Source organism: Clytia hemisphaerica, unplaced genomic scaffold (genome assembly GCF_902728285.1).
Source record: "Clytia hemisphaerica strain Z4C2 unplaced genomic scaffold, Clytia hemisphaerica genome assembly, whole genome shotgun sequence".
NCBI classification, from domain to species: Eukaryota; Metazoa; Cnidaria; class Hydrozoa; order Leptothecata; family Clytiidae; genus Clytia; species Clytia hemisphaerica.
In genome coordinates, this window is record NW_027104233.1 from 245,567 (window position 1) to 317,655 (window position 72,089).

Genomic DNA, 72,089 nt, shown 5'->3' on the forward strand with positions numbered 1-72,089 from the left:
GGAATTTGATTTAAGTAAGACCAAAGTATTTTTCAACAAATTATGGACAAAAATCCAGATGGTGCGATTATTGATTATGATTGATAAATAATCAATTATGATTAAATATCGATTGCAGTCGATCACTATCAATTTAAGTACATTACATCGATTACCTATTGATTTTTACTGACTTAATAACTAATTGATACATTAACGCAATCGATAGATAATTAATATATACTCACAATTGTTTCAATAAACTATGTATCAATGCAATCAATATTTTATAGATTACTCATTGATTGCAATCGATAATCGATTTTATATATTTTTTTTATTTTATTTATGTTTTACTGAACTAAATTTCTTCTAGATGACTTTGAGTGAATTATGTTTAAAAAAATATTGATTTTTGTTGTTCTGTTGTTGTATATTGATTTTAGGTGTTCTACACTTGGAAGCTGCTAAATTTATTTTTTCCTGTACAAGGACCATAAAGGAGTGGCAAAGAAAACTTCTTGTGTGATTTTTAAGAAAACTATATATTGTTTTGTTTTTACACATTTTCCTTGCAGTTCTTATAAATAAAACTTAAAAAAGCAAATTTTATTGCAATTTTCTGACTCATTTAACATGTCATTGAAATGGTTTACAGAAACTGTAATTATTTGGGCCTCCTGCTTTTTGTTTCCTTGGTTATCACTAACCGACGTCAGTTTCCCAGAAAAACATTGCAACGGGCGCATCATGGCCTTGGCTATTAGCTAGTCGACCGCCGGAGGCGGTTTCTTTCATAGTGGTACGCTAATCTCGTTTTGCCTTGGCTCATTACTTTGTCTACCATTTACTTTCGGTTTTTTTAACTAGATTACCCAGGTGTTTCTCTTTTTTTCCCCTGAATGTCTTTTATTCGGAATTGAATAATCGAGACATGAAAAATGACTATATTGTAACCTGTTTTCAATGAATAATCTAAAATGTACTGGAGATGACATGTAGGCGTTAATAATGTGCGCGCGCTCTTTCGCGAGCGTGCGCGATGCGTGATGGAAGGCGGTCGTTTCAGTGTGGTTTAGATCCACACTGTGACCTAGTATATTCTATGTAGCTTATTTTTTGCTATGAATATTGTTGTTCTGATATTAAAAAGTACATAATGTGAGTTTGTTTTTTATAAAGACTTTAAAAGTGATTTTATTTGATTATAATATATTGTGAAAAATGTAAAAAAGATTTTTAGTCGGTATTAAAACTTTACAAAGTAAATCGACCATGGAGAAATAAATAATTATATTAATAATTAAAACTTCTTATTTATATCCGGTTGGGTTGCGTTTGAAAACTGAATCTGTGATTTTTTGTTCACCTTCCTTAGAATGAAGTTACTCCATTTATCATTGGTTTTGGTATTTAGTTGCGTTTTGCAAGTCAAATCACAAGGTAAGACTTTACAAAAAATTTTTTTATTACGTTAATCATTTTTATAATAGTTATCGCACTATACAGAGTACAATACGAAAAATAATCTTCAGCCATAACAACATCACTGTCGTTCGATGTTACTTTTGATAAATCTAGAGAATCGATCGTCACCCTCCCGGGACGTATCTTTTAACCATATTTTGAAAAAGTTTTTTGTGGCAAAAATGATCAGGAAACAGAAAGGGCATCATTCCCAAATTACACCATACCGGCGACGTCCGAGACGGCTCTGCAATTAGATTTTTTTCCTCGCTTCGCTTGCGTTATATTTTCCGTAGTTCTTGATGTTTAAGTTTAGGAAAACTTTGATGTCAAGATAAGCGGAGTGAAATAATAGACATAACACGCGATTCGTCGAAAAAAGGCAGCCCGATGGGGGGGGTACTTAGGCAAGAGAAGTGTATGGGTATGGGTATGTGCCGGCCTTAAGTGTGCTTTTTTGAAAAATGGCAGTTTGAAAAATCGGAAAATCAAACTTCAGTCCCACTAAGAATCGGAAAAGTAGGAAAATTTCAACTTTTTGCCCCCAGAAAGATAGAAATTTGGTCAAATTAGTTCCAAAAAGTGAATTAAAATTCAAACAATTTCCCTTGTTTCTTCTCCTCTTTATTCTGCTAAGGGTCTGAGGGGCAGGGCCGAAAGTCAGCTCGCAACCAAAGAAAAAGTCTAATCTATCAATCAAAACAAAGTCTTTATAAAACGGAGCGAATATCGTTAAACAAATTTGTGGAGAAAGAACAAAATAAAAGTCATCTTTTAAAAGAACAAAACATTGCTTGCGAAAACGAAAGTGACACAAAAAAACAAACCAACAAAAAACAAACACACATACAGACTACGGCTATTAATATATAGATACAAAAGGAAGACTTGTGTGTTATATTAAGATAGATGTAAACAATAAAGATTATAATGTTTATGTTTTTTACTTGTCAAGATGACTTTGTTGTGGGAATATTTTGATTAATCTTTTAGACGTTTTTCTTTCCAATCAATTTTTCTGTCTTATTATTTGATTCAGAGTAATTTTTATTATTTTTCTAATGTTTTTGCACTAGCTTCACTTAGAATTTCTCTGTTTTGAACTCTTGCTTACCAGGCCTTCGATGGTGAGCCTGGTCTCATATTGTACTCGAGTACAAAAATGAAAATATTAGATTTATACGCTTTCTCTTAGCCAATCAAGTCGCTAATGATAAGAGTAATTTAACCCCCAAATTACTTTTTTATTATTGTGAAAGATGTTTATGATTTTCTGGTCTCATTTACCGCTTTTAGAATACACTTTCAAAGAGAAAACACAGAATTGAAACATTTTATTTTGAAAACCGTTAAATAGTAAAATCAATAACAATACATTTTATACTTCATCTCTTCTTCTAGGAGTGAGCGACTATGCAGCCCTTGATACGTTCATAAGAGATGCACTTTCTGGCCTTGCCAAATCAGGTAATAAAATATCCATTTCAACTTTTTTAATATCAACTTCAGCTATTTTAACAATTTCTTTTTGCTTTAAAATTTTCAAATCATTTTTAAAAATATACCCGACTTTGCTTGCATACACATAAAAAGAAGTATCGAAAATAACTATATATCTTCATGTAATTACGAAATATAATTTTTTAAATATTTCAGAAAGCAAATTCAAAGAAATATCTCCAGTTGTCCAAGGAGCAATTGATTTTGTGAGTTCAATTGACCCACGACGAAAAACTGATCAACAACGAGGAATTCAAATTATTCAACGCTTAAATGATGTCAGTGTAGATCGTGGAAATAAACAAGTCCTTAAAAATTTGCTTGGTCGAGTTTTCGGATCAGTTTGGAAATCTGTAAGTTCATTTTAATGTTTACATATGTTCTCTTAAAATCTTAAATATTTTAAATGTTAAAGCAACTTAAAGCCTTAAGACATCTTTTAATTTAATTCTTTGAAAACTCGCTATTTCTGCTTTATAATTTTTTAATAAATCTTGATAAATCTACTCTCGATAAGTGGAACCCCGAATAAGTGGAGCTTTCGTTTAGTGGAAACATTTTTTTCGGTCCCGTGGATGTTCCACTTATAGAGAGTAGACTGTATTTTGATCAATGATTATGAAAAGGAATATTACTGATGGTTCACTATAGTAAAACTCTTTAATCGTTTAGAGCACAGAAGCAGAAAGAGCAGCATTTGTAAAACAAATAAAAAATTTCATCGCTAACCCGCCACCTTCAGCAGCTCTGCCAGCGGTAAGTTTCTTTTTCTAGAAATAATACTGTTTAAATATGAAACAATGTAAAATCATATAAATTTAAAACTAATAATTAATTTCGAATGAATAAGTGACGGACGCTTCACTTTAACGTTTTCACTTTATTTAAATATATATAACAATTCTAAAATGATACTCCTTGTTAAAACTATAAATGAATATTTCATATCATTTTAGAAAAGAAAACGACGAATGACATACGAATGGTTTGACGAAGTCTCTAAACGATTGTATTTATTGGACGGGCTTGCTACTTTAATGTTTGCCATTGATTCTACTAGTTCAATGAGCAGAGATATAACCATAGCAAAAAATATTGCTAACCAAATCTTGAACTTGGAGGATGAAAGAAAAAATCCAGTTGACTATATCTTATCTGATATTAACGACCCAGGTAACTGATATTTGAAATAATTTTAAAGTTCAGATCAAAATAACTTTACTCAAAAGATTTTTAATTTTCAAGCTTAGTATAGTCACTTATAAAGGTCTGAAGTGGTGATGTGTTGTTGACTTTTTGGTGTTTGTCGTTTTATAACCGTCAACTAAAGGGGATTTCCGGAAGATTTTGAAACCAGATGTGATTGGGAATTGCTGTATCTTAAGTAGGGTTTGCAAAGTTTTAACTCTGAGTTTTAACATTGCAATTAAAGATCTTAGGATATCTGGATCGAAAAGTTTTAAAGATAGTTTAATATAGATAGTGATAATTAAATAAAATACTAGTTTTACTTAAAGTTTAGAATCGTACTAACTGTATTATACACTAACTCGGTTTATATGAATATATTCTTTACAAGCCGGTGAGACTGGAATCAAGTTTAGCAAGAATTAACTTCAACAATGATTTACAAAGCATTTCAAACTTTGAAACTTATTATAAAACAAAGAAATAAACTTATATTTTTTTATTGTGTTTTCTATCCTTTTCTTTTTGTTCACCTTCTACTTCGCTAGATTTTGAAGCTTTTTTCAAAGTTTTTGTATTTTTTAACGAGTTGGTCCTATTCAAAGCGTTGAAAGATTTTTCTTATTTTAACTTGTAACGTCAGCTATTGGTCACACTTTCAAACGGTAGAGAAGAATGTTTATTGCATCACACGGGAAAAATTATCTTAGAAATGTTCTATAGAAAAAGCAAGCAAAAAACAGCTTAATGCGAATATATTTTTAATACTATTTAGTTGAGGACCTGAAACCAACAATTACAAGGCCGACTACACAACTGGCACAATTCGCAGAAGATATAGGAGCTATAATTCCAGCAGGTGGTGGAGATTGCCCAGAAATGGCACTCACAGGAATGTTAAATGGGTTCAGCTTTGCACCTCAATACGGAAGTAGTATGTTTGTATTCACTGATGCAGCTCCCAAAGATGCAACAGTAGATAACATGGCAAATGTCATTGGCGCTGCTTTTGGATTTGACACCAAAATTTCTTTCTTTACCGTAACAAACCCACTATGTGATTCAAATCCCGATTACTCAAAATTCCAGCAAATCGCAGACGAAACAGGAGGTAAGTTATCTTTTACATCCATTATAATGTAAAAAAAAAGTAATCGCAAAAAAGTGAAAAAAATATGTCAAATTAGATTTTCACCTCAAACGAGTAAATTAGATAAAATAAATCAAATTGATTTTTAACTTTCATCTCTGCTGGTTTTCATGACGTTTGGATACAAGTATATTCAAGTACATTCAAATTTCTGTTAATATTTAGGTTTTGTGTTCCCACTTGTTGATAGCACACTACCAACACCGCCAACTGGACGTAAAAGACGAAGTATAGCGACTGACTCTTCAAACCGCTTGCCATTTGTAACATCTGAACTTAAAGCTCACACAACCATATACCAAGGGAACGGCATCAGTACAATTGGAAAACGAATTTTTTTCAATATTGACGATGAAATCAAATTCTTGGCAATCAAAATTCAAACTGACGCAAACCATGAACAAATCCGTTTATTCAACGAAAAATTCCAACAGATTAAGACAAGAAATACTCTTGGAAATGTTGTGTTGTATAAATTCGATAATCCATTTAGTGGAACCTATTTCACATTGATCCCAAGATCCGCTGGTTCTTATCGGTATACGGTAACCGCTGCTTTCAAAAATCCAATTGTCGTTAACACCAAATATTTCATGAATGATGGCCCCGTTGCAAGACCAATTCCTCACCCAGTACAAGGTGAGCAATTAAAAGCAAAAAGTTTTCCACCTTTATAACATACACCCGTTTTCACTGAGGTAAAACTGACGTTTTTGAAAAATTTCTATTCAACTTCCTTGAAAGATGAAATTTAAATCGAGTACTATTACATAAAAAAGTGTTTTGGAGGAAAGTTGTTTCAAATTAAAAAAAAAAAAAAGTTCTAGAGGGTTATACTAGAAAGATTTTCAAATAGAGAAACATAATATACATAACATAATATTAAAAACGCTTTTCGTAAAAAATTTAATAACAGTCTTTTTAAATATACAGTATTACAAATTTAAACTGTTTCTTTTATCTAGGTATTCAAAACAAGATATTGATTAGTATCACAGGATATGATCGTGTTACAAAACATACCATAGCGGCAAATATCATTCTTAAAGATGGAACAAAAACACCAATTACTCTATCACCAGACAATGGAAGTGGTGCGTTTGAAGGAAGTTTGATACCACCTACTTCTGAATATAAAATTCAAATACAAGGTAAATTCAATGTTGATCATCTAAACTTTTTGATAATTTAACGAATTAATTGCTTCAAACAATTGAGCATTTAAATACAAATACAAAATAAAAAAAGATGAATTTCGCTCTTGTATTTTACGATCAATCAAAATAAAAGCAGCATTTTGTTATTTCTTTTCGGCAAATAGTAAGGGTCGATCTAATTCTCGTAAATTGAGATTCTTTGAAATTAGCATTCTATTTAACTTCTTACTTCTTATGAAATTTAAAGGCAAAACAATTGGTGGAAAATCATTTACAAGATTGACATCAAACTTTGAGCAAGCAAAGCCAATCGCTTTTGTCACAATGTATGCCGGTGAAGACAGTTCAGTTGGTTATAAAACGAGAACACCTTCATTTTTGATTGCTTACAAATCGCCAGGATCACCTTTCGCTGGAAGAGTAGAAACCAGTTTAAGTACATCCAAAATTAATGACGGTGAAATTGCTAACCTTAATTTGTCTTCAGCAAGAAATTTTATAAGGTTGTTTTACACATCACCAACTGCTCCAATTGCCAGTCGTACGTCGGATGAGATCATAATTCGAGATAATATCAGCAAAAAGATTTTGCACCGAATTCCAATTTTACTTTATTAAAGAATTTTTTTTACTATTTTATTGGTGATGTCAATATTAATAATATTATTCTTCTTTAAACTATTTTTCTATAACAGTATATATATGATTTTTGTTAAATTATATCGTGTATGATATAGGATAATATCTTCTTTCACGTCTCTTCAAGGCATTTTTTTTTTTTTTATTAAGTATTCTTTATAAATCAATTACAATTGTTTTAGTATTATAGATGATTTTATAAATTTTACTGCTAGGTATTTGTATCATCTATATGAAAATAGAAAGATATAATGATTTACTCTTCTTTAACTATCAGACTTTATTTTTTCTAATCATCAAAATTTAAGCCTGCTCTTACCAGAGACATGATGAAGCGATGCTGAACCGCTTACGAAAATGTTCTTTTGTTAAATCTATTTTACTTTTCATTGTTGGCATTTGCTTTAGAGTGATCTTTGATGACCGGTGTCACTGTAAATTTGTATTCCCCCCAAAAAGTACTCCCCAGTACCTAGTTTTTAGACAAAAAAGTACTCACTGTACTCAAAAAGTTCCCACTGTAAAATAAGTACACTTCTGTAGTACAGGAAATATATTCTATCTTCTTCTCCGTGATCCAAAATTATCGTTTTTGGTTTCGTAATCTGTTGGAATTTTCCATTTGTGTTGATAAGAACACATAATCCAGGTTTTGAGATGGATTGTATCAAGAAAGTTTATGGAATACGTGCCGATTCATTTGCACGTAAACTCCCCACCTTTTCCGTCTTGCCGCTTTTGATTTTGAAGTAGTAGCTTTGATCCGATTTTCAAAATTGTAGTAGGCATGTTGTGTCGTTTGTTGTTATCTCTCTCCTTATTTTTAAGCTTGAATTCAAGAAAGTTTCAAAGGTTTCAAAGTCGTAGGTACATCATTAGGCTGCATGCATCCCCAAATTAGTTTTGATATAGGGGATGCGAATCGGGCTCTGATATCGCTTCCGAGAAAATTACCGAATAGCTATGTATTTTGCAGAATTTTGGCGACTTGTATTTTTCAAAAAACTCGATGTGTATTGTTTGAGTTATTTGATGACGTAAATAGAAATCAAATAAAGATTCAAACAAAAAGAACATATGCCATATGGCTAGAAATCTCTCTTTCTCCTCTCTTTCTTTTTGTTTATCGAAATTAATTGAATTAGCAAACAAAATTCTAAAGATAACAAAAGACGACAAACTGTCAATCAAAGTTCTCTATCATTCAACTCTTTTTTTGGTTAGCAGATTTTTTGCTAAGTTCGGAACGGTTTTGTGAGCCTGATTCGCATCCCCTATATCAAAACTTATCAGAGGGGATGTGTGCAGCCTAGTACATCATCTGTGCTGCTAGATTCTTTGACTATGTCTTACTTGATATCCTTTGTTATTCTGTTTTGTTTGTCGCATAAATCCTTTGATTTAGGGTGATATGTAGAGGTAACTCTTTTATCTATTCCTGTCAAGCCATGCAGTGTTTCTCTCCTTGGTCGTTTATTTGAATTTTAACAAATCACGCTGTATAAAAATCTTGCAATAGCTTGAGCGCTTTGTCTTTTACAGGTTTTGCTTCAGACCACTTTGAAAAGTAGCCTATCATAACTACTAGTTGCTTATAACCATCAATTTCTGGAAGGTTACACAAATCAACCCCAACTTGTTGAATCACTTTTGAATCAATCGGTATACTTTGAAGATATGGGGAAATTTTCTTGAATACTTTTTTCCTTGTTACTGACACTTCCCATATGTTTTTATATAGTTCCTTATCCTAAATCATAGAATGCCGCCAATAGAACCTTACTGATACCTTCTGATATGTTGATTCACGTCCTCGATATCCACTTGATATAAGAGCCTCTGCGTTTCCATTAATTCCCTCGCGTGAAGCAGCCACCGGGGCAAAAAGGCGAAATAGCTGTTCCGATTTGCCAGCCAGGAGAATATTTCTAAAAAGTTGACATATTTAGCTTCTTCGGAACAGCTCCAAATTTCCAGCTGGAAAAGTAAATTTTCTCTAGAAAAAGTCCCACATCGCCAGGAACAGCTCTACAAAAAAACTTTTTGCTTTGTTCCTTAAAATAGCTGTTCCGATTTGCCAGGAGTAACTTTGTAATTCCACAGGAACAGCTCTCTATTTCCAGCTGGAGATAAAAAGGAAAGTATCTGTTCTAACGCCAGTGGGCAATCTTTTTATTTCAAGGGAACAGTTCTCTATTTCCAGCTGGAGATTAAAAAGCAAAAACATAGCTGTTCCGATTTGCCAGGAGCGATAATAGGAACAGCTCTGTTTTTCCAACTGGGAATTTGGACAACAACTTCGAGAGTTAATTTTCGCAGTCCGAGGTAAGGGGTAGTGATAGAAAAGACCTTTACATGTTTTTTTTATAAGCATATTCAGGCTCATATATGGCAAAAATTTAAACACAAGCTGAACATTACTTTGAGCCTTCATTTTCAGAATTTGTTTGTTTTTGGCAGGATTTTCGAAATTTCTCTAAAACTTTGCTATATAGGATATAAGCATCCGTCAAAGCATTTTCAGCTTTGTAAATCTCTATATCTAAGCATTTTCGAGGGAGCTTTTGGGTTCATGTATTGTGCCCGGGGGGAGGGGGGTACTTAGGCAAAAATAGGTGCTGGGTATGTGCGGACGGTAAGGGTCGGGTTTTTCACCTTTCAAAGTCTCTCTAAGGGTTACAAAAATCAGGAAATTTCAAAGTAGTCTCTCTAAGGGTGGGAAAAATCACGATTTTTAGAAAAAAAATTTGATTTTGAGAGAAAAAATTACAAAAGAGTCTCACTAAGGGTAGGAAATTTTTGAATATCAGAGAAAAACTTTCGAAAAAGTCTCTCTAAGGGTCACTTTTTCACTAAAATTTGGTCTCTCTAAGGGTCGGTTTTCGGAGGTCCCGTCCGCACATACCCCTCATTCACCAACCCTAGAACCCCCCCTCCCCGGGGTATTGTGAAACTTATTTTTCAGTAGAAATAATCGAATTATTATCGAGAATATTAGTTACCGGGAGGCATATCATTTATAGTTATAGAAAAAGAGGATATATTCGCATTTTGCAGTAGTTAATAGTTAAAATTCATACCATTCACTCTCGATGGAAAGAATTTGGTTACTTTACAGGTAAGAAAATGTACACATATTTCAAATGTATAGGCAGTACTGATTATGTACCAATAGAGACGAAAGATCTCCTAGTTGAATTTAGGTTGAAAGAAAATCTTGTTTCTTCATATATATTTCCAATTTTGAAAAGAATTTAATTAATAGTTAAAAACATTAAATTGAAAAAAATAATATATATTATATAGAATATATAGAAACATGTATCAAAGAGAAATTTTGATAATCATATATCATGTACTCGTACGGAATAAATAGCCCATAGTCAGTTAACCTAACTTGTAAAACCACGACTCTGGGTAACTTGAGTTGTTTTTTGCGTTTCAAGGCAAAATGGTAATAAATCATAAGTTTTTTAGGGGGGGGTATAAAATAAAAATACAGTGGTCACACCCCCTTGACAATAATGGGTTTGAAAGTTTTACTGAATTCAAAAGAAGGGGCGGCTTGTACAAAAAGAGGAGGTCAATTTTAAAGGGGAGAAAGTTTATTTGAAAGAGAAACATTCTTGACATATCCGGTTAGCTGAATGAGTATACTGGATGCAATAGTTACTTCATCGTAAACGTTTGAGTTGGATTGTCTGACAAAATATCATTTTAAAACATGGACGACTGTTCTAAAGATTTCAAAAGCTGAATCATCCATAGCCATTACAATTGAAGTCTTCCGTTATGTTTTCTCCTGCAGCAGTCTTATTACTGAAAGCATCATTGGTATTTTGAATCTCATCCCATTTCACTTCATGCCCATCGTCCAGTTGATAGGTGAAATGGAAACAGAAGTGCTTGATTAATAGGCAATGGTTAAAGCAGGTATCATGAAAGAAGAAGTGTATGGATGAGAGGCAATCACTAGCGCGGTGTCATATGCGTGCTACATAAAATTTACGTAAATAAATTTCAATCTTTATAGTACAGAACAGGAAACTATGACCCATTACATTTTATATCCATACAGAGGGGTAAACGAACTTTTCCCTGGGGCAATCTGAAAAAAAATTTCCAGAGGTAAGGGTTTAAGGAAAGTCAAGGGGCTAAAAGTTATCTTAAAACCCGTGCACACTCACTTAAAAGATATGAATAACTTTTTCCAAGTTTTTTTTATAGTTTTAACATTTTCAAGGGGTATCTAGTATGTACCCATTTTAACTAATTATTATTTTTTGCTTGAAAAGTTTTGTCCACCCCCTGTATGGATTTTAAATGTCAGAACACCCAATAAATAGCAAGCAAATTAGTGCAGTCAATTCAATTAAACTCTCAAATTCAAATGTTCAATAAAAACCATACCAATTTATGCATTTTGGAATCTTGGAGCTTTGAATTCATGTACAGGTCGATTCTTTATAGCTGAAATAAAAAGAGATATCAGATAAAGATATATTACTGTATGTACATCTTAAATAGTATATTTTGCAAACAGTGCCTCATATCTTTTCAACAACTTCGATTGAAAGTAAAGGTATTCATTACATGTACAAACCTAAAGATCACTACTTTATGAAAAGAATGACTTACTCTTTTCATCACCTAAATAGAACAAAAAGGTTTCATTTCCAAAGAAGTGTTAAGTGCAATGCCAAAGTGTTACTTTCTGCTTGACACATTTAAAACCTTATTATTGATGTCAAAAAGACAATCGTGACCACTACGTCAAAAGATACCGGCTAACTTTATTGGGAAGGAACTTTGGTTTTTAATGTGGCTAAAATGTGTAGCCGTATCGATTCATTTAATGATCCCCTTTGTTATCTAGCATAAACCATCTCAAAGGGAAAGTATTGTTGCTCGCAAAAACGCCTTTGAAGAAGGAGCGCGTCACAACATGTCAATCCCGAGAGACAATTTCATTTTAGAGAAAATGACAAGATATAGGTAACTCGCAAAAACGTCTGTCACATTGCTGTCTATCTTAAAATGTATATATATAAATGGTAAAATTAGCAATAATGTGAAATATAAAAATATATTATATTGTGAGCAAAAAAAGGTAACTAAGTTCAGCATAGTTCGAGAAGCGCGTCATCGCCCATAATCTTGTATCCAAACCCCCTCGTTTTTTAGACATATGAATCTTTTGGATCGTTTGATTTAAAAAAGTACCAAGCCTTCCCAAAGTTATCCAAAAACACAGAAAATATCTTAAGTCTCAGAATACAGCCAGACAGCAGTATCATCATTTTAATTATATATTCTATTTGTGTTTTAACGTTAACAATTATTTTTAGTTATTTAATATATCTTTAAAGTATTTCACCCCTTTGTGAAGGGTTTCAGATGAACCAATAATGAATAAGTCTCAGATAAACAATTTGAGGAAGTCATAAATGATCTAATTGATCATAAATATATCAGAATCAATAATCCAGGATACTGATGCAAAATCAATTGTTATTGATGAGGTATCAATTACTATCGACTACCTTTCGGAATTGGTTCTGACGATTAACAATCGATCATTATCAATTAACTTCCAGTGTATCGATGGTAATTGATTTTTCATTAATTGTTATCGATTTGTCATCAATCATCCATTGATTATTGATTTTGGTTTTCAATGTCACATACTGTGACACAAGCACCATGGCAACACAATCCGAATTTAATAAAAAGCTGATCAGATGTTACCAAAGATTACTTGTTAATTCCCAGAAAATACAGTTTGTCATCAAGAAAAGTTTCTTGATTAACAAACACAATGATGAACTCTTAATATACGACACTTACGTACAGCTACTTAGCTGTGAAACTCACAAAATTTTAAAATAAAATCTTTTACTAATCCAAAAAAAGTGTAATAATACCGGCAAGTACAAAACGCCTACTACCTACTACTTAATACTTACTACCTACTACTTACTACCTACTGTAAAATAGCTCAAAACGGCTCGAAATTACCTTTAAAATATTCAGCATGTTAAAATTAGCAAAATCTGAAACTTTGGTGGCAAAAAAGTTAAAACTTCTTCTTTTATCGTACTTTGAAGACTTCAAAATATTTTCTCTCTTTTATTTTGTTTATGGCTTTTTCTCGCGCTTTTTCTATAAAGTTTACAGACGCACTTCTTCGCACACTTACTTATTCATGTCAGTTTTATTTATAAGAATCGATCAATCTAAAAAGTTAAAATACTTTAAGTACATGTTTTTTTTTATAAGCAAGTGTATGCCCCTTGGTCAGGCTCGAGTATGCTTAGGCTTTCAAAGCATCCAGACATAGAATATGCTTTTTATATGCTTAAGAATTATTATGCTTTTGATTCACCCAACCAAATTTTTAAATAAAATCTTTGTTAAAATTTTGTTAATATTCGATTCAAAAAGCATTTAAATTTTTGAGCAGTGGAATGTGGCTAGCCGTGAAATGTCTTTTTTTACTTGACCACTTGCAAACCTTTTTGAATAGAAAGAGATTGACTACTTGAAAAATATTTCAGGCTAGCGTATATGCTTAAGTTATGCTTAGGAAATCTGCAAATCTGAGACTTCATATGCTTATAAGCGTTATGCTTATAAAAAAAACATGTAAGTAGAGCCCTATGTTTCACTGGGTACTTGCTGAAAATCCTTTGACATGTCTTTGACATTTATTGACAAAATGACCCTTTTGAACCAAACTATTGACAGGGTCGTAAAATATGACCTTTGTAGACTTCATTTTATGTAGCAAAAATTCTTATTGTGCTCAATACTCAATAAGATGCTTTCAGTATCGCAAGGTAGAAATTTTCAGTAGGAAAATACTACAAAGAGCTGTTTTAGGTGTCAATTTCACCATGTCAAAGTATTGACGAAATTAAATTTTTGATAAAAATATTGACAAAGCTTCGCAAACCAATTCCAAGAAATATTTTGGCACCATTTGATATGATGCAGATCATACAATAGGGTAGAGATAGATTGACCACCTATTTATATTACAGAGCCTTTTTTAGACATTTACGTGTATTCTTATCGTCTTATAATGAGTGTCATAAGAGGGAGTATGTTTAGGAAAAAGGAAAGTTCTTATAATAAGAGTCATAACATAAGAGAGAGTAGGTTTAGGAAAAAGAAAAAATCAAGATAATGGCCTTTTGTTTTATACTTCAGTATACTTATATGAGGCGAAGAGAATATTTACTCACTACGTAAATATGCTAAATATTTTTTTAGATAACACTTTTTTCAAGTAAATATAAAGCAAAGACTTGTGTGTTAGCATTCAGATATTACAAAACCAATTTTTTTAGAATAGAGATTTCGAACAAGCGAAGGAGAGTTCTGGTCTGTAAAGTATACAAACTGAGTAGGTAGTAAGTAGTAAGTAGTAGGTAGTAAGTATTAAGTGTAGTAGGTAGTAGGCGTTTTGTACTTGCCAGTTCCAATACCATAATATTAAAAAATGTTTTAATCATTGGCACAAGAAATTATGTAAAAATCACATTGACCAGACTCTCGCTAAATACAATCGACAGCTTTCTTTCACTTAATAACCAACCAAAAACCAATTGATGGATTGGATATCAATCGACTTTGATACTCCAATTGGATTAATTTTCATGAGGATTAAATTTTGCTTCTTTTGATTGTGGTAAACATGTTTAAAGTGGTCCTTTCTGGTCCTTTGACATTTTTTGAAATTTAAGGTGGCGGTCTACTGCCAAATTTAAAATCATCGAAAAAATAATTGAATTTCGATTTTTGGGTATTTTTAGATCCATTAGTCTTTCTGAACATCCCCTGAAAATTTCAGAGTGATATCTTTATCATTCAGGCTGCGGTGAGCATTTTTTTCCTGCTTGGTGCTTAAAAAATCCCCCTAGCAACAGAAAAAAAACTCCTTTTGATGGAAATGATTTATTTAAATCAAGAGTAGACTCTACAGAAGCTAGAAAATTGCTGTACTTTGGTTGTATGTGGTTATGTTTGATTTCTGCGTAAAACTCTCAAGTTGCCACCATTTTGTTTTGCGCATTGGGCTGGATGTGTGCTTTTAGTAGCTGACATAATGGTTTGTAGCAGATATAAATCCAAGCACAACATGATGTAACAAAGATGGAAATGTGAATTATAACGAACTGGACATAACTTCTCAAGACAAACATTCTCATCTGACACCCACTACTCATAACCACCTTAGGTCAAGTCAGCTCATTGTCAATTCAAGTCTATATGAATGAAAATATGAACCAGAAAGGTTTTTATGGCTACAGAGTCATCCTGGACTATCAATGAACAATTTGTCACAGTTTTGTGGCAGTTTTCACCCAAGTTTTCGCAAGATCACAACAAAATTTGCTTTGTTTACTGACTTAAGCGCAACACGTTTTTGTTGATTTTTGTACTGTGACTGAAGAGGACCTTTTAGTTTGTATTTCGTTTGCGTTGTATCGCACCGTTCAGCCTTTTAACACGCAGCCACATTTTTCTCAGGTTTGCATGTACCTTGTCAGGAATATCTCCGGATCAGATAAATACTTTTACTTGAAATTTTCAGGGAAATTGTTGTTTGGCATGCAATGAATTGATTAGATTTTTTTTAAACTGGTTTCCTGACTTAAAATCTCAAAAATCAATTTTTTAGGATTCAGACCCTCTGAAAAATATTTTTGAAAACATTTTCAATGCAAACTTTAGAAAAATTAGTCATTTAAAAAAGAAATTGACTTCATAGCTCAACTCAGTGTTTCAGAAAGTCTGACACAGGATATTTGGAATAACACCTTGTAAAAAAAAATTCACGGCTTAGACCTTGGGGCCGTCCCCGTAGTACGTACACACTAAGATGTTGAAAATCAAGTACCCCCTCCCCCTGTACGCAAGCGTACACAAATGGCTATACCCCCTCTAGTAAGTACGTAGTTTTCCCCTAGTTCTGAACCGCCTCTAAAAGCCTAGGTTGAATGGGGTTAAGAAAACCTAATTATGACGTCATATACAAAAAGAAATGTAGAAATATCTTCAAAAACTACTTATATAATATAAGTAGTTTTTGAAGAAATTGGGACATGCATTAAGTTACCCGAGTACGTAACATTTCCATTTGACCCCTCCCCCCTCTCAAAAGCACAAGCTTTTGAGAAGATCCCCCTCCCTCTTAGTGCATACGTTCTATGTGGACGGTCGCCTTTTCAGATTTCCATTCAGACTTATTTTTGCGCAGGTGTCATCTGAAAAATCGAAAAAAATTTCCCTGAATATTAACTTTACTTGATAATCTTTTTTAATTTTTGAGAAGTGAGGTTTGGTTGCCTATCCATTGAACAAAACATTGGCAAAAAAAGATATAGCAAATTATTTATAGAACAGGCTTGATTCTCCATCACCATCAGTCGATATCCAATCAATCAATCAGTTATTGATTGGTCATCAATGGTTGGGAAAAAGTTATCGGTTGTATAGAGTGGGAGAGTCTGGTATAGAACTGAAAAGTTAAAAAAAAACATACCTGGTCATGCTTGTCAGTTTTGAAGTTTGATGTTTTCAGTGTTCTTCTTGACAGTGTTTCATTTTATTCAGTTGTGATCCACCAAGATGTCATGAGTTGAGTTGTTAAAAGATTAGTCCATTTTTGCTCAAAGAACCACAAAAATTTACTCACCAGTTTCTTCGAGAATAACTGCAAAAGCGTTTCATACAGTTAATCAGTGATTTGTGGCAAGGATCATGATGTTAGGTTAAGATTTACTTTGAAATAGCTTTAACTTTTGCAAAGTTTGTACTTCGATACCAACCAGAACAAAATAGTTTCGCGCCACTCTGCTACCATTTTGGAAATTCTATTTTCTTACTTCGTGTAAAGACGGGGGTTACTAGATAGTTTAGTTTTACGATGGCATTTTATTTTCTGCTAATTTCATGATTTTGTAAACAACTCTCATTCAAACGATGTAATTTTCCTAACTGTGAAAGTTATGGTAGAAATTTTTTTCTAATTTTACAATTTCTTGCTATCATAGCTTACATTTTATGTTACCCCCGTGTTTTTAAATCAAGAGTTTTTAAATTAAGACAGCTCGGAACACAAATCGCTCCTGGAAAAGTGCCCTACTGTAGAGGAACAGCTCATTTTTTTCAATTTTTTTCAATTTACCAGCAAAAAATTTAGCTGTTCCTACTCCAGTAGGGAAGTTTACTCTAGTAGGGAAGTTTTTTTCTTTTCCGACCTTCAATGAGAACGGTCATGCTCTAGAATTTCGTTTCTGAAAAAGGGTGTTTGAAATTTTTTGCTTATGTTATGATAGATTGCTGATTCAAACTTTGTTTTTATGTTGATATAAACTTTGATTGTTTGATTTATGCTCATGATTTGAACTTTGTTTTGCTTGGATTATTCGTTTGATTTTAATAATGAGCAACCAAAGGAATTCAAGATCTAACACTGAAATGGCCAAATTTGAGGAAGTTATGGAAAAGAAATTAACAGAATTTGGTAAATCCTTGGCTGTAGAGGAAGGTTTTAATGATTTGAAAGAAATGTTTCAAAATCTATGTAAAACTCTATCTGATCAAAAGTTGGAAATTGATAATCTTAATGTTAAAGTGACTAGAAATGATCTGAAAATCTCCCAACTTGAGGACAAAGTGGCTGTTCTGGAAGCTTCTGTTGAAGCATTAAAATCTCATGCTGACAATAACGAACAATATTCAAGAAGGCAGTGTCTTCGAATTAATGGTATACCAAAAGCCAGAGAGGAATCTAGTAAGCAATGTGTTGATAAGGTAATCGAGGTATGTAAAGAATCTTTGAAAATTGAAATCAAGAAAGAAGATATTGACAGGGCTCATAGAGTTGGCAAAGAACGAAAAACTATGATTGTGAAATTTTTTTCTTTTGGTAAACGCAGTAATATCTATAGAGCAAGAAAAAATGGTGGTGATAAAGTGAAGGTGTACTTAGATTTGACAACTAAAAGGTTAAATCTTCTTGACAAGGCTCGTGAGAAAATCACGCCAGATTGTAATGTTGAATTTGTTTTCGCAGATATCATCATCATCATCATCATTGCTCGACCGCAGTCGAGACAATGGATTCCACTCGCTGGCGCCAGGAGTCGCGGTTGCGCATAGCAGTGCCCAGGTCGCTAAGATCAAGGCCTGTATCCCTGCTCACCACATCCGGAAAGGTAAGTTTTCTCGATCTCTGAGCCACACGTTTAGGTTTCCAAAGCAATAGGGAGGAAATAACCTCAGATGAGGCACGGAAACAATGACCAGCAAATTGAACGCGCTTGGCTTTAAGGAGGAGAGAGGTTGGTTTCAAGGAACCGTATATGGTACGTTTTGTTGGATGGTCACGCCAAGAGAGATTTTTAACCCTTCTCAGAAGTCTGGTATAGGTACCGTCTAGTTGCTTTTCAAACTTTTTGGTAAGGGACCAGGTTTCTGAACCATACATAAGAATTGGCTCAATAGTTGACTTGAAAATTTTAACTTTGAGACTAGAGTCGATGAAGGAAGATGACCAAATACTATGCAGCTTATTGCATGCACTCCAAGCTAAACCTTTGCGAATTTTAAAGTCTTTTTCAGAAGAAGAGATGTAAGAACCGAGATATTTGTAGTCTTCTACCTTTCGTAGGTTTGTACCAGATATTGTTTTAATATTGTCTGATGATGCGTTAACATTAAGAGTCAAATATTCGGTTTTGGACTCATTGAGGTATAGGCCTGTACAGTTTGCAGCAGATTCAAGAGCAATTAGAAGATTTTGTGCATCCTCTAGGGTAGAGCTGATAAGTGCTATGTCGTCAGCAAAGTCTGTATCTGTTAAATGAACGGCAGGATTACGTGGACCAAGCCTACGTTGAAGAAGAAAACCGCAGCTAGATATTTTATCAACAGAAACGCGCATAAGGTAATCGACAACTAGAATAAAGAGAAATGGTGCAAGGGTATCACCCTGGAGAATACCAGCTAAAATAGAAAAGGTTGAAGTCTCACCATCAGGTGTTTGTACTGAAGATTTTGTATTAGTGTACAGAAGTTTTATGGCATCAATGATCTTTTGAGGGATACCGTAAAGAGAGAGAATATCAAACATTAAGTCGCGATCAACCGAATCAAAGGCTTTCTTGAAATCAACAAAAATCAAAATTGCTTCAAGATTGAAGTTTCTAGCTTCCTCTAAGATTCGTCGAAGAGCAAGAACTTGGCTTAAAGTAGAACGACCACTTCGAAAACCGTTTTGATTTTTACGAAGAATGGGTTCAACATGAAGCCGTATTCTATTTAGAAGAAGCTTATTATAGATTTTTGCTGCGATTGGGAGAAGAGAGATACCACGATAGTTTGTGGCAAGACTAAGGTCTCCCTTTTTTGGTACTGGAACGATGGTCGATTTTAACCAGTGTGTTGTACAAACTTTGTCTTCAAACGCGAGGTTGCATAGCTTTAAAAGGATATCATGAAAATTTCTGTCCTTCCAGATAATAGGTGGTATGTTATCTGGACCGAGGGCCTTGCATGATTTTGTTGTGGAAAGGACCTTTGTCAACTCTTCCATGGAAAAAGAAAAAGTAGATATATCTAGAGGGGGAGAAATTTGCTCTCGTGGAAGAAAGTTATTTGTTGCTAACACCGGTTTTTTACCTAAAAGATTTTTGAAATGCTGTAACCAATTATCTAAGCGTTTTTTATCCGAGCCACCTTTCAGCTGGATGGACGGTTTTGAGTTCTTGCCACTTAGTTGTTGTACTACTTTCCAAGCATCGCGATGAGAATTTTTGGAAAATTGCTCAGACATGTCCTTCAGCTGAGTATCAATAAAAGAAACTTGAGCCTCTAGGTAGGCCTCGTCAAGTTTAATCTTGGCAGAGTTAAGTTGCTCCTTGCGTCTCCGCGTTGGTGCTGCATTATACAAAGAGGAAGCTTTTGTTAGATTTTCTCTTGCTTTCTTGACTAAGGGACATTCTTTTGGGTCTGATTTAGCTCGTTTTTGTTTTCTTGGAAGTTGCTCTAGGGCAACTTTTTCTGTGGAATCTTTAAGACAAGAATACGCTAGCTCAACATTATCTTTGGTCAATTCTTCGTTGAAAAGAGTAGAGAAACGGTTAAAGACCTCAATTCCAAACATGCTACAGACTTCAGGATTTGTAGAGGCTCTTTTCCAATCTATTTGTTTTAAAGGATTAGGTTTTGAAGGTTTAGAAGAGCGAAGACTAAGTTTGACCTTAGAAGATACGATGCGATGATCAGTACTCACAGTAGCAAAGGAAGAATATGCTCTTGAGTCCTGTATGCTATTACGCCATTTTTTCCGGAAAATGATATAGTCGATCTGTGCTTTATCGCCGTTTGGATATTTGAAGGTCCAGAGATGATTAGCACATTTCATGAAGGAGTTATTTGAGGAAAAAAGGTCAAATTCTTGTAGAAGATCTAAAAGGTGTTCACCGTTACGATTTGTAGCCTTGTCAAATGAAAAAGGAACATCAGGGTAGGCAAGTTTGGCATTAAAATCACCGGCTATGGAGAGAAAATTATGCCTTGGAATATGGCTAAGCAAGTTTTTAAGTGACGAATAAAACTCCTCGACATCTTCCTCGGGAGCACTGTTGTGGGGGCTATAGGCACACACTACTGTTAAAACTGGGTTGCTGGAAAATTCAGCAATCACGATTCTAGGTGTAATTTTTTCAATTCTTATTAAGTTGCTGGCTGCTCTAGATGAAAGAAGAAAGCCAATCCCTCCAACAGAAGCGTTAACCGTGTTTTTTGTTGCAGATGAGGTGATAAGTTGGGAGGAAGAAATAGAATCGTAAATTAAATCATCGTCAGGGTGAAATATTCGATGTTCTTGAAGAGCAATGATGTCTATAGAGTTATTAGACATGGAGAGTACAAGTTCATTAAGTTGTGTTGGTCCGCTTAGTGTGCGAACGTTAAAAGTACTGATTTTTAAGAAGTTAGAACATCTTAAAAGTTTTGTTGGTTTTGATTTTGATTGATCAGGTTCCATCTTATCTGGAGAGACCCTCCCATTGGGGTTTAAGATCTCACCTTCATTGGATCCCAAGGTGGAATCAAAGAGAGAAGAATGATCGAGAAAAGCAGGGGCTTGACCGGTAATCAAAGGCTTATCCCTGTTAGGGACTACCAATTGATCCCGGACCCTGGAGCTGTATGAGAAATCCATTGTCTTTTCAAATTGCTAATATAGTATGTGTTGCGCAACGACTACATACCCATTTTCCCATAGGTGGGGCAGTTCTCAACTAACTTGAGAGTTTTCTCCTTAACCAAGAGTGGTTAGGCAGAAGAGGATCAAAAACCATATCAACTATCTGTTGTTAACTGCCTAATGATCCCTATCGCTCTACCTGCTATAGAACGAGATTTTTTTAGGCTGGTATACTCCAGCTGGTGTTATATCAGAGTTTTCCTTCTCCTATTTGAATTGCCTTACTGGGCTATAAGATGCTCCAACTACACCTAATTCTCCGAAGAGTATGGAATGAAAATAAAATAAAATTGTAATTAGAATATGATACATTATTATACTTGACATTCTCGGATATATACAGATAAAAAAAAGAAGGTTTATATACAGGTTAAAAAGAACATGTGCACTAGCTTTGCTTGCTATCCAGCTACCGATTTTCAACACTAAAGTGATTAACATCGTCATTCGCTGTAAATTCAAGACGATCTAAAATTATATAACATGCAGCGATTACTAACACTGAAGTGATTATCATCGTTACAGTCGTAGAAAGATGGAAGTATAATTTAGGATATCAATGAAAAGAGCGAAGAACGGATGTCAAAAACAGCAGTGGAAGAAATGGTGAAAGTGACTGTCAAGTAAAGCTAACTCGTTGGCTTTGCAGGGCAAGGGCGCCAGGCTTCGAGTGAAACCATCCTTGAGGAAGACTTAAAGTCAACCCGCATACCCTCGCAGATATAAACTGCAACACTGTGGCTAAAATGAAAGATGGTGGGTTCCGATTCTTTGACAGCGAAGAAAAGTTTGATAAGATGATTGAGTAAATACGCCTTTACGCCTTATGCTTTTTTTTTTCTTCTTTCACTTAAATAAACACACTCTTTAACCTTTGAAATCTCGTTTTCCAACAAAAATCAGTTTTTTTTTTCTTTTTAGCAAACTTAACTTGATATAATTAATCGCCTTTTTTTTCCCTGTTCTTAACGACTTGTAACAACGTTTCGAGTCCTTTGTTTGATACATTTTTTCGTGTTTTTTTTGCAAATCATCTTTTCTGAGATGATTTGCTTTTCAATTGTTTTTGTCATCTTTTTATGTTTGAATATAATTAGTGTATTGAGCTTTTATCTCAATAATGGTTCTTTACGCATTATACACTTCTTTTCTTGTTTTACAACTTTTTTCGGAATTATCTTTTTGTTTTTTTGTTTTTACTTTTTCGGCTTAGAGAGCATCGAGAGCAAATTTCCTATGTCATGTTGTTTGATGGTTGTTGAAAATAAGAGTTTGTCATGGGGGTAAGTCTTAGTCAATACAGAGCATGCATCGGATTTTTCAATATTTTATGTTTGAAATATCGTGAGCCTAACCACTCCTTTAGTTTTTCCATCCTACAAAATTTTCTTTTTACACTTATGCTTCTATGCCTTCTTTTGTCCGGAGATATTGAGGTTAATCCTGGGCCGGAGAGGGAAACCACGCTTAGTGTTTGTCATTGGAATCTGAATAGCGTTTGGGTTGAAGATTCTATGGGAGATTTTATTAAGATTAAACAACTTTCTGCATTTCTAAACATTCATAAGTTCGACATAGTCTGCTTGGGTGAAACTTTTCTTAACTCTGAGATAAAAGATGACGATCCTAGGCTGGTTATTGAAATTATGAGATCAAAAGATGCGACCATCCCTCTAACAATAAGAGAGGCGGTGTTTGTATTTATCATCGAGACCACCTAGGTCTTGACGTAAAACCACAACTCACTACTTTGGACGAATGTCTTGTAGCTGAGATGAAAACCGGTGCGAACCGGTTTTTTCTTGCGTCTGTTACCGTTCCCCCAGTCAGACTTCTGACGAATTCGATGTTTTCTCTCGTAAATGGGAGGAGACTATAATAAATATCCAAAATTTTTCTCCTACTGCTACACTTTTTCTTGGGGATTTCAATGTTAAGAATTCTGATTGGTGGAGCGGTGACGTCACTGATCCTAGAGGTAGAGAAATTCAAAACTTAGCTACCCAGCATGGTCTGCAACAATTAATTGATGGGCCTACTCATCTCCTTGATAATTCAACTTCTTGCATTGATCTAATTTTTTCATCAGCTGATCATTTGATTCTGGATAGTGGTATATTTCCATCCTTGAACCCTAAGTGCCATCACCAGATAACCTTTTGTAAACTAAATTTTAAAATCCCCTTCCCACCATCTTACAAACGGAAGGTTTGGGACTTTTCCAAAGCAAATCCCGATCTTATTCGAAGGGCGGTGGACATGGTTGACTGGGATAGGTTTTTTGATGGGCCTACTCATCTCCTTGATAATTCAACTTCTTGCATTGATCTAATTTTTTCATCAGCTGATCATTTGATTCTGGATAGTGGTATCTTTCCATCCTTGAACCCTAAGTGCCATCACCAGATAACCTTTTGTAAACTAAATTTTAAAATCCCCTTCCCACCATCTTACAAACGGAAGGTTTGGGACTTTTCCAAAGCAAATCCCGATCTTATTCGAAGGGCGGTGGACATGGTTGACTGGGATAGGTTTTTTGAGGGAACTGATATGGATGGCCGGGTCTCCTTCTTGACTGAAACCATCATTAATATCATGTCAAACTTTGTGCCTAATAAAATCATTACCATCAGGAATAAGGATGCAGTATGGATGACAGCTGAGATAAAGAGAGCCCTACTTGAAAAATCTAAAGTTTATGAGCGGTATGTAAAAAATGGGAGGAGAAAAGAAGACCTCAAAATCTTCCAAGAACATCAATCTAGGTGTAGAAGGGCTGTCAGAGATGCTAAAGAATTTTATTTCTCTCGCTTAGCAAATAACTTCAATGATCCAAACTTGGGTTCTAAGAAATACTGGTCTATTCTAAATCAATTTCTTCATAGGAGGAAGTCACCAAGGATTCCACCTGTTCGAGATGCCAGCAATAATCTTATTGCTGATGTTCCAACGAAAACAAATATTTTTAATCAATTCTTTGCAAATCAGTGCTCTCTCGTAGACACTGATAGTGTATTGCCGCAACAAAACTATGTAACTAATCTCAGAATAAGCAATATACCTCTAGATCAAGTCAAAATTTTAGCCCTCATTCGCGGACTTAAAACTAACAAAGCGCATGGTTGGGATGACATCTCTATACAGATGGCTAAGATCTGTGACGAATTCTTGGTTAAACCTCTTATGAAGATCTATCAATATTCTTTAGATTCATGCATTTTTCCATCAAACTGGAAAAAGGCTAATGTTGTTCCTATATTCAAAAATAAAGGGGACAAGAGTGTAGTAAAAAACTATAGACCAGTGTCTCTCCTGCCTATTTTTGGAAAAATCTTTGAAAAGTGTATCTTTGACTCCGTCTACACCTATTTCGAAAACAACAATCTTTTCACAAATTCCCAGTCTGGGTTCTGCAAGGGTGACTCCTGTGTGTCTCAGCTGTTATCTATAACACACGACATTCTGAATGGTTTTGATGTTGATCCACCTCTAGACACTCGTGGAGTATTCCTTGATATTTCCAAAGCTTTTGACAGAGTTTGGCACGATGGTTTGTTATTCAAACTCAAGTCATATGGTGTTTCTGGCCCCCTTCTTTCATTAATCCAGAATTTTCTTCATGGGAGATCGCAGCGGGTGGTTCTTGATGGTCAGGCTTCTGATTGGACAGAAATCTTGGCCGGTGTACCCCAGGGATCTATTCTCGGACCCCTCTTTTTTTTTGATTTACATTAACGACCTCCCTGAGGCAATCCTTTCCATAATCAAAATTTTTGCTGATGACTCGTCCCTGTTTTCACTCATCCTAGATCATATTCGCTGTTCTCAAGAGTTGAACAGTGACATGCAGAAGATAAGTGAGTGGGCTCATCAATGGAAAATGTCCTTCAACCCTGATCCTTCTAAACAGGCAGTTGAAGTGTACTTTACCAGGAGGCTAAATCCACCTGACCCCCCAGAAATTACATTCAATAATGCAGCCATTGCAGTTCAGGATCATCAAAAACATCTTGGTCTCATACTCGATCAAAAGCTGGCCTTTGACCGTCACCTTGATGAAAAAATAAAAAAGGCTAATCAAGGTATTGGTCTTATTCGCAGACTTCGCAAGTTTCTACCCAGGGATTCTCTTGTCACTATATACAAAACCTATGTTAGACCACACTTAGATTATGGAGATATCGTATATGATCGTCCTGGTAATTCCTCATTCTCTGAAAAACTCGAGTCTGTTCAATATGATGCTTGTCTTGCAATAACCGGATGCTTCAGAGGAACATCCAGAGAAAAAATCTACCTTGAGCTAGGATTTGAAAGCCTGGCAAACAGGCGGTTAACTAGAAGACTCGTATTTTTTTATAAAATAATCAATGGCTTTGCTCCTGCTTATCTTACGAATATTCTTCCTCCCCAGAGAGGAGAGGAAGAGCGCAATGCAGGGCGAAGGATAAAACCACCACTCGAGGCACCTTTCTGTAGAACCGAGCGCTATCGTGCCTCTTTCTTTCCTTTTTACATAAATGAATGGAATAACCTCGGAGATCATATACGGAATCTTCCAACTATTAAGTCCTTTAAGCAAGCAATTCTCCAATTCCTCAGACCCAGTGCTAACTCAGTTTTCAAAGCTAGTGACAACAAGGGCGTGGTTCTCCTTAACCGATTAAGGGTTGGTTTCAGTCATCTTCGTGAGCATAAGTTCAGGCACAATTTTGCTGACACAGTCGACCCTTTTTGCAACTGTCGACAAAATTCAGTCGAAACAACACAGCATTTTTTGGTGCATTGCTCTGATTACTCTAACGACAGACTTGTTATGTTTGACAGCCTTCTTCAACTTGACATAACTTTGTTTCCATTTAATCCCAGAACATTGTGTAGAATACTTCTTTATGGTGACCCCGAATTTAGCGTTGTCCAAAATCATGATATATTGAGCATAACGATAAAATTCATCTGCGATACTGGACGTTTTGGGGGACCGTTATTCTAGTCTTATGCTCCAAGTGCTCTCCTAGCTCTTTCTGTTTATTTTTATTTTTGTTATCAATTATTTTCTGTAGTTAGTTTTTTGTTTTTTTTTTTTTTATATATATTTTCTTTTTATATATATTTTCATTTCTTAGTCATTATTGCTCATTTTGTAAGCTCATTTGGGGTTCCTTCCTCCTGGCGGTATGATCTGGTGGTCCTTTTGCGGGAGGATAGGAACCTTTAGATTTGTACTATTTGTTCGTGGGACTATACTATAGATAAAAAAAAAAAAAAAAAAAAAAAAAAAAAAAAAAAAGGGAAGTTTTCCAAGAGCGTCTTGTTTTAAACTGTCTAAGGAGCAGCTCCGAAAAATCGACCGGAACAGCTCTAAATTTCCAGCTGGCTAATTCAAGGAACAGCTCAATCTTTCGATCTTTGTCCAGAAAAAAAACTTAATCTCGACCGGAACAGCTCCAGATTTCCAGCTAGTTGGCTACAGGAACAGCTCCCAAGTTCTATATCAGTTGTGAAAATTACATGGAATCAACCCGGAACACATGTGAATTTCCAGCTGGAAAGCTGATATAGAGCTTTCACGATTTTTCCAGGGAACAGCTATGTATTTCCAGGAGCAAATTTTTTGGGGTCTCCGGAACAGCTATTCCGTCTTTTGCCCTCGGCGGCTGCTTTCGTACATCATGGATAATGTATTATAGCAAAACAGAACTAGATAGATAGATAGATATGCCCTCCGATGTATCGGAATGGGTCCTACCCACGGTGGAGTAGGAATCACAGCGCAAGCAGACATTGCAACCCTGCAGATGCGAGCTGTTCCACATTGGAAAAAAACTATTTTGGGATAGCAAGTATTGCCTTAACGGTAAACACTTGCCGAAACAGGTAGAGTTTTCGACTCAGGAAAGTAGCATGTTTCCCGATCAGGAAAGTTTGCTTTGAGCACTCTGGAGATGACCATGAAGAAAAATGATAGTTAGGAAATTCCGTCCAGATAACCGTCTGTTGATACAAAATGGGAAGAAAGGTTAGCTTATAAGTTTCCACTGGGGATGATGTTGATGTCAATTCTTCAAGTGGGGGGTCCCATTGGGTCTGTCAGAAGGGGTGTGATATGACATATTGAAGATTTCGTATACAGTTCCTTAAATCTCATGTAGAAAGATAAAAAAGTTTAACGTTTAATATAGTTATTTTATGTTGCATACGTACCAGTCAGAGCTGCAAAAAATTGGCATGGGATCTTTTTCTTGACTATCTTTAAAAGTGTGTTGATGCCAACCTGACATATAAACGACTCGAAATCCATTTCTTTTTGTATTTTTGTTGAACGCAGTGCTGTCTTCATAGATAATAGACCTCCTGGAAATAACTCGCTGACAGCATCAAAACTTTGACAACAGTCTCTATTGTTCCCACCAAAGAGATGTAAAATAGAGGAGGTTGCACGCAACTGCTTTAAAGCCGGGCGACTCTTGTTTTCTATTCAATTTCCTTTGTTTTGCAACAAAGAAAAATCGCCTTTGACGCGAGCTGAGTTATGACGCCAATTGAGAAGGAAGCAAACATGGCGGGTCGAAGCGGTGATTTTTCTGGCGTTATTTTTGTTATGTCTATTCGAGTTATGACTAAAACAAGATCTAAAGCAGGTACTATACATTGATTAAAACATCTCAAATGCTTTTGGATATATTTATTTCAACCAATCAAATGATTTGTTTACGTTTTGACCAAGGATACACTGAAATTATCATCGCAGAAAGATGGCCTGTCTTGTTGAGTAGCTAACAGCACCTACTGATTGAAATCACTCGAAATCGAAAAGATGGACAATTTTTCTCAAATAGGGAATATTAGGTAGAGGATGCCTTGAGGTATGTATATCTGAAGTTTCTAGTGTGGTCTGGCTCTTTTCACTGTGGTCTGGCTCTTTGAGTTCAGCCCATTTTTCATGTACTCAACTGCAACTCGACTGACTAGGTTCAGGTTCTTGTTGTCTTTCACTCTGTTTACGTTGATCAGCCAAAATTTGGCGCTGAATTTCGAACAGTTTGCTTCTTGATTTGCTTTTTTTTATTACTGAAGGAAGAGATGGAAGTCTTAGAAGTCTTCTCTTCTTCTTAGAAGAATTTGAATTTCATCGAACACGTCATCGAACAAACCTACCCTTTGGTTTGGCTTCGTAAAAACGTAGTGTAGATTATTATGCGGCCGGTGCATGATAAGCCAATTCATCATAAAAAGTAAGACCGTAGAAAACTTAAAGTGGCAGCTTCTTTTGAAGCTTTCAATGCTTTGAGAGTTGATGTTTCTAATGATTCTGTTGATTTTCATCCTGAGAAAATCTGTGAAAAGTGTAGAGTTGTTTGTACGAAGTTTGAATCAATGTTGAAAGGCACCCAGAAGCACCCAAGCTGAAAAAGTAGGAAGAAATAGAAAGTCAAGCATAAATCAACACAGTGTTTTAAAACAACAGCAACACCAGGTATTGATACCTGATTGATACTGGTGGTGGTTTTGCAGATTGTGTTGATGGAGAGAAAATTTCACAACATCAAAGTGACCGTGTGGCTTGTCTAATTATTGATGCCGAAGACTTTATATTTTGTTATTGGTTTTATTATTGGGTGAAATAAATGAGGAAATCAGTAAGTTGGAAAGGCAATGTGATGAGGAGGGCCAACAAGCAAGACAATCGGCCTCACATGTTTTAGCTTTTATTGTACTACTTACGAGGTATCTACACTGGATTTACCTTTATTTTTGTTTTTTTCCCTACTGCATCTGCTTCAAGTGATAAGTTATTATTTCCTGTAGTCTGGGAGCTGTTGAAGAGTTGGAATTATTGAGTTTGAAGGTCAGGTGTTTGGTATCTGATGGAGCATTGTACAAACCGTTCATTTCATAAACTCAAAGAATAAGGAAGATAAAGTCCATTTGTTCAGTATTAATCTGATGTGCTTTGGATAGAAAGCTCTTTTGTGAGTACAAAACAATTTTGAAAACTCTCATGGAAATAGAAGCACCAAAAACTTTTGTAAATCAATGGTTTGCCTATTATTTCCAGAGGATATATACCTTAGATATTATCAATGATGATTTGTTTGAAATAGTATTATCACTACCAGGTGTTGAAATTCAAAAAAATGATTGAAATTGTAAGGTCTACGTCCTTTCCTTTTAGCCGGACAAACACTCGATCAGTTGGATCCACGTGGTACAACTCTGGGAGTTCGACTGAGTTCGAGAATACCAAAATCCCAGGGCTTTACATGATCAAATTAAGAAGAGAACACATTGACCAAATAGGATGAACGTTTAAACTTGCAGCTCAGGTAACTTCCATATTAACTCAAAAAATTTGCTTATGTTATTAATCATACAATTATACAACAGTTTATCGTTTTTCATATTTTTCCTTCTTATTTTTGACCATACTAGTTGAAGTCTGAGAATTAGGTCTGTCTGAAATAAAATGGCTTTTTTATGACAATAAAAATCCCATGATATGATGTATTCAGTTGTTGTCCATGACATTGAAATAATTTAGTGTATAGCTACAAGTCTGATTGTTCTTAGTTTGATTTTAGTTTGATGACTAGTTTGATATAAACAGAAATTTTGAATAATCTTTCTAGACAGTACAAAAGGCAAACGTTTTGAGGTCATTTTTATCCTATATTCTTCAATGGGATTAGTTTTTGTAGGTATTCTCACCAGCTGCTAGTTAGGTTGGGTTAGGTGTTACTATTATCCAGATAATTCTACTCCATGTATACAATATGTGAAATGAAATCTCATGATTTTAAAGGAGCATTTTTTATTTGATAAGAGATAATGTTGACAGTTCACGTGTGTGTTGTGACCAAATTATAACTTTTTATCATTTTAGTGGCTGACGGTACGCTTTTGAAAGGTGAGAAAACAGAAGCACCTACACCTGGCTTGCAAAGGAGGAAAGAAAAAAGGAGACTGTACCTGGCTATTCAAACTGTTGAAGGGCTGCAAACTACAGGTTTTTAATGATTTTGCAAATTCAAAGGTTTTTTAGTATGCAATAGTACAATGTTAATTTTTAAGCAATCAATGTTGTCAGTGCTCCTGGCCTTGCATGTTTTGGAGGGGTTTTTTTTCAAAATAGAAAACCGACACTTTCTCCGTCTTTTATTCTTTCATCAGACTTTTTTCACTTTTCATCTTTAGTCAAGACACTCACTTCATCGATGCAAGAGCTGCTTGTCGAATAAGCTGGATTTTACATTTTGGGTGGTCGTCTTAGTCAGCCAACCTCAACTTATGGGCAGGTCGTTCTGATGGTTTTTTCTATTGTTAAATGATTGTTATTTAATTGTTTTGTTAGATTTTAGCTGGATTTGATTTGGATTTCCAAATGTTTTTTGTGAAGTTTCAAACAAAAATTAATTAAGCAGAAAGAAATACACATTCATAAACCTATTCGGCCTAGGGGGGCTTTTCTGTTCGGAGGTCAAAGATTGGTAATATTTCCTGAAATAAGAGCTTGGTGAAATTTTCTGTAAATTCCTAACTTTTGGAGCTTCAAAAATAAAAAAAAAATTTTAAATATTCACACCTTGAGATGATGACATTTCTGACAGTACAGTGTCACAAAAATAGACATTTTCTATACAAATTATTTTTGATGTCAAATAATCATTTAAACCGTAATTTATTGATATTTAGATAAAATAAGCATTTTAAACTCAGACAACTTTTTTCTAAAGCCTTTGTTAGAATACAATAGCTATTCATAAGAACAAAGGAAATTTTCGGTTTTTGCTCACTTTGGGCATGATAAGTGACGTCATCAAAAAAATTTTTTGTCAAAAGTTTCCTTACGTGACAAGAATCTTGTGTGCCAAATTTCATCCAAAAAGACCCACTAGATCAAAAGTTAAGGGGTGGTACAGGAAAAGCCCCCCCCTAGTTCTGAACCGCCCCTAAAAGCCTAGGTTGAATAGGGTAAAGACAGAAAGGATACCTCTTACCTTCACACTTGTGACAGTCTGTGACATGAGATGAAAAATTTGAAGTTTATATGTTTTAAAGTTTTTTATCATCTTATATCTGCATTATCTTCTCTTTTCTCCCCAAACCAGTCCAAACTGATCTAAAATTATACGATCTCAATACATTTGTTAGTAGATATTATCTTTTGATGATAGTTCATTATATAATTTAATATATTATGATTTTTGTAGAAAAATATAAATTTTTTAGTTCATCAAAAAGCTAAAATGGACAACTGGTGCTAGATTTTTCCCTATACTTACCTTACCTTATTTGCAGCTATATAGACTCTCATTGAAGTTAACCTTTCTTTAGAACGTGAGAAAGTGAACAGTATATTTTAAGAGAGTTAATATCTAAGAGTAAATTTCAAAAAGACTCGAGCAGCCATTTTTTAACCATTTTTTTGATTGTTCTCTCTGCTCGTTCTACTTTCGTTTTCAAACACCTTTTTACGGCGTCGATAGTATATTTTTGAATGGAACACCGATTGTTTCAATTTAGTCGGTTCCGTGATCTTTTCCCCCTTTTTCTCTTCCATCATCTATTATTTATGATCATAACTAATATAGTATAATAGAAAGAGAAAAGTGCAACCTCCTCTATTTTCTATCTCTTTGTTCCCACTCTTTTCAAGTATTTTATCTCTATCATATTAAACATAAAAGAGGCAAAATCAACGTCAGCTTGTAAAAACGCTGACTGATATTTCTAAAATTTTACTTTAGTGAAAATTCCGAATGATTTTAGAAAGATCCACTTTCAAATTTTGATATTCCTATTGTATAACATTTGAACTTTGACATGTTATGTTTTTCAAGTCATAAAAAATTTTATTAGAGTGACAAAAGTGATTCAAAAGTATACACGCAGTTGTAATGTAGCAGTGAGGTTTACAAAACACTTCTTCTAAAGGGGAGGTTTGTACTTTTACGTTGTGACGGGATTGACCCTATTTTGGTACGGTATTACGGGATTTGAAGAAAAAAGAGACGGGGAAACGGTACTTTAAAATCAGACGGTGACGGTATTTAGCCTTATTTTTTTGTCATTATGCCAATATTTGGCATTATGCCAATATTATATTTCTACGAACCGGTGTGACGATGTTATTATTTTTTCCAATTTTCGGGATTCCGGGATTCAGCAAAAAAAATGAAGGGAAAACGGTATTTCGAACCCCTACAAACCCTCCTTTAAAAGCTTGTTAGGTGAAAGATTTGCCGAGAATGCAATAGAAATGACGAAGTGGTGAATTTCATAAGTGACTTTCTTTAAAAATGCTACTGCAGTAAACCATTAAATATTACAATATATTCTTGGGCTATAGGAGGCCCCCCCCCCCCCAGCGACCCAAACTTCACGCCATCACGCCAATTTTTTTTCTTCACGCCGAAAATTTTATTATCACGATCACGCCAATTTTTCGATTTCACGCCATTCGCCTAGAAAATTTTTTTACGCTCATATTTTGTTATAAACAATGGTACATCAAAGGGCACCGGTTGAGGCTGAGGTATATTGAGTAATTGACAAAGCCCCACCGGTTGGGTACGGAGAATTTTTAAATTTTGAGGGTTCAAAGTGTATTTGAAGGAATTTCAATTCAAGTGAAAAAATTCAGGCAAAATAATGGGATCTTTTAAAGTACAAGCAAACATGAGAGGCCATGCCCCTGGTCCCCCGTTACGGGTCCCATGGGCATTATTGTGAAATTAGCGTGAATAGTTTTCAAAGGGGAACTAGTAGGCGAAACCATGGTTTGCACCGAGGGAAAATTTTCAATTCAGTATGGCTAAAATCGCCCTCAGTTACTCTCTTTTTCCAAAAATGTTTTAAATCACAGGATCCTTTGATCAATCTGCTTAATTGACACCTCATAATAACCTGTTGCTTCTTTGTTTAGGATTTGCACAATGTATGTTTCCTGAAATAAAGACCTGATATCTTTGATGCATCCATAAATAAGCATCTAAGAAGAGAAATGTTAGTTACGGAGAAGCGAACCATTTTCGACCGCTCATCGCATTCGCTTTATTATTTGAAGACTGCTAGCAACTGCAAAAACAATCGGAAGTTACAAGGATAAATGGCAGATGAATAGAACTGTTTGCACCGTTTCTTTTATGTTTTAAAATGAGATCTATTGGAGACCCATATAGGAGGCCCCGCCATAGTTGGGGCCGACCAAGAAAATTTTGAAATTTAAACCCTCTAAATTGGCTAAAATGGGCATAGAAATACGATTCAACTAATAAATATAATTTTCACGATCACGCTGAACTGCAAATTTTACGCCATCACGCCTAAAAGAACTCGATTTCACGATCACGCCGGCACTTCATTTTCACGCCATCACGCCGTTTTTTCAAAATTTCACGCCATCACGCCACGAAAAACCCTCCATCACGCCATCACGCCAACCGCTGGGGGGGCCTCCTATAGTTGTGCCAAAGAAGGAAGAAAATACTATCAGATATGGCTTTTCATGGAAGGGGATGATAATAACGATTGGAGACTATCTATTGAAGAAATAATTGATTTAATAGGAGATACATATGAAAAAGTCCTGCGTTACTAGATTATCTTCTTCTAGTGTCTACCGAAGGAAAAACTTACTTTGATTTATGATTTATTTTTGATTTATTTTTGAATTATTTTTGATTTATCTCCAATTTATGAATAGGAGTAATTTCATAGAAATTTTTTTTCAATTTATAACGAACTGATAATCAAAATCATTGTCAAAAAATTAAAAAAAGTTGAAAAGGCAATTTTTTTTGAAAGATTTTTAATTTATTATTTATTTATTTTTGATTTATTAATTTATTTCTGATTTATTTCTGAATTATTGATTTATTTCTGATTTATTTTTTACCTATGATTTATTTTTGATTTATAAAATTGTGTACGAGTTTTATTTTAGTGATTTGCCCCTCGTTAAGTATGATGATAAAAATGTTTAAACTTCCAAATATGTTTTGAAAAAGTTCTGCTTGTTTAGACTTTTCAAAGTCCATTAAATCTTCCAGTGGCGTGTTATAAAAAATAAAGAAATACCTAATAATAAGAGGAAATAAAATACCTTGGAAATTGACGTTGATTGTCGTACTAATAATTAGAGTAAAAGAGATATCAAATAGTATTAAATTAGGGGTTGAAAAATTAAAAACACACTTTTTGGTACTTTTTATTTATTTTTTCTTTCTTTTTCAAACTCTTATTTTGACCAACTTTTCTCTTTTCTTCAAAAGTTTCCAGTTCCTTGAGAACTTTCTCTCTCATTTGACTGTAAAGTTTTGCATTGACCGTTTTGAAAATGAAATCAGCTGGTATCTCCATACCTCCTTGTGGAAGATCGAACGAGAATCTTCGCTCTCCTGTTACCTTTATCGATAACGTGCCTTCGTATTTATTTTTTCATGTTTTTTTTTAAAAGAAAGTGTCTTTGAAACAAAAAAAATTCGTTTATTTTTACTTTTCGTACTATAATTAGAGGAAAATTTGACCTTTATCGTACTAAATTAGAGGAAAATCAGAAATTCGTGATCATGGACTCGTACTAATAATTAGAGTTAGATAAATTATTTCCTTTAGCCAAAATAATTAATTCGTACTAATTAGAGGACGGATTAAATTAGAAGAATGACGGTAAATGATTTTATTATCTATGAATGAGAATGGTTCCTTTAAAGAATAATATCTCAAGTATGATGTAATTGTAAACATTACTATTCCAACTGATTGAAGAAACGTCGTTATTGATAGCAGTAAGCCTTGCATGAGGTGAATCTGTTCATACTGCAAATAAAAGAATACACCCAAAGACATAATAATGTGACCAAAAAGGAATAAAACATCACTGATACATATTCCAATAAATAATTTTCCAACCAAAGTATTGTTCTTTCTTGTCTTCAATAATGCAATCAACAAAAGTACATTCGGTATTAAAAGTAGTGATCGTACGACAATCTGAATCTTCATTTGATTATACATATCATGGATAGTTTCTGTGTATGTAACATTCCAATGTTCCATGTTTCGTGATAAATGTGAAAAACTCGGCGTTAAAAGAGAAGCCAGGTTAACGAAGACAATTTTCTATTTTTGTAATATATAGTACTTCACATAAAATCTCTTCATTAGACTTTCTGTTCATATGAAGTATTTGTACACTGAACTACAGATTAAAATGTTTAATTTCATAAAAAAAACTTTAAATTTCAGTAAAAAATATTTAATTTCAAAGAAAAATTTTTCTGTTTTGAAAAAGTTTTCTTTCTTTTCTTTAAAAATAATTATTTTTCTTTGAAAAAAAGCCGGCGTCGTACCCGCTGAGGAATAGATACGTTGAACGCAGTACATAAGATAATACATAATTATATCATTTTCTCTGACATTAAATATTTTGCTCAGAAATTAAACAATTTTCTTTGAAATTAAACATTTTCCTTTAAATTAACTATTCCTCTAAAATTAAGTAATTTTTCTCGCTTATGGCCTTGCTCGGTTTCCGTAGGTTCTTCATTTTAACGTCGCGGTAAGTCTTAATAAGTTATGTAAATTCTTCCTAAATTAAGATCATGATTAGTTCCTATAAGACTATTTTAGCTATTGTCTTATCTTTTTACATCTTGGTCTAAGTTAGAGTTTCATGTCCCTATCTAATTTAGAATTTTGCTTTGAAGTCACCTCTAACGTCAACAAGGATTTTAAGATTAAAGAACTCAATCATGTTCAAGGAGGTAATTTGTAAATTCTTGATGGCGCTATTGAATATAATCTTTGAAGACTTTACGATAAAATTTTCGGATGTTTCTCGTTCTGATTAGATAGATTGTTGAATTAATTGCATTGTTTGCTAGCCATAGAAGTCCTAACATTTGGCCAAGCAAACTGTAACTGTGTGGCTTGTTTATGATCAAGCGAACAGTGCTAGGGGAACTGCAAATAACATAAAAGACAGTGATCAACAAAAGAGTATTTATGCCTTTAAGCTTTTTCTTCTGAATCTTTTTTCTCTGTTCGTCGTCTTCTATGTTTCTCAACGCACCTCGCTTCACTATCCAATAAGATGTGATGTTAAGATAAACAATAGACGATATAATTACAATGTAAATCAATCCACATATAAGCTCCAATAATCTGAAACCGTCGTTAATGACTGAGTAATAAGTCATAAGTATGAAAGCAGCTGGGAAAATTAGATTGCTCATCAGAACGAAAATCAAAAGTTTGTACATCAGCGACGTCCTTATTCGCCAGAATGGTTTTCGAAATGAAAGATGCCTAAGAACGGATAGAAGACAAAAGATTTGTGTTCCACATGATTGGAAATAGCTCCCTAGGCCAACCAGAAAGGAAATGTGAATCAGCATATTGTCAAGTGTCGGTGGTATAACAGCTGTTAGGTAATACAGTAACAAACAAAGCGTATCTGAAATACAAATAAGTAAGAACAATTTCCCCGTCATTGTCATCTTATTCTCGCTTTTTAGCAATGCAACAATCACGAGAATGTTAGGTAATGTCATCAATACCATTGTTATTGAGTAAACTACTATGTCAGGTTGTTTTATTGACTGCAATGTTTCGTTTCTACCAAGTTGATCATAAATCTCCGACATATTGTCCGAATTTCTTTGTCTTGGTTAACCAAAATTCTTCAATTTATTTGAAAATCATGAAAAGAAATATTCTTTTTTATCAAATCGTTTGCGTTGAAAAGGTCAATCTGATACTACAGACGAACTCTAGAAATAAAAGTTTTTCTGGTGATTTAAATTAAAGTAAACTGTAAAAGTAATATATTTTTCAATAAATACTGTGTATAGTATAAGTACATTTTGTATGGTTAGAATAATGATGTCGAAAAAAATCGAAAATAAGGAAACAAAATCTAAAAATTGATGGTCTTCAAATAAATGCAAAAGTTTTAATTAACATGTCTTATTTACATTTTCAATTATAATGGGCTTTATGAAATATTCGAAGCGAAGAAAAAATAATAAGACATTGAACGTGAAATAGTAGTCATATAGACAGGCAGCTGAGGTCACAAAAAAATTGGACGGGGTGCGAACCATCCCAAACCACTTTTAATTGAAAATATACAACCTAAATATCTAGAAACCATCAACCGGAGTTGTTGAAATTACTTACCGGACGTGTGGGTAATATTTTTCCTGATGAGTCATGCGTGCCCATAGGCTACTGAAAAATTTTGAGACCACATAGACATTATATACCGATCGAAGCGTTTTTTAGCGTAGGTTAAGAAAATGGTCAGTAACCATTCTGAAATTTGCTAAAAAGATAGAACGCTTTTCCTTATGTCCGAACGTCAATTTTACCTGTCCGAGACGAAAAAAAAAATCAAAAATCAAACTTATCAAATTGAATCTAAGACAGCCATTCAAAAGCTCAAAAAATCGATATGAGGACTTTAAGTGGATATATAGATTTCTAACCTAACTCGAAAATCGATCCTAAAGAAGTGTAAATGACGTCATCAACTTCGGAAGCTTGTACTTTTTATTTCAAATTTTCAGACATAGCTATTGAACCTTTCTTATCTACGTCAAAAAACCGTCGATTGGGGTATAATATGTCTTTGCTTTTTTTATAAAAATTTTTTTTGCTGTGACGTCATCAAATACGAAAATATCGGACCGTCCGTATTATTTCAAACTGTCCGGTTGATGATTTTGTGTTCAGAAAGGTCGTATCTATTGAAAACAACTGTTTAAAGTTTGTTCGCAAACTTTGTAGCTACTGCACTTTTTTATGTGACCTCAGCTGCCTGACTAATACCGCTATTATGATTGTCCCGGATTAAACAAACCACCTTTTGCAGTAATATGACCTAATCGCTTTATTTTGAAGGATGTAAATTAAGGAATTGATTCCACCGTTCAGTACTAAGAATGAACAAAATAAGTTAAGAAATGTTGAGCTAGCTGCCATTAAATGTGGCTCGATGAGTAACGATGATGAAGACTGAAAAGGGCTCATACATAATGAATAAGACAAGGCAATCAAAAATAGAGTCTTTTCTGCTTCCTTTTTGTGTTGTTTTCAGAGGTTTTGTTTGATTAAGCTTGGGAATCCTTAGCTGAATAAGAGGATGACTGATCAAAGAGACATTAGAGGAGGTTGCACGTTTCTTTTTTTATTATACTATGTTAGTTATGTCGTGAATAATTAATGAGGGAAGAAAAAAAGAGGGAAANAAATTTCAAAATAATGAAAAGTAGAACTGTAGAAATTCATCCAAACAAAAAGTATATTTCAATGGAATATGACAATTTCTAAGCTCTTCAGGCCAGTAAAAAGGTTTATTTCCAATGTGCTTATAAATAAATTAAGAATTTGGCCTAGTTCTTACAAAAAACAATTCAGAACTCAAAATTTCAAGCCTAAGCTCCAATCTTCTGTAAAGGTACAATTTCAATTGCAAACAAAAAACATCTATCAAATCAAGAAAATGAGCGATTTAGGTAAGAAAATTTATCTGTGCTTATAAAATAATAGTGGTCCTTACAGCAAGAAATTTATTTTCTAATCTGAAAATTTTTTTTAAGAAAATCTGCTTCGACCTTCTCTTCTCTATGATGGAGGTCTGTTTTTATGCAAAAAATCATAAACATTTTAATGATTCAAACTCGAGGAAATCTCAAAAAACCTTATTTTTAGGCATATTTTGTCCCAAATTGACCCAAAGAGATAGAAAATAGAGGAGGTTGCACGTTTCTCTTTCTATTATACTATGTTAGTTATGATCATGAATAATTAATGAGGGAAGAAAAAAAGAGAAAATTTTACGGAACCGACTAAATTGAAACAATCGGTGTTTTATTCAAAAAGATATAATCAATGCCGTAAAAAAGTGCTTGAAAACGAAAGTAGAACGGGCAGAGAGACAAATATAAAAAATGGCTGCTGTTTTCCTTGACAGCTCGAGTCTTTTGGAAATTTATTCTTAGATATTAGCTCTCTTGAAATATACCGTTCACTTTCTCACGTTCTAAAGAAAGGTTTACTTCAATGAAAGTCTATATAGCTGCCAATAAGTTAAGGTAAGTATAGGGAGAAATCTAGCACCAGTTGTCAATTTTAGCTTTTTCTATCAGCTAAAAAATGTATATTTTTCTACAAAAATCATAATATATTTTGATCATATAATGAACTATCATCAAAAGATAAATATCTACTAACAAATGTATTGAGATCATATAATTTTAGATCAGTTTGGAGAGAATAGAGAGAAGATATACAGATATAAGATGATCAAAAACTTTAAGATTATAACTTCAAATTTTTCATCTCATGTCACAGACTGTCACAAGTGTAAAGGTAAGAGGTATCCTTTCTGTTTATTTACTTTTTCTGCTTAATGAATTTTTGTTCGAAATTCCACAAAAAGTATTTGGAATTTATCCAAATCAAATCCAGCTAAAATCTAAAAAAACAATTTTTTAAATAACAATAATTTAAACAATAGAAAAAACCATCAGAACGACCTGCCCACATAAGTTGAGGTTGGCTGACTAAGACGACCATGATCCAAAATGTAAATCCAGGATATTCAACAAGCAGCTCCTGCAAAGATGAAAGTGGAAAAGGTCTGATTGAAAGAATAAAAGACTGAGAAAATTTCGGTTTTCTATATTGAAAAAAAAACCACCTATAAAACATGCAAGGCCAGGAGCACTCGCAGAAACATTGATTGCTTAAAATTAACATTGTACTATTTCATACTAAAAAACCTTTGAATGCAAAATCATTACAAACCTGTAGTTTGCATGCAGCCTTTCAACAGTTTGAATAGCCAGGTACAGTCTCCTTTTTTCTTTCCTCCTTTGCAAGCCAGGTGTAGGTGCCTCTGTTTTCCCACTTTTCAAAAATGTATCCGTCAGCCACTAAAATGATATAAAAGTTATAATTTTTGGTCACAACACACAATGAACCGTCATGTCACATTATCTCTAATAAAAAAAAATGCTCCTTTAAAATCATGAGATGTATTTTATTTCATTCACATATGTATGGATAGAATTATCTGGATATAGTAACACCTAACCCTTGAAGGGAACTAGCAGCTAGTGAGAATACCTACAAAAACTAATCCCATTGAAAAATATAGGATAAAAATTACCTCAAAACATTTGTCTTTTGTTTCTGTGTACTGTCTGAGAGCAGGTTTTGCCGGTTTTCTTGCTGCCATATCTTGGTTAGGATACTGTCCATTTAGGCAATCAAAAATTTTGTCGCAGATCCTGACAAACTTTTGTGTACCTCTAGTTTTGGGCTTGCCTTTGATACTGAAGAGCATGACTCTAGTACTGAGACACTAAAATAAAAATTAAGTAACTTTCAAAAGGAATCCAGGACAAATAATGAAAATAAGCTAGAGTCTTTGTCACCATCCAAACATTCAATATTTGTGTTTCACAGCTGAAAAAGCCACTCAAGAAGTTTTGATGTTGAGCCCAGAAAAATTATTCAAAATTTCTGTTTATATCAAGCTAGTCATCAAACTAAAATTATCGAGACCAGACTTGTAGCTATAGTCATTTCAATGTCATTAACATGAACTGAATACCTGAATACATATCATGGGATTTTTATTGTCATTTTATTTCAGACAAACCTAATTCTCAGACTTTACCTAGCCTGATTAGATAACATATAGGCACTTTTTTTGAGTTAATATGGTAATCATCTAAGTTACCTGAGCTGCAAGTTTAAACGTTCATCATATTTAGTCGATGTGTTCTCTTGTTAATTTGATCATGTATAAAGCCCTGGGATTTTAGTATTCTTGAACTCCCAGAGTTGTACCACATGGTTCCAACTGATTGAGTGCTTGTCCAGCTAAAAGGAAAGGAATTAGACCATATAATTTCAATCATTTTTTTTGAATTTCAACACCTGGTAGTGATAAATATTTCAAACAAATCATCATTGATATCATTTAAGGTAATGCCTCTGGAAATAATAGACAAACCATTGGCTTACAAAATTTTAGGCTGAAAATAAAATTACCGAAACCATTTTCAAAAAATTAAAACCAGGTGGTAGTCAGCCAGCACGCTTGTATGGACTCGCCAAAATACATAAAGATGGTGTACCTTTACGCCCTGTGTTGTCAATGCCTGGCTCAGCCTACTTCAAAATTGCAAAGCAAGTCGCAGATTGGCTCTCAGTAGTGTCAGAATGTCGCATCAATTCTTCTACTAAAGAAATAGCCGATAGTTTGAGTGATATTGAACTTGATGATGATACCGAGATCGTTAGTTTTGATGTTGTATCACTGTATACGAATGTCCCGGTTGATGATGCAATCTCAGTGTGTGCGGATCTTCTTTACGACGGACGTTATGAAAAACCACCTGTCGACAAGGAAACATTTGTCCAGCTAGTCACCATTTGTAGCAAGAATGTAATCATGCTAACAAACGATGGATTTTACCGCCAAAATGATGGATTGGCCATGGGGAGCCCACCTGCACCGATGCTTGCCAATGGCTGGATGAGCACTTTCGATTCTTCGATCAAAGATGACGCAAGGTTGTACAGTCGATATATGGATGACATTTTGAGGGACATTAAAAAGTGCAAGATTGACGATACCATGACCAGAATCAATGATTTGGACACCAATTTAAAGTTCACTTTAGAACGCGAGAATNAAAAGATTAATCCTAGAATAAAATACAAAAAGTATTCTTTTAGGCGAAAAAACAAAAGTGGACAAAAGTACTTCAAAAAGTATTGAAAAAATTGACTTCAAAATACTGTTGGAATAATAAGAAAAAAAAACAAAAAAAAACAAAAACAACAACTCAAATATAGCTTATAGCTTCAGTTATTTTAATGTCCTGATTTTCAACCATTGTGATGCTGTTCTTTGGAATTCTGCTGCCACGGATGCATAGGACAGTTGACCTTGCCAATGCAAAAGAAATCTTTGTTCTCAGAAAATTTAAAGTCATTGACATGAGTTCATCCCTTTTTTCTGATAAGAGAGCAGCTAGGGCTTTAATGAAAATTTGGGCCTCTCTGCCTGCACCTCCATTTGTCGAGAAAATGAGTGGTGTGAAGGAGCCTCCATCTACTTGGATTATCCTCTGGTTGTATTGTCTCTTTTTCTCCTTTTCATTCATTTCAAAAGCACAAGTAGGACTCACCCTAGAGTACCGTTGGGCGTAGGCATTGAATACCCTAACATCAAAAAATGCCCGCTGGCCTCTAGTCCAGAATCCCCTTGCGCTTATGTCAGCTCTAGCACCATCCTCCTTGATTACACCTCGACCAAGACATTCTCCGGTGATGGGTTCCAGTTGCGGTTCAATGGTGACATCCTTGGTGACTTCATTTAGTGTCATGGCCAAAGTGTCTCTGATCTCATTATGGCGCTGGTATATGAAGCCACCTTTGGGGCAAGACAAAGCATGTTCAACAGAAAACTTTGTACCACATGCGCAAATGCTTGGTAGGTGCTTGAGCTGCCAGCGATATCTGATAGCAATTGAATCGAAAAATTCCCTTTTTGTGAGGTCAAAATGTTCACTTTTAAGAGGTTTGGCTGTAAGCCAGTTAGATGCCCCTTTGAGTTGTGCTAAATCATTGGCTTTTCTCTCGTCGATCGTTAGGTCATTCCGGATCTCAACCAGGGAATTCTTGTGTCTCTCCTCCTTTTCTTTCAAGATGGTATACTTTCCTTTGTTGTCATTTCCTCTAAACTCTTTTCGTTGGGTCATTATGTTCTCGGTCAGTTCCTTGGATACTTTCTTTGAATTTTCAAATTCATAATCAGCAATTTCGGAAAGGATTGGTATACCCAGACCCCCATATCGTACTGGCAGGGCAAGAAGTCTGCGTTCAACTTGGCTACAATGATGACCCTCTGTAAGGGCAGGAATCAAATAATTGTCTATGGCATGGTCTAAAGGTGTCAAATACTGCTGAATGTCCTCAAGTACTCTGAGATGAAAAGTAAATTTATGTACAAACCCACCCACAAATGCACTATAAGCACATTGAGGTTGAGACTTTGCAATGTCACTTAGGGTCTTGATCTGGTCAACCCATTTCGATATAAGATCCTTGATGTAGTTTGCTTTGTGGGCTTCATCACCGATAGTACCTCCTAGATATTTTCTACCTGAACAAGTGATCTTGACTTCTGTTTCAGAAAAAATTTGCTTGGCTTCTTTCATTTTACCACCGTCCTTCACAATGAGCCACGATTTGGAGGCTTTCGGATAATACCCAAAGAGTGGGCACNCAGCAGAAAGGGGGGGGGAACTAAGTACAAACCATAACAGCTATTCACTAAGTGATGGATTAACCTTGTCTGCACATCGATCAAACTTTTCTTTTCATTAAGACGATTCAAGGGGATATTTTTAGAGGGGAGACTCAGCGGACTCATATTATTACAAAACTAAATTAATTTATGAAAAGTTTTGTAACTGAGATGTTAAGTCAGTTGTGATTACCCATGGTTTAAGTAAATAGGTTAGAATTTGAGTGCGATTAAGGGACACGTTTTCTGTACAGTAATATGTTCTTTTTCTTTTAAAGCTCTAAAAAAGCTAAAATGCCCCTTAGCTACTACCAGACTGATTAACCAAGCTGTTTAGTTTTATTGACGCGTACTTAGACTTTTTGAAAACCACTATCCCTTTTTATTAGAGTGCTCCTTTTGACATCAATGACTCGGCTATTCAGCCTGACATAGAAGAGATGAATTTCAGTCAAACAGAGGTTTGTTGTTTTATCAGTTATGGTTCCTTTGAAACGGATTAATAATTTCTGTAAGCTTTTGAAGCAGTGCCAAATTTACCTCAAGCCTCTGTGACGCCACAGGGCCGTTAGAAGTACTACATCGTCTTTCAAGAGCTTTGTTATGGTACAAGTTTTTACGGGTTTATTTGTAATTTTTCTCAATTTTTGGGGGTTTAAAGATTTGCCTTGGGAACGAGTAAAACGGCCGAATCTCGAATCTCACTCCAGTCCTCAGTTTAGTAGTTGGCTACTGATTTGGGGTCGTTGCGCTTTTCCCGTGTTGGCACAATATGGTAAGTCCCTGGAATGATGATATGAATTAATAGGATTAAGGTATGCAGATTTTTAGCTCTAATCTAATTTGTAACCTACCTTTATTTCAGGATGAAGTGTCAGATTCGGAGTCAGAATCGGAATTCGACGATGACGTCAAAGACCAGAACTACGAACCTTCTGACGAATCTGAAGAATGCCAAAGCGACGAATATGAAAGTGATGAATATTCAATTCAAAATATTAACGAGGTAACCTAATGTACACATTTTTTTCTCGATTCTGATAGATGAAATCTTGAGCTGTGAAGAACTAAACAGATCTTACAAGAATTAGTCAGCAGGCTCTTCAATTGAAAATGTCTTTTAACCATTCGCGCGCTTTCCTCTTTTTTTCCGAGTGCAAAGCATTTAGCAGACCTCAAGACCGAACTTTGAGTAAGTGGCCAATTACAATTTAACAGCAACGGAAATTCCAAAAATTCTACCTGTAGTGCTATGAACCCTATTTCATGCAAACTGGTCGTGAACTGGCACTTTTTTAGATAAAGATTTAGAAATAGAGGGGAACAAAATCAAAAAGGAGTTTCCGTCTGCACTTGTAGTTATATTTTCTGAAATTATGAATACTTTAATCGGATTAAATTTCGCGAGCCTAAAAATTCGCGAAATTTTTTAGATTTAATTTCGCGAGTCAGCGGTTCGCGTGGATTTAACAGCTGAAAATGGCAATTTTCGGGCACAAGTGGAGAGTTTTGACTGGTTTCTCCACCCAAAATGCAAATTTTGCGACTCAGCAATTTCACACATTTTCGCAAGTTTTAATTAAATGGCAAAAAATCGCGAAATCGCGAAATTTTATCTGGCGAAAATTAACACGATTTAAGTATAAACTTTTACTTTTTTAGAAGAGCAAAGGTAGCACCAAGCCAAGTCAAGCCAAGGTAGCACCCAAGCTAGCAATCAAGCAAAAGGTATTAATTGAGTACAAAAACATAAATGTTAATGAAAACATTTTAATCTTTGGCGATTTTAACGAGGAGATACCAGATAAAAATATGTTAAAATTTTTAGATTCTTTTTCATTAAAATCTCTAATAAAAAAACCAACATGCTTTAAATCAGAGAACGGTAGATGCATTGATTTGATCCTTACAAATCGGCCCCTTTGCTTTAAAAAAGTGGTTCCTTCGATACAGATCTCAGTGATTACCATCATTTGATATATAGCATGTTCAAAGCTAGTTTTAAAAAGGCCCCGCCTAAAGTTATAGAATATAGATCTTTTAAAAATTTTGATGAAAAGTGTTTCCGGTCGGAACTTTGTCGAAACTTTGATTGCGACTTCTCAGATTTCGAAACTTTTAGCAACACCTTTGAAAATATTCTTGATACCCATGCACCAATGAAAAAGCGAACCATCCGGGGAAATCAAAAACCCCATATTACAAAAGCTGTTCGAAAGGCAATTATGGTTCGCACCTTCTACAAAAACAAAGCAAGAAAAGCGACCGGAAACACACATTATAAAACTTTATATCGCAAACAAAGAAATCTTGTTGTAAATTTAAATAGGAAAGCAAAAAGAAAGTACTTTCATGATCTAGGGACATCGCAAAGCTTTTGGAAATCAGCGAAGCCCTATTTTTCTGAAAAGATCCAAAATCATGAAAAAATCTTTTTGCTTGAAAATTCAAAACTGATAGACGATGAAGCCACCATCGCTAAAATTTTTAACAACTTTTTTGTAAATATTGCGTCAAATCTAGGTCTAAAAACTTCAGATTCCAATCTTCCTACAGACCTTGAGATTGATTCGCTGTCGAACCATCCAAGTATTATACGCATCACTGAATCCATGTCTAAAAACAAATCTTTTTCCTTCAGTGATATAATTCATGCAAATTCCCCCAAAGTCTTAAGAAGGCAAGGGTTACTCCTGTTTATAAAAAGGAAGATAAGTTTCTGAAGAAAAATTATCGACCAATTAGTATTTTACCAGCTTTTTCTAAAATTTATGAGAGAATAATTCATAACCAACTCTCTTCCTACTTCGATGACATTTTCGATTCAAGACTCTGCGGGTTTAGAGCTAAACACAGCACTCAGCATGCATTAATACAAATGATTGGTCAATGGCATCAAAGTCTTGATGGGTCCGGAAAGGTGGGGCAGTTTTGATGGACCTGTCGAAGGCTTTCGATTGCATTGATCACAAACTTCTGGTTGCAAAGCTCAAAGCCTACGCAATTGATACAAAGAGTCTTGAACTATTGAAAAGTTATCTAAGTAATCGCTATCAGAGAACAAAAATCGGCTCTGAATACAGTGAATGGCAAGAGATCACTCTAGGTGTTCCACAAGGCTCGATTCTCGGGCCTCTTTTATTTAATATTTTCATAAATGATTTATTTCTTTTATTGTGAAAGCTAGCATTTGCAATTTTGCCGATGATAATACCTTACACTCGTGTGCTGAAACTCTTGCAGAAGTCATCTCGAATCTAGAGTTTGACCTGGAAATAATCTTAGACTGGTTTTTAAACAACTACCTTGCTGCAAATCCTGGTAAATTTCAAATGCTAGTTTTAGGAAATCAGAATATTCCTATAGAAATCACTGTCAGAAATCTACGAATTCTGTTGAGCTTCTCGGTATTACCATTGATAACAATCTCACTTTCGAATTACATATCAATGATCTTTGCTCTAAAGCTAGGTCGAGAGTCTGGAGTCTGAACAGAATTCGCAATTATCTAAATTTTGATCAACGAAAGTTGATATTTAACGCTTACATCATGTCAACATTTAACTATGCACCAATAATTTGGATGTTTTGTAATAAAACTACATATGAAGAAATCACCAAAGTCCATAAACGGGCATTGAGAACATTACTTTGTGATTTCATAAATGACTATGAGGTTTTATTGCAAAACGCCAAATGTAAAACGGTTCATGAAATTCAGCTTTGCTTTCTACTTTGTGAGGTTTACAAATCCGAAAATAAATTAAATCCAAAGTTCATGCAACAAATCTATATAACGAAGGAAATAAAATTTAACTTCCGAAACAAAGTTTTGATGACAATACCTAAGGCTAAGTCTCAACGTTTTGGAACTCAATCCTTTTTATTCCGAGGAAGCCTGATCTGGAATCAAATCCCAGAAAAAATTAAGCTCAAACCATCAATCGATTCTTTCAAATCCTCGCTGAAAGAAATAAACCTTACAAATGTTTGTCTTTGTAAAATATGTATATAAAATTTTTTTTATCTTATATATTCTTTATTATAGTATTGCGTATTCTCTACAGTTGGTATTAATTAGTATTTTATTATAACTATGTCAGACCAACATTAAATAAATCGGAAAATATCTCTTATAGTGCCCTAAAATTCCATTCGTATAGGTGACCGAATTAAACTAATTTTGAAATTTTCATTTCCGTTCATCAAATCATTACTTTTTGTTTTATTTCCAAACAAAGTTGATGTGACTTCAATTTTATAGGAAAGGAATACAATTTCGGATTCATATATATTTGATGGGTCAAATATTGAGGACGGAAGCAACGATCAAGAAATAGGTAACAGGCATGGCGTTCTAAATTAATGTTATTGTAACGGGTCTCTTTTTTTTGAAGTGGGCAAATATTTGATGATGTCTTTGCCCTTCTTTGAACACTAGTAAATTTATAGAGACATAATCCAAAATGCTTACAGTAACTTTCAGGCAGCTCCAATTTTGATTAACGAATCCTTTCACGTTGGATTTTGGGTGATGCTATAGTAAAAATATGTTTTGTGACTTTTTCCTATAGGTTGACTGCTATAAAGTACCTTTTTAGCCAGTTTATTTATTAGAAAATATCATGTTTTTTAGTTGTGAATATCCCAAGGAGCAGAAAGACGAAGGAAGGCAAACGCATCTATGACAAGGTGCAATACTGTTTGTATTGTCAAGGTGAAGTTGGCAATATAGGAAGACATCTCAGAAGTTGCAAGAAGGCAGACAAAAGCGTAATTAAGCCGTTATTAGACCCTGACACGAGCAAGACAGAAAAAGACAAACTATATCTTGAGTTACGTGGACGCGGCAATTTTTATCACAACATAAAGGTAATACAACGTTGTAGATTTACCAAGGCGGCTACTGTGAAAAATGTTTACTTTAATGTCAGAAATTTTTGCGTCCAGAAAATTTCGCGAGTCAGTCAGTCCATTCGTGTTTTAATTTTCGCGAAATTAGAATTTTTTAGACAGAAACACTGGTAAAGTAAATAGGATCTCTGTCCTAATAGTGAATTTAGTTAAACTGGTGTATAATTTTAGACCTTCCCTCCAGTTTCACCAAAGGTGGTTGCAACACTGATTAAAGTATTTTCATTGCTATCAAAATTAAGTTTTAATGTGTTTAGATTTCTGAAGTTTCTGAAACAGCTCATTTCCTCAGAAAAAAGACAGGACCTTTTATGTGAATGTAAATTTATTTGAATATCGTTTAAACACTAACTGATTTTTAATTTTCTATCAGGTCCTCAAAACTTTCCCCAGTTTCGTTTTTTATAACTCAAATAGGCAAATTTAAGCATATTTTGAGCTTGATTCACTATTTTTTGTAAGCTTCGAAAAATTTATGTTAGGATCCGATAATAAACATCCCTCGAGCATTTTTTTCAGCCTTATTAAGCTCTCAACCTAAGCATCTCTGAGCCTGTGTTCGGATTTTAATATGCTGATAAAAGAAATACGTACAGCTATAGCTCATCCCCTCAGAATCAACAGGACCTTATGAATGTGATCTGAATTTAAATGAATACTATTTGAATTATAACTGATTTTTAACTTTCTATCAGGTTCTCAAAACTGGAGGAGATCTTGTCGTTTGGCGGCGACCATCTGTTGATGAAATTGTCAACGTCAAGGACTACATTCCATGCAAATATTGTTTATCCTTCTTGCTTCAAAGCGATATGTGGAAACATGTGAAATCTTGCCCTTTGAAACACGAAGAAGCCAGAGAAAAGGATTTAGTTATCGAGGCCAAGTGTTTACTTTACCCAAATCGGTTCTCTGGTGGTGCATCTAAAGAATTGCAAATTATGATTTTACAGACTATGTACAAAGACTTGATCAGCAAAGTTGCCCATGGAGATCATTTGATTACCACATATGGGTCATTTATGTTAAACACATCAGGAATCAAAAGAGCAAATGAAATATCGCAAAGAATGCGAATTCTCTCAAGACTCCTGATCAAGATAAGGGAGCTGAAATCCGAAGAATCCCTTTCATTAACGGATTGTATTGATCCTTCTATGTTTGATATGATTATATCGTGTACTCAAGATTTGGGTGTATTTTCCTACGAAACAGTGGACGGCGAGAATGTTTCTGCTTTCAAACTTCCCTCTCTGCCTTTGAAAATCGGATACAGCCTCGATAAGTGCTCGCAGTTGTTGAAAGGGATCAGCATCAAGAATGGTGACTCTTCGTTAAAAATGAGAGCAACCGATTTTAGTGACGTAAGATAATTATTTCCATATTTTTTTTTAATTTTTTGTCGGTAAACAAATTCAGCACTCAGAATCTTTTGTCGTAAACAGTATTAAGACACAAAATTTTGCACCTAAGCATGCAGTTTTTAAAAGGAAAAATGTTTAAAATCGAATGGTAAAAAATAATCTCCGGTCAAAAGTAATTTTTCGTCTTTTTTGCCCACGAATTTCTTACCGATAAGGTATGTAATTGAGTGATAAAAGATGAATGATATTTGTAGACCTCTCAAGATATGAATTATAATTTATTTAGTTAAAAGGACTGAAAAGTATGGCTATAAAAGTCAGTACAGGAAGGAATTATATATTTTCTTTTGGTTTAATCTAATTTTTCAAGCAAAATTACGTAAAACAATTTCTTGTATTCCTCAAGGCAAGAAAAACTACCATTAACAATGTTAAAAAGGATGATTCAAAAAATGCTGGAAAAAAAACACAGAAAAGGTGTGAAAAAAGAATTGCCGTATGCTTAAAAATCGCTAGCGAAAAAGCTCCGTGCGAGAATCGGAGAGTTCCGATTTAAGCGTATCATAATATACAGGGGGGGGGTCAAGCAGTTAGTACAAGACATTATGCCTACTATGTGACTTTTTTGAACTAAGGGGCTACACCACCACCCTTTGACAGTTAGTACCAAATATACTAAGTGATTCTTCAGTAAAATTCACTAGGACCACCCCTTAAAACCTATCAGACGTGACTATAATGTTTACTTTTTGTCAAAGCATGTTCCTATAATTGTTTTAAAACAGTTATTAATAAGTTTAAGTCAATAGAAGTCTTTGTTATAACACAATAATTTATACAAGATAAAATATAATATAGTATATAAATAGCCCCTCTCAATGTAACCGTAAATAAAAATAAAACATTCAGTCAAAGCTGAAAAAGGGTAACAACATGTATTTAACGAATTTTCTTAGGCTTTTCACCACTTACTTAGGGAGAAACCTTTTCGCAATTTATAGCAACCTGTAGCAAGAATATTCAATACACCTCAATGTTTTACAGACAAAACTTAACTTATAAGATCTAAACAGAAGATACAAAAAGGTTTTATATATTGTTTTATAACCTACAATATATAATATCAAAATATCAACTCCAAAACCTGATGCAAAAGATCTAAATAAACCTGAAAGACTTTAGATTGATATCTTCAATTACTTTTTGAAGGTAGCCTTACAAAGAAATTGAATCATCTTAGGATTGCACGACGAGCATAGACCTGCAAACCAATCCAAATGTTTAAAAAACTGATTGAAAGTTGTAAACTTAAAAATTCATAAAAACAAACTTTTAACAATCAAAAGAAGTAACTTCTCAAAGACAGAATGAGATCTTTAAAGTTGAAGAACAACATAAATATGAAATAAAAAACAGAATTTACAGTCGAAAATTTTTTGCTTTCAAATTTTTTCTAAAACAGGTAAAAAAGCAGCAGTTAGTATTGATTTGTACTAACTGTTTTCCTAGATTTTCTACTTGACACCACCCTAAATGTCACTTAGTACCATCAAGTACTAACTGATTTTTGAAATTTATACAGGTATACCACCACGGTACTAACCGGCATAATGTCTTGTACTAACTGCTTGACCCCCCCCTGTAATATAGATTTCTTTTCAACCTTTGTATACCATGTAACCGAACGTTAGTTCTGTGGTGAATTTCAAAATTAAGTAACATGTTTTTCATTTTAGTTGTTTGCTATGGAATGGAAAGCCAGAATTTCGACTGTTGCTTTAAGAACTCTTGACGATTCCAAATTTAATCGTGTTACTTTGCTACCAATAACGGATGACCTGATGAAAGTCAGAAGCTACATCAAAGGGCAAATTCCTAAGCTCACTGCAGCGTTGCATGAATCTAAATGCCTTGATGACTGGAGAAGTCTTGCTGAAGTTATCGGGGTGAGGCTGTCTATCTTTAATCGAAGAAGAGGCAACGAGGTCTACCAGATGCTCGTAACAAAATTTAAAGATCGAAATCAAAGGAAAGATGCAGAAATTAAAGAAATAAAAGATAACTTAACACCACTTGAAATTCGTCTAATGGAAAGGTTTGTCTTTTCTTTCGTCATCGGACATTTAAATATTTTCCTTTGCGAAGAATTTGTTTTTACAAATTCCTCTACTTTTATCAAAATTATCACCCTTGTTCCAGGGTTGCCAGGATTGCCATGATTGCTTGGAACCCTTAATCGAAATGTAGACGCATACAAAGAAAATTTCTAATAATGGGGAGTTGTCTTAACCCTATTCATAGTAAGCTTTTAGGGACGGTTTAGAACTTCGGGGAAGCTTTTCCTGTACCTGTAACTTTTGATCTAACTGGTCTTTTAAATGAAATTTGGCACACAAGACCCTTGTCATGAGGTAACTTTTGACAAAAAAAGAAATTAAAAAATTTAAATCTTCTCATCATTCTCAAGGTGTGAAAATTTTTAGGTATCATTTTTTTTCGAAGCTAAATAGAAGTTGGAAATTCATAGAAAATTTTATGTCTAAAGCTATATTATTTCAGGGAGCTAAGAAAAAAAACTCCTAAATGTCCCTAATGACTTTCATCCAAAGTATTAAAGTGATAAAACAAAACCCTTAGAAATTGCTCTTTTACTCTAATTAGGAAAAAAGATTATTAATTGCCTATCATATTGTTGGATAATGCCTTTTTTGACCTTTTATAACACAATGATGTCAATTCACAAAGCATTTAAAAATCTATTATCGTAGATTGCAGAGGTTGTAAAAAGTAATTATTCTGAAGTGAGTCTTAAGATTATTATAATCATTATTTTTATTTTAGTCTGGAAATCGTTTATGTGAGGGGAAAAAGAGGTCGGAAAGTTCCTACGATCATGAATATTGAAGAAGTCTATGCAATCCAAGCATTGAATCTATATCGAGATGTTGTTGGGGTGAATAAATCGAATCCATTTGTATTGGCGGCACCAACCAAGAATTCTAAGAAGTCATTGCGAGGAAATGCTTGCATGGCCAAAGTCCTTGCCAAAATTGAAGGCCTCGAAAGTCCGGAGAGAATACATTCCACAGAGCTTAGAAAATTCTGTGCTACGGTATCTCAAATTGCCGATCTATCCGAGAATGACTTGGGGTGGTTGGCTAATCATTTGGGACATGGTTTGTCTGTGCATAAGGAATATTATCGATTGCGGGATTCGACAGTCGAGCTTTCCAAAGTGTCCAGAATATTGTTAGCGATTGATGAGGGAAATGCATCAAAATTCATGGGGAAGAAACTCTCCGAAATAACCATTGAAGGTATGAAAATCTCTAGTCGAGAGTTTTAAAACCAATGGTATTTTCATCACCGTAACATTTCGAATACATTGGGTTTCAACATGAAGATATAAACGACTAGAGATCCATATCCTTGTGTTTTTGTAGAAAGCCATGCTAGCTTCGTTGCCGCCATGTTAAAATCATAAAATGAAACAATTGATTTTGATGATATACCTCAGTGGCTCAACTCTTTTCAACTCTTTTATTTACATCATGAGAGGCAAAATCCTTGTCATCTTATTAAAACTCCAACTAATATTTCGAATAATTTTAGAGTGTCGGTTTCATATTATGATATTCTTATAACATTACCTTTCAACTTTAACATGGCCTTTTTTTCAAAGCTACAAAAAAATCATTCGTGTGATAAAAGAGATTCAAAAGTATACACGCAGTTGAAATCCTACAGTTCAGCGTCGTCAAATGTTGATAAAATTTCTTGCAAACTTATGAGATAGTTTGAGAACCTTTTTTTGTGAAATACAAGTAATTTTCAAGCTGGATCAAAGTTTTTAAATGCAAAATCAAAGAAAATGAAATTGTGACGGAGTTTTGTCGGATTTTAAATATCAAATTTGAAAAACAGGCGGCAACGAAGCTCGCTTTCAAAGACACAATAAAAGATGGATCTCCAGTCGTTTGCATTTTCCTGGCTTCAAGCAACTTTCGTATTCATGATGATGTATCACGTTCAAACTTGTGTTTTCAAATTCTACCTGTGCAAGAACTTTCAATCCTAATTTCACCATATCGAAACTTCGCTATGGTGATTTTTGCCTGTATGGTGTTAAAATAATTCAATAATTCATAAATCAAAATGATAAAAAATGCCAGCGACGTTTTCATTGGCCGAGTTTAAACATTTAATACTTGATGTGAGCCCTGTTCATACTTGAAATTAACAATCTTCAACCATTGTTCTTGATTTCTATTCATAGAGTTACCACCTGTCATCCCCTTAGAGGACGTGGACGATGAGAGTTTAGATGAGGATATCGTACAACAAGGTATTTTTCTATGATAATTTTTTACACACAATAGTCTATTATAGCAACTTTCTTACAGTACTGAGCTTAACTTGACGACACACAATTTTTTTCCATACACATGTTTTTCAGGTTCGGTCAACTTACGTAATTTCTGACATTATGGAAGCAAACATTCTTTTCATCACTGTGAATTCATTCTATCTGATTATAATTCTATGATTTTATTACCCATTACATCCGAGGGGGGGGGGATTAGGGATCCCATAGGCCCATAGGAGACCACCCATTACATTTTAGAGGTGAATTTGTAAAAAACGATTTTAGCCATATAAGAGGCCTCGAGATGTAAAAAAAATTTCCATTGGCGCAAACCATGGTTGCGCCTGCCTCCTATAAATTCCGAACCCCCAATATTTTACCTCATCCGATCGGTTCAGAACAGCGGTACATAAGAACAATTTTACTGTATAACTTTGAAAAATTATCTTGTCACTGCCAATGATATTTGGAAATATAACAGATTTTGATTACACTATTTAGAATAATTTCCAAAGAGGAAATTTCCCGGGGGGGGGGGGCACTCGAGGTAAGTGACCTACTGCGTACCCATTTTTTTCAGGCTTCAGAAAGTGCACTGTAAGGATATCAACGAGAGAGGAGATGCACTGTAAGGGTCTAAAATTTGGGAAAATACGAAATTTTTGGGTCAATTTGGGAAAATTTCGAAAAATTGCACCATAAGGGTCGATTTTTAGCCATTTTTTTTCCTGCACTGTAAGGGTCGATTTTTAAAGGCCTTAATTTTTTCCGCACATACGGTCGTTTTCAGATCGAGTGAAATTTGGCGTGATCAAGTGATGGGTGACCCCACTGGGGGCTCTTATAAAATAGATAATCGCTTACACGTTTTATTAAAAACATGATTCATTGGAGTTTGTTGAATTGTTTTATAGCCCAAATCAAGCCTCGTTTTTTTGCAAGGGTTATGCTTAGAAATGATGAATATATCTAATCATTAGGTGACAAGGCCGAAGCCGAAGTAAATTCATCATCCAATTCTACATCAGTAAATTCATCATCCAATTCTACATCATTCAATTCTCTACCTGGATCTTCTCCAAAGACGCAAAAGACTGTCAAAGGTATGTTTTCTGTTGTTTTCATAATTTCAAATTCGTAATTTAGAGAGATGACCAGCCATATTATTTTTGGAAAAGAGGCTCAGTTATGCTTAGCTATATTCAAGCTCAAGTTATGCTTGTGATATGCTTATTTTTCCGAAAAAAATTAGATTAATTTTTTCTGTAGATTCTTCTGTCACCAAATTGAGTGCAAAAATAGCAAACTCTTCATTCACTGAATTTTTCCAAGGTTCATTTAAAAAGGAAAAGAAAAATGAATCTTCCCAAGTACACAACCGATGACCAATGACCCAAGTTCACTAATATGCTTATGATATGCTTATTTTTTCACCAAATCCAGGTCTCAGTATGCTTATAAACGTTATGCTTATAAAATAAACACATGTATTTTCATATATCTCCGTTATAAAGAACAAACATCTCTTACATCATTTAGTCGAAAACCTCGCAAAAAATAACTTCGAAGAAGCTGTTGTATTATTCTTTTTTAAAGGTAAACAGACAAGAAGCTCACAAAGAAAATTGCGCTAAATTATCTAATTATTACTAGTCGGCTATATCAATCCTCGTCTTATTGACGACCTCCGTCCTAGGGGTCAGGCACTGTATATCTTTTGGCATTTTTGGAAAAATGCGATACCTCGATTTGGCGCAGATGTAGAGTTTTGTGACCCCTATAGGGGTCATCATATCATATTATATCATCACATTTACCGCATCCCTTTAGGGATCCTGTTTAATTTTCATGTAGAATAGGTTAGACGGGGTTATGCAGGTTCTTCTCTCTAAAGGGATGCGGTAAATGCGATGATATGACAACATTGTCTAACCGATTCTTTTAACAATGCGTTCTACTTTCCCTGAAAACAAAAGCAGAAAAAGTCCTCATGTTTACATTAAGCTCGATATGACATGCTTTGGTACAAATTCTTTACATCGGCCAATCTAACTGCTCAGAAACTTATTTCATATAATATTCATCACAAATCTTGATGAAAAACTTGAACCAGTACCGCAACCCTTGGTAATCCTCTTGCGTAGTAATCAGAATCCTTTTCAAGTTTTGATCATGTTGATGAGTTAATCTTTTCGCTCTTTTGGGATTAATTCAAGTCCTATTGCCCTTTTTACTATACAGAAGGCTTTGTCATGGGTATAAATTAATATAAGGGCGAGAAAATCGCGTTCACCTACAATTGTTTTATTAACTTTTATTAATTGTTTTCAGGTCAAAAACTTAAATGGTCAAAAGAGGAAATAAAAATCGTGACAGAAGGTTTCCACGACTTCATCATAAGCCCTGAAGATGATTTGCCCGGCAAACACCTGTGTAATCTATTAATCCAGGACAACCCGATATTACAACGAAGAACATGGTCTAAAGTTAAAGATTTTGTTCGTAATTACAAAAAGAATTTAAAGAAACTTAAATAGACGAAGGAGAAAAGACGTAGAACAAGAAGAAGAAAAGTTAATGTCATTTTTTTTTAAATATACTGCTTTAAAAACGGTACTATGATGGGATAACCTTTGGCGGGTATTAAATTTCACGGTTGTTTTTTAAGATATTTTAATTGTTACGCATTATTATAGGATGGGGACATAATCGACCTTTTTTCGATTTTCTACCTGGACAAGTTGTTTTTGGACATTTTTTGGGTGCTGATTCCGAAAATCATACTCATTTTGGCTGAAATTCAATATTCAGCCTGCTAACGCTATGCAACAAGTTGGCCAGAATGCCCCAAAATAGGCATTTCTGTGTTTCCAAGTTGGCCAAAGTACTAAAATGGCAGAAATAGTCAAATATTTTTTAAATTTGGCTTTGTATTGGATATTGTCATTGCGCCTTCAAAGATCAAACCAATCTGAATTATATAGTTTACACTGTGGGATCTTAGGAAAAACTTGGTTTTTATTTACACAGTTGAGCATCAAACTATAACGAATGTTAGCAAGGAAAGCTAAATTATAAAATAAATCTGAATATTGATTTTCCGCCAAAAATGAGTATGATTTCCGGAATCAGCACCCTAAAAATGTCCTAAAACAACTTGTCCTGGCCAAAGTGTGGATTATGACCCCCTTAATTATTAGCGCCTTTTTGATATTATTAAACATTTTGAAGGTAGTTATTTTACATTTTTTGAGTTCAAAAATATTTTTGGGAAAAGATCTTTCCAAATTTCCATTGACACTTAATTTTGAGGATGACACCCAAATCCAAATTTCCCATCAACCTTAACTCTAAAGCTCGCAATTACTTGTCAAACCTATTTTTTGTCATTATCTCTGATCTTCTTGGTGACGGTGTAAGGTTTTTGACATCCCTGTCTCAGTGTCTCACCACGGTGGAACTTAAACGGGGTGCGTTTTTAAACTTTTTTGTTTGAGCTACCGTATTCTATGTGATTTTCTCATTGAAGTTTTCAATACCGTGTTTATTGCGTAATTATTCTAAAATTTACGGATTTACGCGTCAATGGATATGTGGAGAAAAGATTTTTACCATTTTTGTTCGATTGTAAAACAAGACAACCTTAAGCTTGGCCCTGTTTATTTTTTTTCTATTATTTAATTATGTGATTTTCATGACCCTGTTTATTTTCATTCTATTATTCTGGTTATGTGACTTCAGTCTACTACTTAAATCAAACCAATGTCTCGAAATTAAATCTAGCGAAATCATTTGTGATAGCTCATTCATGTAATTGAATTCGCCCCCAGCTCAGGCTTGACTCGACTTCAAAATCTGCCATCATTTTGCAAAATATATTTAGTTAGAAAGTTTGTTTCCTTAAAGTTATAGTTGTTAGAATTTGTTGATTTGAATTTTCTTTTCTATTGTGTTATTATAAGCACTTTTGCTTTTTTTCATTGCAGAAGTTTACATGCTTTAATGCTAAATCTTGTTAGAAACTTTTTGATGAAGCTTTTATCATGTGTATTTTTACTTTGTATGTTATTTATTAACTCAAGTTTTTTTATAGTGCTATGAGCACTTTTATTCAATATATTAATTGCCCCCGCAGGAGCGTAGCGACGAGGAGGCACTCATAGTTTCACGCATAGATATTGGACTGGAATCTCGAAATTTTGTTGCGTTTTGTCGACCAAGCATCCCCGTAGTTAGTCTCTTCCGTAAATGTTCGGTTTTTTTCCGGGACGGTAGTATACATAATTTCATAATACGTTATATGCTATTACTATTATTACATATTACAATTTTAGTTTTGATTTAGCTTTGAAAAGCTGAAACGAGTGTTATAAATGCAAATCATAACAGTGTATGATATAACACGAATTACAATATTACTTGTGCAAATCAAAACAAACAAAATGGCAGACTGGTTATGATGATGATGAGCTGATTCATTGACTGGAAAAAGTGTTTTGTATGTCAAATTTTGTTTCTTGTCTTTGAAACTGAATACTAACTACTGTAATTTAGTCAGAAGTTCACTTCAGCAATGATTTCAATTCTTTTTCCGGAATCTTTAAAGAAATTTGCTCAAGTTTTCAAATGTATATTTGATATTTTTGTTCAAACTCTAATTTATCTTTGTCTTTTATTTTACTAATAACTACCTTTATTGCTTATAGAGCTTCTCGAGCTTTAAATACCATCATATGGTCGTAACTCGAGAAAGTCCTTCTTAACTTAGTAAAACAAGATACCGGCAAAGTACAAAAAAGTTGAATGTATGCTTATGTAAAGTTGAATCCAAAAGTGGTTGAATGAATGTTGAATGTCAATCAATGTAAACAAACTTTTTTTTTGCTCTTCAAAATAGATTTACCTCATTTAGAGTTTTTTCACTGTTTTTTCAGTGTGGTAAATCTATTTCAAAAGCCTGCAAAAAGTTTGTTTACATTCGTTTAACTTTACATGCGTCATGCGGACCTTCCCGAAGGCATTTTTAACGCTGGTCAGACTAGGTACACAGAAACACCATAAAAAGCGAAAGTATATATAGCTATAAACTCAAAAAGTCTAGCTTCCTGAAGGCACGTCTCTTCATTGTCTGCGCTGCTTAGAGAAAAGAATGCATCATGAAAAAGTACTATGCACTTGAAAAAGAATTTAGGCGCATTTCAACTTTTCTCGACTGTACGTCTGAATGGACCACAATGGCATTCCTTTGGGCCTTAACTACGATTGGTTTCTATTTCACCCTATTTAAGATGGCGCAGAACTTTTTGATAAATTTCATACGCAGTATCCTCTTGACTATTGTTTATTAGGCAAAGTTGCAATAGAGAATTGTTGAAATATAGCAGCCAATGAAAAAAACAAGCTATTTCTGATTGGTTACCTTGTTGATTTATTCACCACTATATATTTTGCCTACAAATCTAAGATGTCTGCGGCATTATCAGAAAAGGTCTATTTAGTGAATAATAATCACGATATATATTGTTGTAAGAAAGAAACTAGGAGAACAAAACAAACAGGAGATGTGAGAACCTGTAAGCTAATGATACCATAATTTTTGAAATATATTTTTGAGAAACTTTTCCAGCTTTTCCTTAAATTTTATTAAATTATCAAGCTGCAAATTCTTCAAGTATTTTGTTAATGGAATATAATTTTTTTTTTCAAGCAAATGCCTCAATCAATAATTAAATCAATCAATTATTCCTGATTAGTTTTTAATGTTTTAATCTTTAATGCATTAAAGCTTTATAAGTGCTTGACATGATCTTTATGTGGGGGCATTTAGTGAAAGCTATGACTAGTTGTTAAAATTTGTTAATTCAAGTTTTTTTATCGTGCTATGAGCACTTTTACGTTTCTTTTACATTGGAAAAGTTTGTAAAATGAAAAAAGTCTTTTTCGTAATTATTGACCTTTGAAGTTTTTGCCTTTAAAAGTACTGAATGAGGTCAATCAACGTCACGAATACCTTGGTGCAAAGCGTGTTCCCAGCAAACAATTTTGTGATCCGCGAAAATTTAGTACCCACGAAAGTACACACCTTATCGGGGAAAAAATGTAGGGGGTGACGAAATTTTTCCCGACCGAAATTTTTTACCCGAAATTTTACATCCAAACCAAAATTCAAATCTATATTTTTTACGCCTTTATTAACCGAAACTAGTGTTTTAAACATCGAATCACGAGATTTATTTTCAAGCTAATGAAGGAAACCAATTCATTTGGATAATTTAGTCGGGTGGAAGTGACTAAATTGTAATAATTTGGTCGAAGAAAAGTGACGAATTTGAAATTTTGGTCGGGGAAAAGTGACGAAATTTTCCCCCGATTAGTTGAAACCGTGACATTTTTCCCCAATAAGGTATATACACTCATTCGTATTCGTATTCATGTATATATATAAAGCATTTCGATTATATAAACTGTTAGTTAAATTGAAAAGCCATATTAAATAGCGGTCAAAGTGTTCCGGGCCATTAAAGATTCAAACGGCGGGTGATATTGAAAGATTCCGTGACTCAAATAGTCATACCCACGCTGAGGAAACTAAGGCGCTCGGCTTCAGAGTACCGTGGCTGATATGGACATCCATGTCCCCATCTAAGATAGGCGGTCAAGGTCAGGCGGCCGCTTATCTAATTGTTTATGGTCAGTATTTTATCTTTTATCTTACCTTAGGCGGCCGCCTGTCTTGTGACATCTCAGCCTATCTAAGTAAGGCGGTCGCCTGACTTAACTATTTTATTCTTTTGCACGTGTTTTACAAACAAAATGGCGTCGGAATAATACGTAACCAGGTCCAAAGTAGGCCTTTTCTGTTACGTTCACTTCTAACACTGTATCCATATGGTCAAAATAATAAAGAAAAATACAAGAATGTTTTATGACCTACGGCTTGAATTTAGCCTTTATATTCATGATATTCACCCGGGGGGGTACTAGGGCAAAATGGGTTACGGGGATGCTCCGCTGGTCAGGGTACCTTTTTAACCTCCACGAGTCCCAGGTAGGGTCGCAAAAACACCAAAATATAAAAATCAGTCCCTCGTAGGGTGCCTATTTTTGGATAATTTGGGGAAAAAGTAGAAAATTTGAGAACATTTTGGAATTTCAGTCCCATTCAGGGTCACTTTTTTCGCAAAATTCGAGTCCCACGTAGGGTCCATTTTTCGAACCTCAGCGGAGCACCCCCGTCGGTCGACAAGGGTAGTACCCCCCCGGGGATATTCATGACGTAATCTTTTATACGGAAGCACCCGAGATAACTCGGAACTAGTGGCAAAATAACAAAAGACTAGTGGCAAATTTTGCCACTAGTTCCGGGTTATCTCGGTTGCTTCCGTATAAAAGATTACGTCATGAATATCATGAATTGTGCCGTACTGACCAATCGACCATTGGTCAGAAGAGACAGGGGAGGTCAGGTCGTTTTTTGATTGACTTTTCAATGGATTTTTCCAGCAAAAAAACAAAAGATATCTGGGATATATCAGGCCTTAATTTACCTCCATAAAATATGAAAAATTAAGCTTGATTTAGATCCTTTCTCTCTCAAATAGTATATCAGGAAATTACTCTTTTCTATTTCAAAAATAAAACAGTGTCAAAGAGGGGCAAAAAAGAAGACCAAATAAAGTAAAACGATTTTATGCAATAAATAAACAGACTGTACCCTTATAATCATAAAGGTTGGTGAGTCCAGTCAAAACACAGAGTTGATCTGTAGCATCACGCTTCACCTTCTTGCCTCAATAGATAAATCAAATTGAAACAAACCCAACAACCCAACAAACAATAATTGTCAATAGACGGGGACAGGGATGTATTAGAGGGCTGAAAATTTTATTAACCACTCTGTCATAGGGCGATAACGTCATTTGCGGCCTGCTCGGAACACTTTGCAGTTTTTGATTATCGGCCTTCTTTTTTCTTGCGTGAGAATAAGGTTAATAGCCGTAGCTCCTTCGGGGCTTTAAACTCGATGTTCTTGGATTATCCAGCCTCAGATGCTTCGTCCAGTTTAATAGCAGAGAATTTTTAAATCAGTTAAAAAAGATTCTCCACAAGTGGGTGTGCATGTGGTAAATTGTCCCCACAAAATGAACTGCGTCACATTACACAACCCAATATCCCCACAAGTGGGTGTGCATGTGATAAATTGTCCCCACAAAATGAACTGCGTGACATTACACAACCCCACAAGTTACACAAACTTGAAAGATTACACATAAAACATGATTTGTGGGAACGTTTTTTATTGGTCCATTTTGGACCTTAAAATGACGTTTGCCATCATAAGAAATATATTTTACTTGTGGGGTAAGCAAAAATGGCCCCACAAGTTACACGGGCCCCACAAGGATAGTAATAAATAGTGTGACTGATCCCACAAGTAGGTATGGGCACACACACACACACACACACACACACACACACACACACACACACACACACACACACACACACAACAACAACAACAACAACAAGATTTGTAAATGGTCAGCCTAGTTAACAAAAACATATAAACGGCCACACCATTAAAAAGATTAACTTAGTCGAAATTATTCATATTTAACGCATTGAGGCTAATGTCACAAAATGACATTACATAATTTAATAGAAAATTAATCTCAAAGTTCAAATTGTCTAGTGAATCGACGAGCAAGATTAATCAAGGTAAAATAGCTATCAAAATTGATGATATTTATCTCTCTAAAAATTGTCCGCCAACCAGCGACGTTTCCATAAACTAGCCGATAGAAAAATCGATTTTTTGATACAATCATTTGAACAGGTTCCGACATATATGAAAAACATCAAAATAACCCAAAGAATGGCATGATAAGTCGGGCTGGTTTGCCGTCACCCGACTGACCCTACCTTCAAACCTGCCGACCCAAAAAAATTTACTGGCCATCTTAAAGAAGAAATTTTTTTTTCTTCAAAAACTTCAACAATCAAATCAAAACTTGTATCTAGTCCGTCTCAAGCATAAGAATCGTGAATTCCCTGCTAGCGCTCTTCTGTTTTCCATTCAAAATTACCTAAATGTAAACAAACTGTTTTAACCCTTCCATGTACGAAAATTTCATAAATCGTCAAAATAAAATAAATTTCCGACCGACCGACCCACCTCCAAAATCTAGGGTCGGGTAACGGCAAACTAACAATTTTTTAAGTCCAGCCTCGTATTTAAATTTTATAGTTTTTGAGAAATCCGTCCGTCGGCCGGCGTAATGACTGTAATAAGTTTAAAACCCTTTTTTTAATGTCTTGCTGAAAGTAGGAAAATAAAAAGGAGCACTAATTTCTATTTTGAAAGTTGCAGCCACTCAATAGACAAATCTTACTTCAATTCATTTGACGAAGACCTTAGAAAGAGGCTGTAAAACGCCGTCCTCCATGCCCCTGAAGGTTTAAGAACTATAGCGGCGCACTCGCTGTTAAAAAGGGGTGTGGTATTTAGTGCAGATTAAGATTTACTAACATTTCGAAAGACAGGTCAAAAACTCGATGCTTTAAATGGATCAAAACAAACCTCAAATCGAGAATCTTCTTCATAAAGTCTATAACAGATGTATTGACGTGAGACCATAAGGACGACTCATCAGAGAGCTTAAAATATAAAAAGCTGAAACCGCAAAATGATAAAAACAAGATTATTTTTAATCTTGAGGTAAAATAACAAAAGTCATAAATAACATTACCTACCCAAACGGTTCAAATAGAGAAAGAAGAGTTTATATACTTCTCTATGAGAAGTTGAAAGAGGAAATTCTTTAAAAAACATTGTTTGATGAACCAAAATAGAATAGAAATATAGCACAGACAACAAACAGACAGTATCGAAAGCAGATACAGGATAAGGAGAAACTATTGGGTCTCCAATGGCAACACCATTTCCAGCCAGTCAGTCAAGTCTCGTTGTGCTATTTTCATTGTTGTTAATTCATAAGCAATACCATAGCAACGAAAACCAAGGGTGGTAAAAATCCTTCCGCGAAAAGAAACCCCCCTCCCAAAAGTGGATAAAGCAAAATCGATTGGCTGTTAGATCGCCCAACGGGACAGAATTGTACAAAACAATGATTGTGGCTACTATTAAATGAATTTCGAAAAAATTAAAAATGAAAAAACACCAGCCCTTGCACACTCAATCAACTTTTCACAACTTTCGTCAGCTTAAAAATTAATTGAACTAAACTCGAGTTTGCCAGTAACATTTCGAACTAAACATAAAAAGTAATCACGCAGAAATCTAAACCCTATAAATATCGACAAAGTAATTTAAGTCCGCTTTCACTTTCAAAGGGGAAGTTTTCAAAGCGGTAGAATAGGGTAGAAACGTTTGTACCTGTTGAAAAAGTACAACTTTTTAATACAGTGCTGCAAATAAGGAAATATAAGTTGGCCGGTAATTTTTACGAGCGTAGCGAGTAAATTTTGAGCAGGGGGTCTGGGGGGCGCTCTAAGCCCCCCAGCGGGGGTTCTAGGGGGCGGAGCCCCCTTAGAAAATTTTGGAGTCCGAAATGACCCTTACATTGGCTAAACACCTATTTTAATTTAAAATCTGTTCCTCTTTTATAGCGGTATTAAAGCATCTAGTTGGGTTGTAAAGCACTTTTTTATGCTGCTACTGCACACAAGTAGGGTAGTGTTTGTAACGAAGAAATTTAGATAGGTCAGCTATAGTATCATATAGTATACATATACTATAGTATAATAAAAATGTTCAGTTTGAAGAGAGGAAGATATGGAAAGATAAAATGAATGATGCACTCGTTAATATTCTATTTTCACCTGATAATTTTCTTTAAAAAAAAATTAATTTCATAAATCACAAGATTGTTACTTCCTCGTCATTTTCTACTTCCTGTTCTCCCTCGCTTTCACTACTTGTTTCGAATAAGGATGGCAACTGGAACTCCTTCCTTGGTGGTTTATTGGACTTACGTTTTCGGTATTTTTTTCGAGGCTTTTGATTCAATCGACGATCTTTGTCATTGTACCATTTACTCACTGCTTTTTCACAATACCGATCAATAAAGACTTTTAGTGTTGGCCCAGACACTTTAATCCGAAGCAGGGATGTTAAATTACTTTCTGTCAAAGAATTTCGCCAATCAGTTTTAACAATTCTCATTTGACTAAAAAATCTTTCAAGTGAGGCATTTGAAGATGGCGCGCAAAAACACAGCTCTGCAATCAAAAAAATATTGCTCCATCCACGGTCGTCTTTGTAAGGATTGAGGAACTGCCATACCTTGATGGGAGTGTGTATTTGGTGATTGAAATGTTTCATTGTGTACATGACTAAGCTGATGTACTCGTCAGTAACTTTTTCGAGTGAGATGTTGGGTGATGTCTTTTTAAGTATCTTTTCGAAGTGACCAAAGATATTCGATAAGCTCTCGATATTGTTCTTAAGCATGAAGTCGACTGATTCGATCGTAATAGTCATTTTTTCAGGCAAAATCCATTTGCGAGAATCTACAACGCGACAAACATCGTACAAAATAGCATCGCCAGCAATGGGAGTACCAGTTACATCGTCACCATCATTTTCGTCAGATAAAGCTGCAAACCTTTCTTTCAATGCTTCGAGTATTAGGTCGATATACTTTGTTGTATTATGTTTGATACTGTCGATCTCTCTTTTGTAATACTGAATAGTGATGTCTTGATATTTATAAACTGTTTTTCCTTTTTCATCTTGGTCTTCCTTTATGTTGGCAAAAACTTTTTGTAGGTTTGGTAGATTGAAAATAGTTTCAGGATTTTTCTCGAATCGCCTTTTCATAAGGAAATACGCCAGGAACATGTCATCTAACTCATCAACTAATTCAATGATTCCAAAATTTTCCTTTTGAGATTGAAGACTAAATTTCAATGCTGGATTTAACAGATCAATAAATAGACCACATCGGAGTAAAACATTTGCCTCAGTTAACAGTCTCCTCTTTCCTTCTAAAGTTGCTTTATCCGTCTGTTTTGAGGTGTCAGCAATTACATTTTCAAAGTGCTGCAAATAAAGTCCGAATTTGTCAACCAATCCAGACATGCTGCGTAGTACATGGGCAATCCAACGTGTTCCAGTTGCCTTTGCTGGCTTGACACAATTATCAGCAAACTCGTACATTTCTTTCAATACTTTATGTAGCTTACGTAATTCTCTTAACTTTTTCGATGATTTCTGATAAAGGTAGAAAAGATTTGTCAAGCTTTTTTTAACAGGAGCTAGAACATCATCAAGACTATCCTTTAATGCTAATTCAAGTCTATGTGACAGACACCATACAAAAACAAGCCACTCAAGACCATCCTCTCGAAATTTAGCTGCAAGTCCTGTTTTAATACCACTATTTACACTGGCACCATCGCTGGCTAAAAAAACGATTTTATCCTTTAGTTCTGGCATTCCCACGTCATCAAAAGCCTTTGTGAGAGCACTTTTGATTCCTGCTGCGTCCTGACTGGGAACATCTTTCAAAGCAATGAATGAAAGAGTAGGCTCAAATTCAGTGAGGTCAACAAACATCAGGTACACACATTCCTTTTCAATGACAGCAGAATCAGTACTTCCATCGCAAAATACAGAAATGAAGTTTGAATTTTTCAGTTTTTTCTTGACATCTTCCTCGAATATTGTCTCACTAATGACATTTACGAATTCTGTGCATTGTGTACGGTTTTTATAGGCAGTAACGTTGAATTTAATACCATTTAACTCAGCCCATTCTACCCAATCTGTAAAATCAACGTAAGGTCTGCCTTTGTATGCATTCAAATATGCGATTTGGAATAGTTTTAAAAGTCCTTCTTTTTCAGTGTTGGACATCTTTTTTAACCCTTTGACAATTGGTGCACCCACTGGAGTGTTCTAAAAAGAAAAAAGGCCATTCATGACTACCTCGTGAAAAAGAAACACTTAGTTGGTGACAAGTTCACCAGGGCAAATCTTAAAACTCACTTAACTGGATACTGGGGGTAATGGTTGATTTCTTACCAGGGCTATAATGGCTGTTAAAATCCAAAATAATGATAGGTCGAATTTCAGTATAGTAGAACTTTACGGTAACTCTAATATGTAATTGATACAAAACTATTTTTACCTGAGTTACAGTTTTTCTGTAAACTGCTCCTGATGCTTTGCATCTTTCCTCTTCTTCAAGTTCTTTACTCTTGTCATGCTGTGTTGTCTTTTCATGTTCAGCTACAGCAGATTTTCTGTAATTCTTAGATCCTTTCACAAATGCTTCCGAATAATTTTTGCTCGATTCTATTGTCTTTTCCCATTTGACACAGAGTTTACATGTCATTCCCTGAGAATGGTTTACATTTAACCATGAAAAATCGTTTTTCCATTTTTGAAGAGTTTTTATTTTTGGAAAATTTTGAGATGCCATGTTCCTTTCTATTTTGGCTCTTTCTTTCGCAAGAGGTTTGTTTGAGTTCATAGGAGTAAAAAAATTCTCATTAACAACGCTCCACCGTATATAAAAAAATATATATAAAAGAATTTAAACAGCATGTAGGAGGGAGAAAGAGAGGGAAAACAAATAAAAAGAAAATCTCTTCGAGAGGCGTCAAAGACTAACAACAGATTCATACAAAAGTGATGTGCAAAAAAGTGTGTTTATTGACGTCATAAATATCAGACGCAATCAAGTATTAAGAACTTTTTATAAGAAAGAACTTTTTTGTTATGAAAATAGCCAAGGTTGTAAATACGAAGGAACCAACTTTTTAGAGCAGTTCTTATAATTATAGTTTGGTAAGTATGAGGAACTAAAGAAATGTAATTAAAATGATTAAAAATTACGAAAGAAGCCTATAAATTTTAACCGGACAAAGTGAAAAAGTAGGCTTCAGAATGACCGGTAGAAACTACGAAATGACCGGTAATTACCGGTCACCGGCCGTTATTTGCAGCACTGTAATAGCAGATTTTGCCAATGAATAAGCTGCCAATGAATTCACTTTGGTTAAAACCTACTCGTAAAATGCAAACGTAGTTTCAAAGTAGCAAGAACAAGACAGAAAGTGCATACCTATCGAAAAAGTACAACTTTGAAAAACCAACTTTTTCTTAATAAGCAATAAAGCTGCTAAATAGTTTCCCGTAGTAAAAATCACTCATAATAAAACAATAGAAATGCAAGCGTAGTGTCAAAGTTGTAAAACAGTACAGTCCATTTGTCATCAGATGACGAATAAGTGTTATTTTATATCAACAGTTATGTCTGGAAGACAATGGTGAATTCAAGAGCAAAAGTCCCTGTATGATTTGGTTTTATAAGAACAAAACGTTGTTTTCTTTTTGCATAAAAATATATAAGAAGAGTAAAACCAACTGAAAACTGTCATTATAAGGACAAATTATTTAAAAAGGTTATAGTCATTGGCTTAGAAAATCTTTTCTATTCTACTTACTTTTCTCAAAACAAGTTTCTCACAACAAAACAAGTTCAGAGTAATGTTCTTATAAGTATTCTCCAGCTGAAAAAATCAAAGTATCCTTTATCTCGGTCAAGTGCTTGTAAAGGTGGGATGGCATCATGAATTTCAGTTGATAGTCCACTTTAAAAATCACCTTTCAAGTTCTTCAAACTGAGCAAAAAAATGTATTATATCAAAGTCTCAACTTTTTTAGATCAAAAGTTATTGACGATTTTATGGTCAAAAATTGATTGAAAACAGGGAATTTCCCCACAATCTGCATAATTTATGCAAAATTATAGCATTTTTTTACCACAAAAACGCCCATAACTTTTGATTAAGAAAAGTTGAGACTTTGATATAATACATTTTTTTGCTCAGTTTGAAGAGCTCTATCACGTGGTATAGGCCTTTTTTGATTTTGAAGACCCCCCCCAAAATCATTTTCAGGGGCTTACAGTTTTGCCTAAAAATGCAAAAAATCGCAAATTACGTAAAAACTGCGGGTTTTCAAGAGGCTCGGAAAACACGAGTTAAAAAACACGAGTTAAAAAACACGAGTTACAAAAAACACGAGTTACGTCAAATGTGACGTCATCAATGGGAAATTATGACGTCACAAGTAGATAATTTAACTCGTCAATTTATGGTGCACCTTAATCTTACGAGTTAATTAACTCGGCAATTTATGGTGCACCTTAAACTGACGAGTTAATTAACTCGTGAATTTATGGTTCACCTTAATCTTACGAGTTAATTAACTCGTTAGTTTATGGTGCACCTTAAACTGACGAGTTAAATTTTCATGAAACCAAGTTGGTCAAAAATTCTAAAATTCAAATTAAAATAGGCATACATTCAATATATTATTGAATTGAAAATTAGATCTCAGAGAAGAAGTCATTGCATTGTTTTTTCGCGCGCGTTCTATTTTGTGCCGATCAAATTGCGTCACGCATTCGAAAGATTCGAAAATGTTGCAATCAAAATCAAAACAAAAAGTTATTTGTGACTTTGGCAGACTTTGGCAGTTTGGCTTTTGAAAAGAACACATTGAGCTTTTCAAATAATAAAACCTATAATTTTTACTCTCATTCTTAAAAATAAAACTTGGGAATGAAGAAAAGTTGTAAAATTAATTAAATTGAGATTCGATTGGAAAGAGGTATGTATGTAGAGAAATGGAATGCTTTGTTTGCTTCAGTTTTCGCTGTAGACTTTCCTACCCTCGAAATTCAGTTTTCGAAGGCAACCTTTATTTATCTAAACTTTATTCTTTATCAAATGGTGATTCAATTTTGGATATCAAAAACTCCCAAGGATGACCAGTAAGTTTTTATTTGATTGAAGATGAAAAATGGCAAAAAAAGAATAAGTAGGAGCAGCTATAGCCCTAGACAACTGTCGGCCATTTGTACGAAAAAGGGATTTCTTTTTCAAAGTTTTTCTGATGCTAGTTTATGGTCAATTTTGACCAAAGTGTGGCGAAAAGTGGAACTTGCGCATGAAATATCTGGAGTTAGGTACTAGGAAATCAGCTATAACCGTTTAAAAGTGTTCTATATAGTTTTTCGAGAGCTTTCGAATGGTATACATGATATTGTCTGGAAATGAGTCTGAAATTTTCAAAAAATTTTGACCTTTGGATTTTGCCTGGGGAAAATAGAAATGTCCCAAAAAAGGGATGTTCCACCAGTGGGATTTTAGGGGAATTTTTCCTGAGGTATAAGGATCCTATAGAGAAGGTCTGGAGAAAGTTTCAGCTAGATCTTATTTTTTTCCTATAAACAGCCTGTATTTTTGTAACACGACCACACTACAACTTCTGTCACGGTTAAAGACTATAGAATATTATGAGAGAAAATTACCATTCCATTTAGTTTTAAACTAAAAATAGGCGCAAAAAATAATTTAACCACCATTTTAGAATTTTTGACCAACTTGGTTTCATGAAAATTTAACTCGTCAATTTAAGGTGCACCATAAATTGACGAGTTAATTAACTCGTAAGATTAAGGTGCACCATAAATTGACGAGTTAATTAACTCGTCAGTTTAAGGTGCACCATAAATTGACGAGTTAATTAACTCGTAAGATTAAGGTGCACCATAAATTGACGAGTTAAATTATCTACTTGTGACGTCATAATTTCCCATTGATGACGTCACATTTAACGTAACTCGTGTTTTTGTAACTCGTGTTTTTTAACTCGTGTTTTTTAACTCGTGTTTTTTAACTCGTGTTTTCCGAGCCTCGGTTTTCAAGCTTGGTAACATTCAAATTCTGAATCAGCACCTTCAAATTGACCAAGAAAGATATCAAAAGTTTATTCACCGACATTTTGAAAAAAAGTGAAACGTTCTGAGGTACCTGGCCATGGTCTAAATAGGCTGACCTCTCAGGTGCATAATTAAAGCGGTGGATATTTTTTGCCTACAGGAAATATTCAAAAAAATCAATACAGCGGTTCTCAGAAAACCCAAGGCCAAGGTTGGAATAAGTAAAATCAAGAAATAAGAAATTTCAGGGGCTTCGTCAGGAAATAAAAGATCTACAGTAAAAGTATCTCTCCAATAACTCATAGGTCTGAGAAAATTCAACTACAGATACTAAAATCTTAAGATATTCACCAAAAGGAAAAAGTAAACACAATGTTGCCAAATCTGATGATTGTGTAATGTGTCAAGGTTGTCCTGTGGGGGTCCTGTGTCACAGACACTGTCAGATTCTAACTTAGAATCTTTTTCTCCCTGACCAAGACAACAGTACTTTGAGGATGCCTTTAGGTCGTCCTAGATTGAACTCAGGTAGCTACAACAGGTGGTCATTTTCAAGTTCCCCAACATAAAAGGAGTAGAGTGAAGATAGAGCATTTGACTATGATAAACAAGGTTGTAAAATTACAGATACTAAAATTAGGTTTGTTGAGGATATTGCTTGATTGCTTGTATATTAATATTGCTATCATTTAATGTTTTTGAATGAAAAAAAAACAAAAAAATATAACGAAAACATCCAATGAAAATCTTAAAAAAAAAGACTATTTCACTATTTGATATGATTTTCGGCCAGGTACTTTTCGAAAGCATCCGACGAGGACCTTTTTTTAAACATCTGTTTCCCAGGCATAGCCTTCCTGGAAAATTTGATCTGTTGGTCAAAAGTTCCCAAAATCTTATTCCTAGAAATTAAGATCTGTTTCTCCTCAATAACCTAAATTTTTAATCTCAAAGTATCTTCCCTAGAAAATTTGGTCTGTTTCCA

The 72,089-nt window shown here is 34.5% G+C and overlaps 4 protein-coding genes and 1 long non-coding RNA gene across 5 annotated transcripts in view; 3 read left to right on the top strand and 2 right to left on the bottom strand.

The window, feature by feature from the left end:
* The window catches only part of LOC136815955 (von Willebrand factor A domain-containing protein 7-like), a 9,360-nt gene extending 2,011 nt beyond the window's left edge, over positions 1-7,349 (top strand). The window contains exons 2-10 of the mRNA XM_067072380.1: positions 1,358-1,422; positions 2,848-2,913; positions 3,103-3,299; positions 3,619-3,702; positions 3,903-4,119; positions 4,910-5,245; positions 5,450-5,923; positions 6,250-6,435; positions 6,689-7,349. Coding sequence (XP_066928481.1) covers positions 1,359-1,422; positions 2,848-2,913; positions 3,103-3,299; positions 3,619-3,702; positions 3,903-4,119; positions 4,910-5,245; positions 5,450-5,923; positions 6,250-6,435; positions 6,689-7,059 — 1,995 coding nt within the window. The 5' untranslated portion in view covers position 1,358 and the 3' untranslated portion in view covers positions 7,060-7,349. The remainder of the gene's footprint in view (positions 1-1,357; positions 1,423-2,847; positions 2,914-3,102; positions 3,300-3,618; positions 3,703-3,902; positions 4,120-4,909; positions 5,246-5,449; positions 5,924-6,249; positions 6,436-6,688) is intronic.
* Positions 7,350-39,655: 32,306 nt separating this feature from the next.
* On the bottom strand, positions 39,656-41,262 carry LOC136815941 (uncharacterized). The gene is made up of 4 exons (XR_010847783.1): positions 41,121-41,262; positions 40,545-40,739; positions 40,181-40,308; positions 39,656-39,988 (listed from the first exon to the last, which is right to left on the bottom strand). It is a non-coding gene; the product is annotated as an uncharacterized lncRNA (long non-coding RNA).
* Positions 41,263-41,540: 278 nt separating this feature from the next.
* Positions 41,541-42,167, top strand: LOC136815979 (uncharacterized). Its single transcript, XM_067072401.1, has one exon. It carries the CDS (start codon positions 41,541-41,543, stop codon positions 42,165-42,167), a length of 627 nt encoding a protein of 208 aa, XP_066928502.1.
* Positions 42,168-44,095: 1,928 nt separating this feature from the next.
* LOC136815956 (uncharacterized) lies at positions 44,096-58,626 on the top strand. The gene is made up of 11 exons (XM_067072381.1): positions 44,096-44,161; positions 44,566-44,706; positions 45,363-45,428; positions 47,965-48,040; positions 48,337-48,572; positions 49,310-49,978; positions 51,715-52,073; positions 52,820-53,295; positions 54,255-54,323; positions 55,325-55,447; positions 56,676-58,626. Exons 1-11 carry the CDS (start codon positions 44,141-44,143, stop codon positions 56,879-56,881), a joined length of 2,442 nt encoding a protein of 813 aa, XP_066928482.1. The 5' UTR covers positions 44,096-44,140; the 3' UTR covers positions 56,882-58,626.
* Positions 58,627-65,180: 6,554 nt separating this feature from the next.
* LOC136815957 (zinc finger protein 862-like) lies at positions 65,181-67,899 on the bottom strand. Its single transcript, XM_067072382.1, has 2 exons — positions 67,499-67,899; positions 65,181-67,266 (listed from the first exon to the last, which is right to left on the bottom strand). Exons 1-2 carry the CDS (start codon positions 67,841-67,843, stop codon positions 65,224-65,226), a joined length of 2,388 nt encoding a protein of 795 aa, XP_066928483.1. The 5' UTR covers positions 67,844-67,899; the 3' UTR covers positions 65,181-65,223.
* Between the last annotated feature and the right edge of the window lie 4,190 nt (positions 67,900-72,089).

Excerpts from the sequence above, each read along its gene's own strand:
- LOC136815956 (XM_067072381.1), top strand. The coding sequence starts at position 44,141 with ATGAATTTCAGTCAAACAGAG. Across the intron at positions 44,162-44,565 it reads TGAATTTCAGTCAAACAGAG|GATGAAGTGTCAGATTCGGA; the intron begins GTTTGTTGTTTT and ends CCTTTATTTCAG. Across the intron at positions 45,429-47,964 it reads AGCTAGCAATCAAGCAAAAG|GAAAGGAATACAATTTCGGA; the intron begins GTATTAATTGAG and ends TCAATTTTATAG.
- LOC136815957 (XM_067072382.1), bottom strand. The coding sequence starts at position 67,843 with ATGAACTCAAACAAACCTCTTGCGAAAGAAAGAGCCAAAATAGAAAGG. Across the intron at positions 67,267-67,498 it reads ACAGAAAAACTGTAACTCAG|AACACTCCAGTGGGTGCACC; the intron begins GTAAAAATAGTT and ends TTTTCTTTTTAG.